Source organism: Crocuta crocuta, unplaced genomic scaffold, assembly GCF_008692635.1.
Source record: "Crocuta crocuta isolate KB4526 unplaced genomic scaffold, BGI_CrCroc_1.0 scaffold93, whole genome shotgun sequence".
NCBI lineage: Eukaryota > Metazoa > Chordata > Mammalia > Carnivora > Hyaenidae > Crocuta > Crocuta crocuta.
This window is the reverse complement of record NW_027529641.1, coordinates 9529409-9601497: the sequence shown is the minus strand read 5'-3', so window position 1 is coordinate 9601497 and position 72089 is coordinate 9529409.

Here is a 72089-nt window from a genome sequence, read left to right as displayed (position 1 = left end):
GGCAGATCACCAAAACCCAGAGAGCCACACTTCTTGCCAGTTTTTGTTCCTGAGTGCCATTGCCAGAGCTTTCCCTTTATTCCTGTTTTGTTGGTTTCCAGTCAGCACCTTTTGCAATTTTACTCTGGTCTCTGTCATATGTGCTCCTCCCAACTTTCTGAACTTAGTGGCAGTGTACTCAGGGACTTTATGATTCCACATTCTTTCTCCAAACCCCCACAAAAGAAAAATAAGACACTTTGGGCCCCAGGTAGAACAGTGGCTGCTTTTGGCCTAATAGAAATTTCTCAGTCGACCAGAAGGAGTTGTGTGGATCTGACTCCTGAGATCAGGAATCCTAGTGAGTCAGAGCCAGTCAGAGGCAGAGAGAGGAGTAAGTAGAAGCAGGAGGAAGCAGCCCCCAGAATAGCTGAATACCTGGGGTCCTGCACTCTGGGGGCCACAGTTCTGAGAATGCATCTGATGCAGCCCCAAGTCTGTGAGCCCACTTGTGCTCTGGCATTCCCAAAATGATATTTCTCCTCTTCCTCCCCTCCCCCTCCTACTGTTCTTCCTTTCCTGTGGGGTCTACTAAGCCTGTTGCTACACTCAGAACACTTTCCTCTCTAGGCCTACACAGGCCTTTCCTCATCTGTGTGTAGGGCCAGCTTAGAACATGGGGTCCGTGGGGCACCTGTGTGCCTCAGTCAGCTAAACGTCCGACTTTGGCTCAGGTCATGGCCTCATAGTCCATGAGTTTGAGTCCCATGCTGGGTTCCATGCTGACAGTTCAGAGCCTGGAGCCTGCTTTGGATTCTGCTTCCCTCTCTCTGACCCTCCCCTGCTCATACTCTGTCTGTCTCTCTCTCAAAAATAAATAAACATTAAAAAAATTTAGGGACACCTAGGTGTCTCAGTTGGTTAAGCATACAACTTTGCCTAAGGTCATGATCTCATGGTTTGTGAGTTCAAGCCCCAAGTTGGGCTCTGTGCTGACAGCTCAGAGCCTGGAGCCTGCTTTGGATTCTGTGTCTGCCTCTTTCTTCCCCTCCCCCACTTTCTCATGCTCTCTCTCTCTCTTTCTTTAAAAAATAAACAAACATTAAAAAAAATTAGAACATAGGGCCCTACAAGGTCTTGGAGAGTGTGGGAGGTGCAGGAAGGGAGGGGGTATCTCCAGAGGCTCTAGGAGGGGCCTGGTAGTGAGAACATTGAGGGTGGTCAAGGATGCCCCAGACTGGCCCCATCGTGGGCCTTCCACCAACTGGGCCACCTGCCCATGCTCACTGAGTTCTCAGGAACTATAAAGAGGGGCCCATGCTGAGAGGTATTCTCTTGCCCCAAGCTGGCTCCTCTGTCCCCATGGGGCACATCATATAGAACCAGAATGCAGCCAGCTTCATGGGGCAGAGGAGCAAGAAGGCTGCCCCTTCTAACATTGCCAGCTGGCTACCATGGGTAACTTGTATCTATCCACCTGTCAGACTCAGAGCAAGGGCAGGGCAGCCAGAGGCTTAGCAGCCTCTTTCATTTTTCCTCTCCTTGATATAGAGAGGTTTAAGGCATGGGGAAAGGTATGTGCAGATATCAGGAAAATGAGTGTATGCAGTCCAGGCCCATTGAGGGGATGGCCAGTGCTGTGTGAGATGGAGAAGGCTGGTGTGTCAAATAATTCTGCTTTTATTTTTTGTAAATGTTTTATTTATTTCTGACAGAGAGAGAGTGTGTGAGCAGGGGAGGGTCAGAGGGAGAGAGGGAGACACAGAATCTGAAACAGGCTCCAGGCTCTGAGCTGGCTGTCAGCACAGAGCCTAACGCGTGGCTCGAACCCATGAACCGTGAGATCATGACCTGAGCTGAAGTCAGATGCCCAACCTACTGAGCCACCCAGGCGCCTCAGAATTCTGCTTTTAAAAACTACTATTATAATGGGGCACCTGGGTGGCTCAGTCAGTTAAGCCTCCAATTTCAGCTCAGGTCATGATCCCACAGTTTGTGAGTTCAAGCCCCATGGCAGGCTCTGTGCTGACAACCTGGAGCCTGGAACCCACTTCCAATTCTATGTCTCCCTCTCTCTCTGCCCCTTCACTGCTCATGCTCATGCTCTGGCTCCCTCTCTCTCTCTCAAAAATAAATAAACATTTAAAAATTAGTATTTTTTTTAAGCTTATTTATTTATTTTGAGGGAGACAGAGATAGCCCAAGTGGGGGAGGGGCAGAGAGAGAGGGAGAAAGGATCCCAAGCAGGTTCCATGCTGTCAGCACAAACCCTTGAATTCACAAAACTGTGATATCATGACTTGAGCCAAAACTGAGAGTAAGATCCTTAACTGATTGAGCCACCCAGTCACCACCAAATTACTGTTATTTTATTTTATTTTATTTTAAAAATATAACTTATTGTCAAATTGGCTAACATACAGTGTGTACAGTGTGCTCTTGGTTTTGGGGATAGATTCCCATGGTTCATTGGTTACATACAGCACCCAGTGATCATCCCAACAAGTGACCTCCTCAATACCCATCACCTATCTCCCCCAACCCTCAGTTTGTTCTCTTTATTTAAGAGTCTCTTATGGTTTGCCTTCCTCCCCCTCTGTAACGATTTTTCCCCTTCCCTTTCACCATAGTCTTATGTTAAGTTTCTCAAGATCCACATATGAGTGAAAACATATGATATCTGTCTTTCTCTGACTGACTTATTAAACTTAGCATAATACTTTCCAGTTCCATCCATGTTGCTGCAAATGGTATGATTTCATTCTTTCTCATTGCCAAGTAGTATTCCGTTGTAAATATAAACCACATCTTCTTTATCCATCCATCAGTAGATGGACATTTAGGCTCTTTCCATTTTGGCTATTATTGAAAACACTGCTATAAACATTGGGGTACATATGCCCCTATGGATCAGCTCTCCTGTATCCTTTGGATAAATTCCCAGTAGTACTATTGCTGGATCATAGGGCAGTCCTATTTTTTATTTTTTTGAGGAGCCTCCACACTGTTTTCCAGAGCAGCTACACCAGTTTGCATTCCCACCAATAGTGCAAGAAGGTTCCCAGTTCTCCACATCCTCACCAGCATCTGTTGTTTCCTGAGTTGTTAATTTTAGCCACTCTGATCAGAGTGAGGTGGTATCTCAGTGTGGTTTTGATTTGTATCTCCCTGATAATGAGTGACGTTGAGCATCTTTTCATGTGTCAGTCATTTGGATGTCTTCTTTGGTAAAATGTCTATTCATGTCTTCTGCCCATTTCTTCACTGAATTATTTGTTTTTCGGGTGTTGAGTTTGATAAGTTGTTTATAGATTTTGGATACTAACCCCCTATATAATATGCCATTTGCAAATATCTTTTTCCCACTCTGTCGGTTGCCTTCTAGTTTTGTTGATTGTTTCCTTTGCAGTGAAGAAGCTTTTTATCTTGATGAGGTCCCAATAGTTCATTTTTGCTTTTAACTCCCTTGCCTTTGGAGATGTGTCGAGCAAGAAATAGCTGTGGCTAAGGTCAAAGAGGTTGTTGCCTGCTTTCTCCTCTAGGGTTTTGATAGTTTCCTGTCTCACATTTAGGTGTTCCATCCATTTGGAGTTTATTTTTGTAAAAATATTTTTGTATGGTGTAAGAAAGTGGTCTAGTTTCATTCTTATGCACATTGCTGTGCAGTTCTCCCGCACCATTTGCTAAAGAGACTGTCTTTTTTCCATTGGATACTCTTTCCTATTTTCTCAAAGATTAGTTGACTATACATTTGTGGGTCCAATTCTGGTTTCTCTATTCCATTGGTCTATGTGTCTGTTTTTATGCCAATACCATACTGTCTTGATGATTACAGCTTTGTAATAAAGGCTAAAGTCTGGGATTGTGATGCCTCTTGCTTTGGTTTTCTTTTCCAATATTACTTTGGCAATTTGGGGTCTTTTGTGGTTCCATGTGAATTTTAGGATTGTTTTCATTTTGAGAAGAATGCTGGTACAATTTTGATTGGGATTGCATTGAATGTATAGATTGCTTTGGGTAGTATTGACATTTTAACATATTTACTCTTCCAATCCATGGGCGTTGAATGTTTTTCCATTTCTTTGTGTCTTCTTCGATTTCCTTCATAAGTTTCCTATAGTTTTCAGCATATAGAACTTTTACATATTTGACTAGGTTTATTCATAGGTATTTTATGGTTCTCAGTACAATTGTAAATGGGATCAGTTTTTTGATTTCTCTTTCTGTTGCTTTATTATTGGTGTATAGAAATGTAACCAGTTTCTGTACATTGATTTTGTACCCTGCAACTTTGCTGAATTCATGTATCAGTTCTAGCAGCCTTTTTGTGGAGTCTTTTGGGCTTTCCATGTAGAGTATCATGACGTCTATGAAAAGTGAAAGTTTGACTTCTTTGCCAATTTTGATGCCTTTTTTTTTCATTTTGTTGTCTCATTGCTGATGCTCGGACGTCCAACACTATGTTAACAGCAGTGGTGAGATTTACTGTTATTTTTAAGTAAGCAGTAAGATGGGAGCAGGGAGGTATTTGGATGGCAAGAAACCAACTTACTTATAGGAAAGTTATAGAAGGCATTTGAAATGATAAATAACTAAGGGTCATCATCATCCTCTCCTGATTTTCAAATTCTCCATCAAAGTGAATATGTCATTGCAATGTTGGGTAGACTTCACCAAGGAGGATGAATAAACTCTGGTTGGAAAGTTCCGGTATATGACTCCACTCACCCCACGCCGTAGCCCTTCTGTCCCCAGGGCAGTCCTCACAGAGGCTGCATGCAGTGGCTGGGAGATACCCTGCCATTGAGAGGACTGTTTTGGTGCAGAGCTTCAAGCCCATCCTACATAGGATGGAGGAGCATTCCCATGCTTCATACTGTATGTCACAGGCTAGCTCTGCCAGTCCTTAAACTATTTGGTTTGAGTCATAGAACAGAAAAAAATACATATATAAGTAAACAGGCCAGAATGAATAAGTGACCCAGCTAAGGTTTGTGCATTGTCACCACGCTCAGCAAGGGCTCATCTGAGATGCTGTGCAGATGTTTGCAGAAAATGTGGGCATCGCCTGGTATAATTCTGTTAAGTAGAAATGGTGCAGACTTTCATTTTGAAATTGTAAGTTTTTAAAGAAGAACTGGAAACATAGCACAGGTGGAAAAAAAAAATCACTGTCAGGGCATGGTTTAAAGAGACCATGTTAATGAAGTTTTGACTGGAGTTTTTATGGTTGAGAAAAATCTTTAAAACATTTTTGTCACATGTAAGATGAAAGCTCCCCAAAAGCATGGGTGAGAGGTTTGTTTCTGGGTGTCTGAGATACTTTTCAAGGATGTTGTCCCGCTTGGCCCTCAGGAGGGCTGTCTTGGGGAGGGGCAGTGTCTCAGCTGCCAGGCCTGGTTGTTTCTCTTGGTGGGGTGGGTCTGCGTAGTGGTGCTGTGAGGTTGGACATGTGATCCCAGGGCTCATGCTCAGCAGTGTCTCATCCAAACCCTTAGCCCTTGCCTTCAGGGTACCCAAGACATTAATTACCATGCGTGCCACATTAGAATTTGGATCTTCAGGGGCAAGTAACAAACGTAAAACCAGCTTTCGGAATGCAGTGAGTTTGGGGTTTTTCTTCTGTTATGCTCTTGCTTAAGTCATGAGAGACATGCTTTAAATAGGGAAGCAGCGATGTCATTTACAGGCACTTTTCTAACACTAAGTAGGTCACGGTTTTGTCACGGTTTTGACGAGATCACAGGTGAGTCACCATAAATTTGGAGAGAGTCACGAATCTTGTCAGAATTCAGAGGCATTTGCAATCCGGTTAAATTGCAAGCCTTAATTCCTGGCCTGCAGGAGGAGATCTTCTTACCCGGTCCCTCCCCCATGGCACAGTCACTGCTGAAACCAGCCATCAGAGGGCTAGGTGCCTGCTGGGCCCCCCAGGGGCTCACCCTCACAGCTGGCTGAGGAAAATCGGTCCTCTTTCTGACTTCACTAGTAGGAAAAACCAAGTCCTGGGATTGGCAGGAGAGAACCATTTTCTCTTCCTGGGTTACATCTTTTTATAGAAGCATGATCTCACACAGAAAGAAAGGTGCACACCATAGGTGTACCGCTTGAGAAATGTTCACAAACTAAACACACCCTTGTAATCCATACCCAGATCAAGATGCCAAGCATGCAGCACCCTAGGAGCCCACCCAGAGGAAGCACTGTTATTACTTCTCACGCCTTAGAATAGTGTGGCCTGTTGATGCTTTACCTGTGTGTGTCACACAGGTGCATGCGCCTCTGGCTCCTTTCAACTCTTGTTATGTTGACAGAGTCTGGGTGTTTGTGAGTTGTTGTAGCTCATTAGGTCTCAGTGTGTGTAAATGTATGATATTCACTCTTTCAAAAAAAATATATAAATGTTTTTATTTATTTTTGAGAGAGAGAGAGAGAGACAGGAGGGGAGGGGCAGGGAGAGAGGGAGACATAGAATCCAAAGCAGGCTCCAGGCTCTGAGCTGTCAGCACAGAGCCCACTGTGGAGCTCAAACCCATGAACTCAAGATCATGGCCTGAGCCAAAGTCGGATGCTTAACCAACTGAGCCACCAGGCACCCTGGATATTCACTCTTGATGGGCATTTGGGTAGTTTCCAGTTTGGGCTCTTGTGGCTTTGGTCATTCTAGAATGTGTCTTTTGCTGAACATTTGGATGCTTTCCTTTTGGGTGCATACCTAGGAGTAGAATTGCTGGGTTACAGGACCCATAGCTTCTATGTATGAGAGACTTGAGCTTTCCAAAAAATACAACATTCTTTCCAGTCAGAGATAAGCCAGAGTGAGGTTTTTCAGGTAGAGTGAATAGAGTTACAGTGACAATAGAGTGTATTTTGGGTTGATATTGGGTCAAGCAGGTATAATTAATAAGCAATTATTCTTAGATATCTGAGAGAATTGGTTTTTGTAGAGGCAAAATTCTGCATTTAAATGAGGAATTTTTATTCCCGTGTTGGCTTGTGCAACTCAGTTAAGTTTTTCTCACTGTGCTCAAATGATACCATCCACCAACAGAGCATGTCCTAGCCCTGATGAACTTACTCTGGGTTGGGAGTAAGGAATGGATCATGTCGACAAGCAGTGGCAGAGCGGACCGCTAAACTGTCACTGCCCGTTTGTCACATATGCTCCGGAGGCTACATCTTGTATTAAGATATGGTTCAGAATGGCCCTCAGATGCTGAGGAAACCTTCTACCCACTTCAGTCACATTTCCATGGCACTTCATGATTTAAGCCAAGCTTCTGAGGACATCACCTCTCAGACCCCTTGAAGTGGGGGAAGGAGGATGAGGGGACAATGTTACCCTCTTGTCACAGATGATGAAACTGAAGGTCAAGTTAAATACCTTGCCCTGGATAGAGGGGGTGTCTCAACATGACTAAGAAAAGGGGTCCTGTTCATGTGTTTTGGCCACAAACCCCAAGACATTCTCCCACTCCACAGCCCCCTTCTCTGTTTATGAAGCAGATAAATTAAAGGTGGTGCTTTATTTTACAACGAGTCTTTATCAAGTTTACCTGAGTGACCAGCCCCTTTGGGCTTGGTGGAGGTTTGCCTTTCCAGCCTAGTCTTGCACAGATAATGCTGAATGCTCTTCAGCACCAGGGCGTGATTGCCTGGAGCATGTCCTGTCAGTTTGAAACAGCATAAGCCTGTTACTTTGGGTATCCCTTTGATGTGCTAATTCATACCATAAGGATTCTAAAAAGTCCTTTTGGGGAAATTTGGGTAATGGGATGTAGTCAATGGGGTCACATGAAATCTACATCTTCAGAAGAATGTTTTGGCTCTAGTATAGATTTTAATTTTCCTGTTCATGTGTGGTATTTTCTGAAACCTGAGAGTTAACTTGAAAAGTGCATTTTCCAAAACTACTGATAACTATTAAAGGAGGAAAAAAATAGACCAAAAACCCATCTGGTTAACTTCAAGGGATGTCTGTCATTAAAGGAAGCTTGATAACCTCCAAAGGTTCGATGTTACCTTTGATAGTTCTAATAGAAAACAGACTGCTATTGTCTGGAGAGTAAGCCTTGAGCTTTCATTGTATAACATCCTGTAAAATTATTACAGAATCTATTGCCTGTGTCTTGAAATTGTTAATGGGGAATACTGGCCAAAAGAGGTAATATTTTTATTAGCAAAAGAGATTTTATTTCGTGCACATAGTTTAGTTCACATCTGATCAAATTAAAGAACTTAAAAACAAAACAGCAGCAACAACAATAGCAATAAAAAAAAACCTCACCTAAGTTTATTTATTTAAAAAAATTTTTTTTAATGTTTATTTTTTTTGAAGGAGAGAGAGAGAGAGAGAGGTGGAGGGACAAAGGGAGAGAGAATGAGCAGGGGAAGGGCAGAGAGAGAAGGAGACACAGAATCTGAAACAGGCTCCAGGTTCTGTGCTGACAGCACAGAACCTGACACAGGGCTCGAACTCAGGAACTGTGAGATCATGACCTGAGCCGAAGTCAGCTGCTTAACCAACTGAGCCACCCAGGCACCCCCCTCCATCGCTTCCAAGTTTATTTTTTTAAGCAACTAAGGCAACTTTTAAACTGTGTCATTTATATTTTGCATCTGTGTCAGTGACCTCTCACAGCATCACCCTAGAAAGTGATTATGATTTTGTAGGGCTGTTGAAGAATCCCAGCCTTGATGTGAGGATTTACCTCCCAAATCAGCCCCACGTGGTTTTTGTCCCAGGGATGGATGCTGTTTGTACCTAAGAGTCCTGCAGCAGAGACACCCCTGCGGAGCTTGTCTGCATCCCTTCACGTGTCAGTGCCTCCGTCCAGTGATGAGACAGAGGCTGCATGTTAGTGATCGGGCTACCAAAGTACAGAAGTACAGGGTGGAGCTTCATCCTTGGATTTTAGGTCCAACCACATGCCCTGATTTCAGATTTCTCTGCTGTTAAAGTTTATGTAAAATATGGTCATGGTGATGATAAGTTCCTCTCAAGCATCGCCATCTGTGAGGAGGGGTCCAGCCATGCCCTGTGCCCCCCAGGGCTGCCATCACCCATGTTCCTGCACCTGTGCTGAGTGGGTGCCAGTGCAAGCAAGGTGCACTAGGTGTGTCTTCAGAGTCTGTGTCTGGCTCCACTATATTAGAGCCTCAGGTTAGGATCTGTTCCCTCTAGAGTTTGGGTTACAATCATTTTGAGCCCTCAGCCTGCTGGTAATCATAAGTTCACTCTTTTTCATTTGGTCCAAGAACCCTCATTTGTGCTTACAGTCCTGCCAACATATGAATTCAAAAAGAGGAGGAACGTGAACAAGAGGGTCGTGCTTTCCCCAGTGCCTATCTCCTAGTGTCTTTGTCACTGTGTGATGGTGACATCCAGTTGCTGAGGGCAGCACCCATTCACTGTGAGAAGCAGCATAGCCACTGAGGCCTGAGGCTGCCACTGGCCCAAGAGCGGGAGGTGGAGGGGGATCCCCTTGCCCCAGTGTTCCTCTTAAAGGTGGGCTCTGAGCCACAGCTGTCCCTGTGGGAGTGCCACGGAGCCAAGGGCTAGAAGAGTGGCCCACTGGCATCAGAGAAACCCTGCCCCAGTCCAGCTGTCTGGTTGAGTCACCCCAATCTATCACATCTGTTCTGGTGTTTCAGGATCTCAAACAATAAGGGCTGGCTCATGGTCAGATATGCATTTGGCAAAGGTTCCCCTGGATGTTCAGTGGATTATAAGGGGGACCTAGAGGTCAGTTAAGAGTAGTGGAGGCTCCACTGGGCACCTAGGTGGCTCAGTCCATTAAGCATTCAACTCTTGGTTTAGGCTCAGGTCATGATTTTGCAGTTTGTGAGTTCGAGCCCCATGTAGATTGGTATTCTCTCTCCCTCTGTCTCTGCCCCTCCCCATCTCATGTACATGCTCTCTCTCAAAATAAATAAATCAATGTTAAAGAAGAGAGTAGTGGGGGCTCCAGATCACTGAAGAGAAAAGGTTCCTCCAGCTCACTGAGAAGGAGTGGGGGATCCTCCAGGTCACTGAAGAGGTGGGGGATTCTCCAAATCACTGAGGAGGAGTGGGGGTTCCTCCAGATCACTGAAGAGGAGTGGGGATTCATCCAGAACACTGAGGAGGAGTGGAGGATTTCTCCAGATCACTGAGGAGGAGTGGGGGTTCCTCCAGATCACTGAGGGGGAGTGGGGGTTCCTCCAGATCACTGAGGAGGAGAGGAGGATTTCTCCAGATCACTGAGGAGGAGGGGGGATTCATCCAGAACACTGAGGAGGAGGGGGGATTCTCCAGACCACTGGGGAGGAATGGGGGTTCCTCCAGATCACTGAGGAGGAGTGGGGGTTCCTCCAGATCACTGAGGAGGAGTGGGGCTTCCTCCAGATCACTGAGGAGGAGTGGAGGATTTCTCCAGATCACTGAGGAGGAGAGGAGGATTTCTCCAGATCACTGAGGAGGAGTGGGGGTTCATCTAGAACACTGAGGAGGAGGGGGGATTCTCCAGACCACTGGGGAGGAGTGGAGGGCCAATGGGATTATGTGTATTGAATGAGAGGTAAGGATGATGTAGAGTATTGTCTCTGGCCTGATCCCCTGGGGGTGCCTGTTCCTGAGGTAGAGATGATGACCTAGCTTTCACTTTCTGCTGAAGGGTTTTCTGTAGAACAAAAGTTTTTGTTTTGGCTTTTATTTTGATGAAGGACAGATAGTTATTTTTTAGTGTCATGTCTAAGAACTTTTCATCTAGGCCTAAGTCCTAAAGATTTCCTGTGATTTCTTTTAAAATTAGTTAATGTTTTTTATAAGTTGTGATGTTTAGGTCAAATTTAAATTTCTTTTTCCTATGAATGTCTGCTTGCTCCAGCAGTATTGCTTAAAAAGATTATTTTGATTATCTTTCCTCCATTGTATTGTATTTCACCTTTGTTAAAATCAATTGCCTGTACTTGTATAGATCTATTTTGTTTTGTTTTCTTTACTGTTTCACTGATCTGTGTCTATCCTTCTAATACCTCAGTGTTTTGCTCAGCTCACACCTAAACATTTTACTTTGAATGTTTTTAAATTATAATGTGTTTTAATTTCCATTTCCATGTGTGCATTGTTAGTACATGGAAATGGGGTTTTTTGTATGTTGATCTTTATCTTCTGTGACCTTGCTGAATTTATTTAGTTCAAGGAGATTTCCTGTAGATTCCTTAGGATTTTCTGTGTAGCTTGTTCCATTATCTATAATTAGCTTTATTTCTTCTTTTTCAGTCTCTGTGCCTTTTATTTCCTTTCTGTGCCTTAATAGACTTGCTAGATTTTCTAATACTCTGTTTAATAGCAGTGGTGAGAGTAGATGTCCTTTTTAGTCCCTGATCTTAGGGAGAAAGCATTTAGTACTTGGCCATTCATTGTGACAGTAGCTATAGGTTCTTCACAGATGCCCTTAATCAGTTTGAGAAAGTTCCCTTGGATCCCTAGTTTGTAGAGTGTTTTAAGCACGAATGTATGTTAGATTCTGTCAGATGTTTTCCTGAGGCAATTGATATGATTATGTGGCTCTAATATTTAAGTTGTTAATACAATGGATTATGTTGCTTGATTTTTTTGAATATCAAAGTAGCTTTGTATCCCTGGAATAAAGCCCTCTTGGTTACGGTGTATAACTCTTTTTATATATCACTAAATTTCTATTTACTAATGTTTTGTTGAGGTTTGTTGTGTCTCTCTCTGTTCATGAAAGTTGCTGGTACTTTTTTTGTACTGTCTTTGATTTTGGTATCATGGTATGCCTCATAAAATGAGTTGGGATAATATTATTTTTAGTATGCATTTCTATGGAGGAATCATGAATTAAATGTTGCACTGTAAAATTTTTTTAGATATTCTCTATCTAAAATAATATGTTTATGAATAGTGCCAAAAGGAAGGGAAAAATACTTCAGAAGAACCAAAAAGCAATTAAGTTATGCAAGTATCTTCTTCCACATCCTAAAATGTCCTGTCCCAGGGAGAAATGTGAACGCCTACGTCTGTACTACAGTTTTGCATTAGAGAGAGTATCTAAACATTTTAGTGCCAGATATCACCTTTGGAGTTTGCCTGACACATGTGTCTTGAGTAAGAGGCAAATTATGTAACAGTGGTGAATTTCAGGGCAAAAAAAAAATTTTTTTTTTTTTTGGTTTTGCAGTGGTGTGGTCATGGGGAAATACTGGAACTATTGAGTTAGTCCCCTAAACTCATATATGTAATATTTAAATCTGAGTCAAAAAAATAGGGCAGTTTGGAGAACAAAATGGCAAATATAATTTTAAAAATTGAAAAAAACAGAGTAGCTATACTTCTTGTTGATGGTGGCCAGTCCTGGCTGCCTTTTGCTGACCCTTTGTAATGAAAATTCCACGACAGTTTTGCCTGTTCCACATTGCGTTAGCATTCCCTACGGTGACCAGCAAAGAAGGCTTTAGGAAGGTCAAACTAATTTGTGCTTCCTTTACAGTTGCCAAATGTAGCAAATGGAAATAGAGGATGCCCAGTTAAATTGAATTTCGGATAAATAATGGATCATATTCTAGTTTTAGTTTGTCCCAAATAGTGCATGGGACATACTTACATAAAACATTCATTATTTATCTGAAATTCAAATGTAAGCCGACATTCTGTATTTTATCTAGCAGCCCTCACTTTTTTCCATATTTATTTCCTGTACTTTGAACCTTGCTCATTTTCATTCAAGATAAAAGCAAAAGAAGTTATAGAAAATGTCAAAATTCTGTAGCTGTTGTTCTATTGAATATAGGACAGCTGTCTTTTCCTGGCAGGTGAACACAATGGCAGACCTTGTGTAATATTTGTTTATTTTTTCTCTTACGGGAGCCTGTGGCAGGGCGTTCAGCCCCTTCCGGTGCGGGTTTGTGCCTCGCACCCCCAGTGCCCACTCACACTTTCTATTTGCAGTGATCTCACTTCATTCGTCTTGCCAGTGTCTAATTATTCAAAAAGCTTCTTACTCATCCCCACTTTCACACCTCAGTCCTATTTGCAATTACCCTTTTAGAATGCTGCCTAAATTAGTGTCCACACACTACAGATACATAATAATTTTTACATACTTCCTGGGTCAGGTATATAAGTAGAAACAGAGCTTATCCATTGCACGCTTTACTTAAATGATCCACCATGGAAAGCTTGGTTCTGACATTATCTGTAGTGCCTGGATTAGATGATTTGCCTAAAGAAGATACAATAGAATTTCTCTGTCAACACCCTGAGGTTTTAGATGTCAACACGAGTGGTCTGCTTGGGAGAGAGCTTAAAGAGGTCATCCTACTGGCTGTCTTTACAGCAGCACTGGTCCCTAGGGCCCTCTGCGCTGTTCCCTTCCACTTTCATTCAGTTCCAGGCAGCTGACAAAACCACACTGTGAACTTGAGAATTATTTTGTTATGAGCAGTGTTCTTATATCTGTTAGAATTTGTTTCAACCCAGAGGAAGGAAATGCCCCTGACTCTTGTTTGTATTTCCAGCTGGTATGGGGGGCACTTGTTAGAACTATCACTGTGGCAAAAACAATGCTGAAGAGTTTTTCTCCTGTAAAGTCCAAATACCCTTTAATCTCAAGTCATTAAAAAACCTGATAGGCGGTTTACCAGCAGCTAAAATGAAGGCCTTCCATGGCCTTCCTGTTTCATTTGTAAACCCCCAAGAATGTGGGGCTCTGAATGGGGATGAGTCCGGGAGCACTCCCCTAAAGCAAAGTGGCAGTTTCTAGGGTCATTCTCTTCATGCCATATGAAAACTGAACTCGCTATTACGAAGTTCGTGATCTCTCAGATTCCTGCAATTTCCAACTAAATTTACTTAGGATACAGGTTAAAATATCTCTTTGTGATGGGCTATTTTATTCACTCAAAATATAGAAGAAATAGGATAATTACTAATATATCTGGAATTTTGAGGATATTTAATCTGCCCCAGTTCTTAAAGTGTCAAAAAATTGTAAGCATACCATTTTTGTGTTGACTTAAATATAGTTTATTGGTTAATTTACATAAGTATCTTTTTGCTAAGAATTGGTTTTTTAGTGCCTAGAATACATATTTTCCTACAATATTACTGTCATATGAAGGAAAAAATGCTGCAGTTCTATTCAGTTTTTGAGGATGTTTCTGCCGCCATTAAAACCTGAATAAAGATTTTTCTGAGTGAAAATTGTTTCTTTTGTAAATATCTCCTGTTTCTTAATTTTAACACTTAAACATAATGAAATCTCCTTGGTTTCTTTATAAATTTTTTTAATGTTTATTTATTTTTGAGAGAGAGAAAGAACGTGGGGGAGGAGCAGAGAGAGAGGGTAGAGAGAGAATCCCAAGCAGGCTCTGCACTGTCAGTGGAGAGCCCAGTGCAGGACTCAAACTCATGAACTGTGAGATCATGAGTCAAAATCAAGAGTCGACCACTTAACCAACTGAGTCACCAGGCACCCCAAAACCTCCTTGGTTTCTATTAACTAGGGCTTATATATACACTTGCATCAAATATATACAGTATTGGCCAAACTGTGTGTGCAGATATACAAGGCATGTAACATAGGCATTTTGAGGAGACAGGGCCCCCGTTTTAATCACCCAAGCCTTGTGTGCCTCTGTTCCTAACTATAAAGCTTGATGCTCTGCTCGGAAATCATACTGTAAAATATGTCTTCTATTTTTCCTGTGGGAAAGAAGCATAGAATTGCTTCTTTCTTTAAAAACTATTCAGAATGTCACCTCACACCTATTAGGATGGCTACTATCAAAGAGAAAGAAAAGAAAAGGAGGCAGGAAGGAGGAGGGAAGGGAGAGGGAGAGAGATGGGGGCGGGGGGGAGAAGAGGAAAAGGGAGGGNTAGGAGAAATGTTGGCCGGGGGATATGGAGAAATTGGCCCCTTGTGTATTGCTGGTGGGAATATAAAATGGTGCATCTGCTATAGAATACAGTATTGTGGTTCCTCAAAAAAAAATTGGAAAAAGAATTTATCACCCAATCTAGGAAGCCTCCTTCTGGCTATGTACCCAAAAGAAGTAAAAGCAGGGACTCCAAAAGATATTTGTAAACCCATATTCATAGCATTATTCAGAGTAGCCAAAAGGGGGAAACAGCCCGAGTGTCCACTGAGAGGTGAACATATGAACACAATGTGGTATATACATCAGATGGAATATTAGACTTAAAAAGGAAAGGAATTCTGTTATGTATTACAACATGGATGAACTTTAAGACATCATGCTGAGTGAAATAAACCAGTAACCACAGGACAAATACTATCAGATTTCACACAATGAGATACCTAGAGTAGTCAGATCCATAGAGATAGAGAGTAGAATGGTGGGGGCACCTGGGTGACTCAGTCAGTTAAGCGTCTGACTCTTGATTTAATCTCAGGTCATGTCGACTCACAGTTTGTGAGTTTGGGTTCTGTGCTGACAGTGTAGGGTGTGCTTGGGATTCTCTCTATCACTGCTCTCTCTGCCCCTATGCTGCTCACACATACACACTCTCTCTCAAAATAAATAAATAAACTTTTTAAATTTAAAAAAAAAAAAGGAAAAAGAAAGTAGAATGGTGAGTGCTGGGGGAGTGGGGGAGGGAAGGATAATGGAGCGTTAGTGTTTAATGAGTGCAGTTTCAATTTTGGAAGATGGAAAAATTCTGGACATGGACAGTGGTGATGGTTTCACAGCAGTATGAATGTACTTAATGCCACTGAAATGTACACTTAAAGATGGTTAAAATACTAAATTTTATGTTATGTGTATTCTACCAGACTTTTAAAAAGTATCCAGAATGTGTGCCTATCTGGAGAACTAGGGACCATCATTCCTTTCTGTGGATTACATATGACACCCTTGAGCCCTTTAGGTTCTATTTCAGGTTTCTATGCCGTGAGCCTCTGTTGATTTGTCCTGGCTTCCCATCACTCTGCACTAGTGTGGACAAGGATGTGCCAGGATGAAGGAAATACCTCTAGTTCAGGCTGCAGGGAGGGGGTTCTCAGCCTACCAGCCCAACCTTTTCTTTCTTTCTTTTTTTAATTAAAATGAAATGCAACAAATTTGAGTGTATTTATAGATGAGTCTTGACAAATGAATGCATCTCTGTAATCCATATCATTATCAAGATATGGAACATTAACATTACACCAGAGAGTTCTCTACTGCCCTGTCTCCAATGCCCATTCCCAGGCAACCACTTTTTTTATTTCTGCATCAGAGATTTATCTTGCCTATTCTAGAACTTTGTGTAAAAGGAATCGGGCAGTAGGTACTCATCTCCGCTCAGCTTAATGTTTCTGTGATTCATCCATGTTGTTATCAGTGGCTTGTTCCTTTTCATTGCTGTGTATATTCCATTGTTTCACCGTGCTAGGGGCTGTTTGGCTACTTTCTTGTTGCTGAACTGCTGGGCTGTTTCCAGTTTGGGGCTGTTATGAATAAGGCTGCTGTGAACATTTTGATACAAGGCTTTTTGTGGACAGCTGCTTTGATTTCTTCTTGTTAATACCTAGGAATGAAATTACCAGGTCATGGAGCAGGTTTCTAAAAGACCACCAGACCATGCTATACTCCCACCCAGAAGGTGTGAGGTTTCTGGTTGCTCAGCATCCTTGCCAGTGTGTGGTACTGTCAGACTTGTTTCCTTTAAGACATTCAGTAGGAGCATAGTGGTCTACGGTTTTAATTTGTATTTCCTTGGTACCTAGTGATGTTGAAGTGTCCAGGTATTTTATTCATATTTTACTAGGTTGTTTGTCTTTATATTATTGAGTTGTAGTTGTGACTTTTGACAGGCAGAATTTTAACATTTTTATGAAGTTAACTTAGCATTACTTACGGTTATTGCTTTGTGTGTTCTAGAAAGAGTTTTGTCTATCCCAAGCTATGAACTATATTTCTTCTTGAAGTTTTTAGTTTAGCTTTTACAGGGAAGTGCATAATTCATCTTGATTAGTTGTTATGTATGGGGTGAGGTGGGGGTTCAGGTTTACTTTTTTTTCTCTTTGGAGATCTAGTTTTTCTAGCACCATCTGTGGAAAAGACTGTTCTACCCACACTGAGATATAATGATGCCTCTGTCTAAAGTCAAATGGTCAGATAAGTCAGAATCTATTTCTGGGTTCTTTGTTCTCTTGCATTGATTGATTTGCGTATCATTATGCCCATATTACACCACCATGATTATTATACCTTTATAGTAACAGCCTATACTTTTACCCATCACATTTTTGTGGCTGTGCAATACAGTAGACAATGTTAACATTGTTCATTCACATTCACTTTCCTATGTGTCAAATGGTGATGATATCCCTGAGTGAAGATGCTGACTATGTGAATTACTTGTGGGGACACCTGGCACAGTGCCCCACACAGGACACGTTCCATAAACGTTTATCTCCCCATCTGATTCCGGAAGTGGCTCACATCTTTGCGTACCCTCACCACATCTCTGACCTATGGTTGGGAGGCCAGGGGAAGAGCGACAGGATGCATTGATTTTAATTATGATCTTTGATTCTGTGGCTGAGGTGGAAACTAAGCTACAGTCTACTTAATTTCAGTGTTGACATTGGCTATTTCATTTTGCAGTTTTCTCCAGTCTTTCAAAATACATTCTCTGAGCCTCAGTTTTCTCATATGTAAATTGAAGAGAATACCCCCCAAGCTAATTGTCAGACACATTTGCATTAAGATTTGTGAAAGCACTTTGTGGGGTATAAAACATTGTAAGAGCATAAAATGACATCTTCCCCATTGTCCCTCATTGGGACTGAAACATTCAGAGGGCAGGGGCTATTTTTTTTTTCCAGTTTGTGGATGTGACTCAGATATGAGAGCACACATCATTAATTTGGCACCTATGTCATTTTTCTGATTGTCATTAAAGTGATTGCTTCTATCAGGATTTTCTCAAGGACCAAAGATAACAGCATGTTTGAGTCTCTGCTAGTATTTGTTGTCACACTTTATGACATCACATTTGAAATCATTTGCTAGAATTGTTTATAGACTCAAAGAGGAAACTCTTGCTTTTTTGGAGATTTTGACTTAAGACACAAAGCAAAGCAGGTCTGAACAAGAAGTAGCAATTGTGGAATGTAGACACTCAGACTTGAGTAAGCAGCAGATGTTGGTGATGTGACTGACTGTCCCCTTTCAAGCCATCCATGCCTCTTGGGACATGTCTGGAAAATCCCTTAATCTCTGAAGCAAGAAGGAGAGTGAGAGCCCCAGGGAAAGGGGCAGGGTGGGTGTGGGGGAATGATGAAAAGAAGATCAAGAAGTGGCTCCCTCAAGAAAGAGGAACCTTTTTGCACTGCTGGTGGGATGCAAACTGGTGCAGCCACTCTGTAAAAGAGTATGGAGGTTCCTTAAAAAATTCAAAATAGAACTACCCTATGACCCAACAATTGCACTACTATGTATTTATCTAAAGGATACAGGAGTTCTGACTTGAAGGGGCACATGCACCCCAATGTTTATAACAACACTATGAACAATGAGCAAAGTATGGGAAGAGCCCAAATGCCCATTGACTGATGAACGGAAAAGGAGAGGTTGTGTGTGTATGTATTATTGTGTGTGTGTGTGTGTGTATGTATATATACATATATATATAATTCAGTGATCAAAAAAAATGAAATCTTGCCATTAACAACAACGTAGATGTAACTAGAGTGTATTATGCTAAGTGAAATAAGTCAATCAGAGAAAGACAAATATATGATTTCACTCATATGTGAAATTTAAGAAACAAAACAAATGAACATAAGGGAAGTGAAGCAAAAATAATGTAAAATCAGAGAGAGAGAGAGAGAGACAGACCATAAGAGACTCTTAAATACAGAGAATAAACTGAGGGTTGCTGGGGTGGGGTTTGGGGTGGGAGGATGGGCTAAATGGGCAAAAGGCATTAAGGAGAACACTTGTTGAGATGAGTACTGGCTGTTATGTAAGTGACGAATAACTAAATTCTATTCGTGAAATCATTATTGTACTGTATGTTAACTAACTTGTACTTAAATAAAAAATATAAAATAAAAAGTCAAGTTATGTCACTAACATTAGCAGATAATCACCTACGGATCAGATTATTAAAATAAAACCACCTTATNACACACTGGAATATCACTCAGCCATAAAAAAGAATGAAAAATGAAATCTTGCCATCTACAAAGATGTGGATGGAGCTAGAGGGTATTAAGCTAAACGAAGTCAGTCAGAGAAGGACAAATACCATATGATTTCACTCGTGTGGAATTTAAGAAACAAAACAAAAGAACAGGGCTGGGGGGGGGGGGGGAAGAGAGAAAAACAAGAAACAGACTCTCAACTATAGAGAACAAACTGATGGTTACCAGAGGGGAGGTGGGTGGGAAATTGGTGATGAGGATTAAGGAGTGCGTTTGTGATGAGCACCAGGTGTTATATAGATGTATTGAATCACTATATTGTACACCTGACACTAATATTACACTGTATGTTAACTAACTGGAATTTAAGTAAAAACCAGGGGAAAAAAAGTGGCCTCTGGAGGCAGAGATTGCTTGGGGTCACTTTGAGCCCTGGGCAGTGGCTCTGAGGACTATTTAGGAGAGTTTTCGGTTAAGTGTTTCTGAATCTCAGTCAACAAATGCAGGTGTCAAGGAACNTGAGTTTCTTATAGATTTTGGATATTAACCCTTTATCTGATATGTCATTTGCAACTATCTTTTCCCATTCCATTTAAGTCCATTTAGATTCTGATCCTGAGTTTCCATTTCACCAGGCTGACAATTCCTGAGCCACGGTTGTTTGGGGAGTCCTCTGCTTCCCTGGCTTGTGCTAGAGGTAGGATCCTTGGAACTAAAAGAAGGTGGTCTGCATGAGGGAGTGGCCATCTTCAGGCCAGTGGACATTGGTCCACACAGATGAACTTTGAGGTGTCTGGGCTTCTGCTTCCCTAATACTTACAGATATGTGTACCTGGTGAAGGTCAGGAATGTCTGTCATGTTTATGGTGATAGCCTGACTTCTAGTGTCCTCCTGTCATTCCATGGTGGTCCCCACTCTCTGCAGCTGTCACCTTGCAGTAGGGATAGACCTATGGAATCAATAGTGGAGACTGCAGACACCTTCCTTCATCTACTCAGGATGTAATTTTCAGAAGAAAGCTGGCATGGATGAAGAATAAAATGTTTGAAGCCTCCCTGTGTGGAACCCCTCTCTTACTTTATTGATCATGCTAAGCCAAGCCTGAGCCAGAGAATTTTCTGGAGCTGTAGGAAGTGAGAATGCATCAACCAGCTCTGCCCCAAACTGGAGGAGAGAGGGGGGTGATTTTGTGCCTCTAGACTGACTTGCAGGCTCTCCTGTTATTGTCTCCCAGTTTGCTGTCTTTCTGGTCATGCCCTGCTCTTCACTGTTAGTCTCCTTGGTTTTTTCTTCATCTGGGTATTTGTTGGCACAGTTATTTATTCATTTCATAGATATTTACTGAGCACACACCGTGAACCAGGGAGTCCAGTGCAGGAGTGAATAGCACTTTCCCCCAGGTTAATGCCATTAGACATCCAGAGGCATGGCAATGAAGAAGGAACCATGTCCTCCTCCATTTGTATTGTACATGATCTGGCTCCTGGCTTAGGGACCCACCCAAGGTGAATAGGTAAGAGAAAGATGTGAAAAGTAGCAATGACAAATCTCTACCCAGAGGGCACATAGCAATGCATGCATTGTTTTTATCCAGCCCTACCCTTGGAGTCTGAAAACCCAAGGAGATAGGTTCCCAGGATGGAAGAAAATGCAAATGGGTGAGAAAATATTCCATACTTATACTTTCTCCACACTCTTTCTCCCTATAATAGTTGATATCATGCAGAGATGATGAAGGACTGCAAAAGAACTAGCTGAAGGAAATTAAGAACACATTTATCTTGATGAACACTGAGAAATGTATAGAATTGTTGAATCTTTGTAATGTGCACCTGAAATTAATATAATGCTGCATGTTAATCATACTTGAAGGAAAAAAATAAGTAAATAAATAAGAGCTAGCATGCAAAAAACCTGAAAATAAAGAAAGTAAAAGAAAAATATAAGCAAAAGACTTAGGGGGAAAATGCAGATGGTTCAGAGATCAGCTTAGGAATTTAGAAAAGTAAGTTCTCAGACTCTTGAAGAAAATTCTGGCAACATGATCTCTGAAGCATAATTTGAGCATAGAAGATTCAGAGGAGTGAGTGAGACAGAAGAAATCAAGGCCAAATCTGGCAGAATGCACAAGGGAAAAAAAAAAGCAGATGAGAAAAAAAAGTAAAAATGACACCGACACAAAGACTAATTCAGAAGCCACAAAATAGGAAGCCTCATTGAAAAACAACCATCGAGGACAGCCCACAGGAAACTACACAAAAGGAAGGCAGTATCACCAAAATTTGGTTTTCCTAACAAAGAGTTTTAGAAAAGAAAGGGAAAAAATTAAGTATATGGCTAAAGAAAACTCTGTAAATATTCACACCAGACTTGACTCTATCATGCAAAAGGAATTGTGGCATTTCGGTGAGCACTGAAATGAATGACCAAAACTGGATTCTTGTCTTACACAACAGACACAGAAATCAATTCAAAGTACATTAAAATCTTGAACGTTAAGACCTAAAAACCGTAAAACAACTAGAAGAAAACATAGAGTATAAACTCCTTGACATTGGTCTTAGCAGTGATATTTTTTTGGATCTGACACAAAAGGAAAGGCAATTAAAGAAAAATAAATAAGTGGGACTACATCATTGAATACTTCTGCACAGCAAAGAACCATTAAGAAAATGTAAAGGGAATATGTGGAATGGGAGAAAATATTTGCAAAGCATATATCTGATAAGGAGTTAAAATCCAAAATATGTAATGCATACAAATCAATAGTGAAAAACAACCAGTTAAAAATGGGCAAAGGAATAGACATTTTTCTGAAGAAATGATAGAAATAGTTAACAGATATGTGAAAAGGAGCCCAGCATCACTAATCGTCAGGGAAATGCCAATCAAAACCACAATGAGATATCATCTCACACCTGTTAGAATGTCTATCATCAAAAAGACCAGAAGTTACGTTTGGGCAAAGATGTAGAGAAGAGGCAACTCTTGTATACTCTTGGTGGAAATGCAAACTGGTGCAGCCACTAGGGAAAACAGTATGGAGGTTCCTCAAAAAATTACAAATAGGGGTGCCTGAGTGGCTTAGTCAGTTAAGCGTCTGACTCAGGATTTTGGTCCAGGTCACGATCTCACAGTTTGTAAGCTCAAGCCCCACATTGGTCTTTGCACTGACAGTGCAGAGCCTGCTTGGGATTCTTTCTCCTTCTGTCTGCATCCCTCCCCCACCAATAAATAAATAAACATTTTTAAGTTAAAAATACAGTGGGGCCTGGGTAGCTCAGTCAGTTAAGCATCCAACTTTGGCTCAGGTCATGATCTTGCAGTCCATGAGTTCAAGCCCCATGTTGGGCTCTGTGCTGACTGCTCAGAGCCTGGAGTCTGTTTTGGATTCTATGTCTCCCTCTCTCTCTGCCCCTTCCCCACTTGCTCTCTTGCTCACTCTGTCTCTCAGAAATAAATAAAAATTAAAAAAATTTTAATTAAAAGTATAACCATCACAGGACTCAGCAATCACAGTCTGGATATATATGCAAAGGAAATGGAAACGGTCTGGAAGAGATATCTGCACTTCCATGTTCATTGCAGCATTATTCACAATATCCAAGATGTGGAAACAGCCTAAGTGTCTGTCAATAGAAGAATGGATAAAGAAGATGTGAATATATGCATGTATCTACAATGTATTATTATTCTGCCATGAGAAAGAGGGCAATCCTGCTGTTTGTGACAACATGGATGACCTTTGGAGTACATTATGCTAAATGAAATAAGCCAGACAAAGACAGATATTGCATGGTATTACTTACATCTGGAATCTTAAAAAAAAAAAGTCACACTCATAGGAACAGAAAGTAGAAATGTGGTTGCCAGGGGGTGGGTGGGTGGAAGAAATAGGGAGAATTGGAAAAAGAGAACAGAAAAACAAAAGAATGACCGATACCGAGTCATAGTGATGTTCTTGATTTCCTTGGTGCTCCTCACCTGGTATTGAGGCAGAAAAGGTAAGGGACATAGGTGGGGTGGAACTCTGGTTCTGCCTCTCCCAAGCTACATTTTATGAAAGAATATTGATGGTTTCTCAGTGGAACAATGGATGTCCCAATAATTTATTTAGCCAAACTACCATAAGTGTAAAGACAGAGACAATGCACAGATATTCCCAAGTGAGCCAGAAATCAGAGTGCTTAGCTGCCCTGAGTCCTTTGAATAAAGCTTTTGAATAAAACTATTAAATGTCAAATCCAGCCAAAATAGAAGTGAGTAAAAGTATGGAGATGGGTGGTGAACCTGAAATCTGTTTAAATATAAAAAAATAAGTGGCCAGCTCTATGAATTATAGTGACAGCCACATTGTAAAATGATGTAGTATAAAAAGCTTATAAGTGGTACTATAACTTAGGAAAATCATTGGGTGGGAGAAGGGAGTGGCCATGCAAGTATATCATGTCCTTTGTCTTAGCAGAAGAGTGAACTGTCACTAACTTGAAAATGCTATTAAAAAAAAAAAATGAGGCTGTAACTTCAGAGTTTTTCATAATATTTTTGTTACCCTTAGAATAGTCTTTTAGAAAGCTATCTCTTATAGTGAAGAAACATTATTTCTCTGAACTTTAGGAATTCTGTTTTGCTTTCACATCACCTTTCCTCCCCCTCCCCCTCCTCCTCCTCCTCCCCCTCCTCCTCATTTTTAATGAAAAATGCCACTTACCAGAAGCTCAGTGTGCTGTGGGGATTGGGTATACTTGGAGAGCTAGCATTTGTGAACAGGTGGAGTGTTGCTATGGAGATGGAACAGGTGAAGTGATGGGGAATTAGAGGTGAGATGCTAAGGCAGGCCTCTCTGAGGAGGTGCTTAGGTAAGGTCCAGCTGCTGAGCCAGAGCCAGCCAGGTTAGGGAGCACACTGCACTATCCTGAGCAGGAAGAGGCCTGTTCCAGAAACAGAACAAAGGCCCTGTCTTGGAGCCCTGCTTTGTTGGTACTCCAGCAGATGGCCTGCCTCCTGCAAAATCCTGTTCCTACCCCAGTCTTCATGTTTTGGACTAGGTCTTAGGTTTTGCCTACTCAGCAAGCTTGTGGACCTGCAAGCTGTGGGCCTGTCTGGAAGATGCTCAATGAATATGTAAAGATAGATGAACGAATGAACAAATCAACGAGTGGATTCTTTGAGAGTGTCAGATTAATCGCATATCACAGTTAATGGTTTTAGCTGCTTTTTATGATAAATTGAGTATTTTAAAAAAGTAGATTGCCTTTGGACACATTTTATAGCATGTGATTAGGCTGCTAGTGACTGCCCATGACCAGCCAGTTCGATATTCTGGTGTCTTCCACATGAACCACATGAATTTGCCTTCTAATAATTTTAGGTTCTAAGATACACGTGTAGTCAGAAAAATTATATTCATGGCTAAGATCCTCATGTGCATTTATTTGGGAAGGTAGTAAGTTGAGATGTTTTCTATAAGGTTCAGGAGGCCCTTCTGGAAGCAACACATTTGCTAACTTCATGCTCACCTCTTCTTTGCCATATGGATATTGAAATCACAAATATGATGACTCTTGGAAGCAGGGTAATAAATCATTTTAGTTCCTTTAAGATAAGTGTATCTTTTCTGCTTGGTTGAAATTTGAATTTTGACAAATATATAGATTCGTTATTTTGTTTAAATTAATTGTGATTTACTGGTTATATGTGGAATCCTCTAAGTCTAAACCCCATGAGGGAGGAAGCAAAGATGGTCCCCACCCTAGAAGCCCATTTTAGTAAGATTAGCGGAGGTGGCTGACACAAAGGCATTGGGGAGAGATCCCAGCAGTGGGACTCTGTGGACAAGTTACCTTTTTGTCTTTGAAACACAGGCTGAAGCGTCCTTTGAACCAGTGTTTTTCAACATGAAATCTTTACCCCATCAGCCAAGATTTTTGTCTCATTTCACTTTCTGTAGTTTATATATGAAACAATAGGTATTTCAGAGTTTCAGTACAACAGGTTTACAAAATCAAGTTTTCTCTTGACTGCTTATGATTTATGGAGACTTTGGTGGCTTCCATGAAGGCAGTAGTCTCTCCCCTACCTTGGCATTCCGTGTGCAACTGTACATTTCTTGGACACTTGTGTGACTGCACTGTCCCTGAGATCTGCCCCTTTAGTCCCGAAGGCCTGTTCTTCCTTTCTGAGTGATTGGATTGGCTCAGCCAGTAGAGCCTGGGCACTGCCTCTACAAGAGCCACTGGCCTCCTGGATTTAGGATGAAGTCTCTTCTAACTTTGTGATTCCTGATCTTTGTTATATAAGAAAGTTCAGGCAACTGACATAGTGTTCTGTTTAAACAAAGTTTTCCATGAATCTCTTTGCAAGTGAAAAGAAGCTTGTCTGCTTGTTTGTGCTGTTCAGTCACTGTTCACAGAGAGGCTGGGAAGCTAGGCCAGGCATGAGCCAGCATTTGAACCCCAGTTCCTACATGGCACGTGCTTTGTGACCTGACCCTCAGAGCTTTCTTTTTCTCACTTTTAAACTAGATACACTAGTCAGATTTCTTGTTTTCTTTGTTGTTGCCTCTTTGTCCTTTGGCCAGAATATACCTGAAACTAGACAGCACTGGAAAGCAGTTCCCTGGGGCCCTGAGAAATCCACATCAGATACACCTGGGTCTCAGGACAATGCTGGCCCAAGTAGGCAGTGCTCTGGGGAGACTAAGGCCGTGTCTCCCCAACACAGATCCTTTTATTGCTGTGTGACTGTCATTCCCTCTCCATGCTGGCTGGCTTCCTTCTGAGTTTATGCACCTACACAGGAGCATGTGGCCACTAGCAGCCCCCTCACTTCAGAGAGCTACCACCTGACTCCAAAAGCATAGCAACTAAAGGAAAAAAATAGATAAATTGGATCACATGAAAATTAAAAACCTTTGTGCCACAAACAATACCTTCAAGGAGACAAAAAGACAACTCACAAAATGGAAGAAAATATTTGCAAAATCATATCTGTCAGAAGACTCCTATCCAGAATATATAAAGAATGCTTACAACTCAATAATAAAAAGACATATAAACAATAGTCCAATTAAAAAAATAGACAAAAAAACCTGAATAGTCTTTTCTCTAAAGAAGGTATACAAACAACCAATAAGTACATGAAAAGATGCTCAACATATTAGTCATTAGGGAAATGCAAATCAAAACCACAATGAGATATCACTTCACCCACTAGGATGTCTAGAACCAAAAAATAAGCAAACAAAAAAAGAGACAAGTGTTGGTGAGGAGGTGGAGAAATTGGAACCATTGTACATTGCTGGTGGAAATAGAAAATGGTGCAGCCTCTTTGAAAAACAGTTTGGCAGTTCCTCAAAAAGTTAAATATAGAACTTGCATATGAACCAGCAATTCCACTCCTAGGTATATACTGAAGAGAATAAAAAACATACATCCCCACCAAAACTTGTACATACATGTTCATTGGCATTTTTTATAATAACCAAAAAATAAAACCAACCCAAATGCCTATCAACTGATGAATGGATAAATAAAATGTAGTATATGATGGTCTACTGTATTTTGTGGTATATGACAGAGTATTATGCAGCAATAAAAAATGAAGTACCAATATATGCTACAACATGAATGACCCTTGAAAATGTTATGCTGACTGAGAGAAGCCAGTCACAAAAGACCACATATTTTTTAAAAATGTATTTTATTTATTTATTTTGAGAGAGCACATGTGTGCATGTGTACATGCAAGCAGGGGAGGGGTAGAGACAGACAGACAGCCTCCCAAGCAGGCTCTGCACTTAGTGCAGAGCCTGATGTGGGGCTCAACTCACAGACTGAGATCATGACCTGAGCCAAAATTAAGAACCAGATACTTAACTGAGCCACCCAGGTGCCCCAAAAGATCACATATTTTGATTCTATTCTTATGAAATATCCAGAATAGGTAAAGTTATAGAGACAGTAGATTAGTGGTTGTCTAGAGCTTGGGAACTGGAGAGAAAGGCAAGTGGTTGCCAGCAGGTGCAGAGTTTCTGTTAGAGGAACAAAAGTGTTCTAGAATTAGATTGTGGTGATGGTTGGGTATACTAAAAACCACTGACTTGTAACATTAGATAGGTGAATTGTATGGTCAGTATATTATATCTTAATGCTCATCAAACACTTTTAAAATTAAAAAGAATCTTTATTAAATCCTGATTCCAAATTCCTGGGAAAGGACCCTGATTGAGTTTGTAGGGAGCCAACTCCTGGCCCCAGAGTTGGGTCCTATTGTAAGAACATGGATATCACGTGCCTGTGTTCCACTACCTGGCCCCTCAGGGAGGCAGAAGGCTGTGTAGAGAGAATAGTATGTCCACGCATGAAGGTAACAATAGTGTCTGCCTCATGGAGTCATACTAAGAGGAAAATAAATAACTACATGTAAGTCATTGAATACAGAGCCCGGTACACCCTTCATGCTGACTGCAACGGCCACATTAGTGTCATACTGCTCCTGGGAGAATGACAAGATATAGTACACAAATCAAAGCTCAAAAACTAGTTGAGTAATGAACTTAATTAACCTGGATTATAATCAAGGAACCTGGAGATAAAGCCAAAAATGAAAAGGGTCTTGGTATACCTGATTGCCTGAGAACTATTACAGGTGTCTGTACTGTACTGTCATTAACTTTCCCATGTTGCTGCCTATGATATTGTATATTAGGGGCTGCCAGCAGAAGTGGATAACAAAACTGCTTGAGGATGGATTGAGACAGGAGTGAGCTTTCTATAATGAACCTTTGTATCTGACACTCAGAGCAAGAGCCTTATTCAGCTTTTTGGGTTTCATTGTCTACCCTGTGAATGGTACCTACTGGCATTGAAGTAATGAAAGGAGGATATTTAAAACACCTGGATAGGGGCACTGAGTTTGTGAAGCATCTGTTGATCTCAGCTCAGGTCTTGATCTCAACCCACACTGGGCTCTGTGCTGGGAATAAAGCCTACTTAAAAATAAGTAAGTAAGCAAATAAATAAGTAAATAAATAAGAAAAATAAAAATTAAACACCTGGATACCTAACAGTCACAAAGCCATAAACACTGTGATTATAATCTGAATAATCACAGTGTATTCTAGTAATATGTATGTAGTGTATACTTATATATATTATATGAGTAGTATAAATGTATATGAAAATTAAGTTTTTGAATTATGCACATAATATTCAACCTTTTTTTAGAATTTCATGTTTTAATTTTTTTAACTTTTATTCATTTTTGATCAAGAGACAGAGCAAGAGTGGGGGAGGGGCAGAGAGAGTCAGAGACCTAGAATCTGAAGCAGGCTCCAGGCACTCCCTGACCACCTTTTTAAAAAGACTGTGCCAATAAACAAAATAAAAATAAATTGAAATTCCAAAGTTCCAGATTCCCAAACAACTACTGTTGGTGTCCACCTAGAGAGGTTTTATTTATTTATTTATTTATTGGTATACAAAAGTATGGATCAGACTAGTCATACTTTTCTTTTTCCCTGAACATTTGCTCAGTGTCCTTAGCAGCTATTAAATGGAGATTTATATCATCATTTTTGGCTTCCTTTTTTTAATGTTTATTTTTGAGAGAAAGAGACGGAGCATGAGTGGGGGAGGGGTAGAGAGAGAGGGAGACGCAGAATCTGAACCAGGCTCCAGGCTCTGAGCTGTCAGCACAGAGCCTGATGTGGGGCTTGAACTCACAAATCATGAGCTTATGACTTTTGCTGAAGTCAGCTGCTTAACCGACCGAGCCACCCAGGTGCCCCTTTTTTGGTGTTTTTCTTACTTTTTGTTTTCAGATAATTTTAGACTTAATAGAAGTTTACCATAATAGTACTTACCTCTTCCTACCATTCAACTTACTGGCAGCTTCCCTGGGCCTGTCAGGCTTCCACAGAAGCATCTTACCATTAGTTTTAAGGTTGTATTTTTTCCCCTTATTCATTTTTCCAAATAAAAGTATTGTTAGACTTTGCCCATTTTTTAAAGTTTTTCAATGTTTATTTATTTTTGAGAGAAAGGGAGCATGAGTGGGAAAGGGGCAGAGAGAGAGGGAGACAAAGAATCCGAAGCAGGCTCTAGGCTCTGAGCTGTCAGCACAGAGACCTGACACGGGGTTCAAACTCACCAGCCATGAGACTATCACCTGAGCCGAAGTCAAATGCTTAAATGACTGAGCCACCCAGGCGCCTCAAAAGTATTCTTAGACTTTGAGTCCATCTATCATTTATAACAATTGAGGGCTCTATCCTTCATTTGATCCTTGCCCTTAAAACTTAGTCTTGTAGCTGATATCCCATCCTTGGTTTAATCTTTATTATTTGAAAATTAGAAGCCGTTCCATTTTCCAAATTGATAAATCCCTAAACTTATGGATTCTGTCTCCTTCATTACTGCTTACAAATCAACCAGTCCTTTTCTGAGCTTACCTCTTTCTTGTATCACCTTACCAAACCTTGCTAACGATGACTGCCACACACGAGTGACATTCTGCCCTGCACCACTTATTAAGTTCAGGGTCTGCCCTCCAGGTGCTCACTGGGAATTGTTTTAATACTCTTTCCTCATTTTCATGACCTCCGATGAAAGTGTCCTTACCACTCTCGGCCCAACCCCTGAAGCCAGGTCCACTTAAATTAATAGATTTTACAAAAGCAGCTCATTTTTGGGGCGCCTGGGTGGCTTAGTCGGTTAAGCGTCCGACTTTCGCTTAGGTCATGATCTCGCAGTTCGTGGGTTCGAGCCCCACGTCAGACTCTGTGCTGACTGCCAGCTCAGAGCCTGGAGCCTGTTTCAGTCTGTGACTCTCTCTCTCTGACCCTCCCCTGCTCACACTGTCTCTCTCTCTCTCTCATAGATATATATAAAACATTAAAAAAAAAAAAAGCAGCTCATTTCTGTATCAACCGTCATAAATTCTTTTGTGCTTTAATATCCGACAACTTCAAAATCTCAGTGGCTTACAGAAGTTTCTCTTGCCCATTCTGTGTCCATCCTCAGTCAGCAGGGACCTCTGGGATGCAGACTGAGCAGCAGCATCCCCCAGAACATTGCTGGTGGCAGAGGGAAAGAGGAGGTATGGGGAGTTGGCAGTGGCTCTCAGGCTCCCACCAGGAAGTAGCACCTTCCTCGTGCTAATTTATCAGTCAGAGCAAAGTCATTGGCCTCATGCCCAGGGGCAAGGAAGCCACTGTCACTGGTCACCTGGAAGGAGGGAAGCCAGACACTCTTGGTTGACATCACCAGAGACAACCTCAGTATCCCTGTGTTGAAAATGTTAGGTTTCATCTTTCCCCTTATAAACAGAAATTCAGTGAACATCTTCTTTTCTCCATACTTCTGTTTGTTCCTGTCCCTTTGTTTTCTAAGGATAAATCTATAACATAGAGTTACTGTGTTAAAATGTTTAGTGCTGAGGCTGCTGCTACCTTATATCATGTCTCCACATAGACTAGCAGGCAGGTGCCAGCTTGCTGGGGGTGACAGCTTAGGGTGTATAAGGCTGTATCCTTTGCATCCCAGGCCAGGGTGTGGCTTGGCAGATGGGTGATGGCTCCTCTTACCCCTTATCCAGATGGTAGCGTAACACTATCTTGTTAGCTGTGGGCAGGACTTACCAAAATCCCAGAAAGTGCATGTTGCCATCCAGAACCAGCTCATGCCTTTAAAAACTACTAATGTGTTCTGACTTGTAGGGCCCACAGGAAAACAAAAACGTTGGGTTTTTCATAGATCAGCAAAGGAAAGACATCCATTGTATAGAATTCACTCTAGTCTGTAAATTATATTGAGTTTCTGGGGAAAGCACGACACAAAAGATAAATGTGACTAAAAGCACCTTATCTCCTGGTGTTCGATTTCTCATTTGTGAAATGGGAACTGCCTTCTTTAGAATTTAGTTCTTTTGTTAATCCTGACAACAGAAAAGTTCTCCAGACTTTTAGTAAACTCTCACCGGTAAGCTGTGAGTGATGGGGAGTATAAATACAAAAAGAAGAAAATGTAATGACTTAAAGAGAATACTAAAGCTCTGGGCAACATCCTGAGTGATCTTGAGATAGATAGGGCTTGGAAAACCCATCATGCTGGGGACCTGAGACCCTATTCCCAGGCAGCAGCCAGAATATTCCCAGCCTCAGTCCAGGAATATGCCCAACAGCATCACTTTGTTATTTTATTCTGATACGAGTTCTGAGTATAATTCTGCAATTCTCTTGTCCTTGTGAGCTGAGCTAGTTGAGAACAGTGTTTTGGGGATTTTTTTCATTTGTTTATTAGTCTGTCTTTTTAGATGTGTTGTCACATGACAGATGCCTTCTTGCCATTCAGGGTCAGTGAGGGGGACCCTGTCAGCCAGTGCCCACAATGACTCCCTGAGGGTAGGTCTCATCTCCATCTGTGTGGATGCTCCCCTGTACGCTTCTCACCACCTGCCTTAGTAGGTGTGTGTTGTTTTGATCTTTCACATTTCACTTACATGCTTCATTTTTTTTTAAAAAAAAGAAAAGCGCTAAGTCTCTTATAAATCTAACATACAAATTAAGTTCTGGTGGATATTTGCTTGCCAAAGGATTTGCTCTAGGATTCCTTCAAGTAATAAGCATCTCAACATCTAATACATAATTCTCATTTTTAAAATACTTCTCTTTCATATAATAGGATCAGTTGTTAAGAAAAACAAACAAAAGCACACACAAAAAATGTAGTGGTTGAGATGGTTTTTTCCCCCCTTCTCTTTTCTGGCCTTACAAGGAAAGAATAAAATATCTTTGTGTATTCCAAAAAGGGCATGTCTGTGTCTGGGCCTGCTACCCAAGGCTTAATGTTACCTTAGATTAAGTCAGTGAGTAGACTTTCCCAAGGCATGTTGCTTGTAATCTTCCCATCGGAGGAAGGAAAGTAGCTGAGTGCACAGAGCAGTGTCCTTGGCTCAACAAGGGGCAGCCTCTCCCCTGGAGGCCAGCGGGGACCCACACTGGGGAATGTGCTCCCTCTGGTCAGGCACTGTTGCCAGGAGGAGGAAGATCCTGGCTGACAGCATCAGCTTCCATGTGCCCTGTGGGCTGGGAACGTGGGAGGGACAGTTCTTTCCTACAGGCAGAGAGAGGGAGCCTACAGAAATGTGCATGTGAGAGACCCTGCCGCATCCCTGGGGAAGCTTCCTGTGCATTATTCTTACAGACTGTGTGTCATGCTACAGTTTATGAACAACTGCCTGTAGGAGTTGGGGTAGGGAATACTGTCCCTTTTCCCAGTGGAAAAAGACCTCAGCCTCTCTCCCTACTTCTTTATTTTTTTAATGTTTGTTTATTTTTTGAAAGAGAGAGAGTGTGTGAGGAGGAGAGCGGCAGAGAGAAAGGAAGACACAGAATCTGAAGCAGGCTCTAGGCTTTGAGTTGTCAGCACAGAACCCAATATGGAGCTTGAACCCACAAAACATGAGATTATGACCTGAGCTGAAGTTGGACATTTAACTGACTGAGCCACCCAGGTGCCCTTGTCCCTATTTCTTCATATCCTCTGTTTCCTGAATGAACCCAACTAGGTTCCTTCCAGTATTGGCAGACCAGGTTCTGAGGATCTTCTCAAAATGAACTCCTACAGAATGTTCCATCCCCTCCTAGGCCTTGGGGGAAGGCCAGTGGCAGAGGGGCCAGAAGTGCTGGATGCCAGGTGACCTTGGATACAAATTAGCCAAGTGATCTTCATCTAGTTCCTTGCTGGGTGGATGGCTTTGTTCATCTGTAAGATGGGATGATTGTACATCACCCTGCCACCCTCGAGGGATGGCCATGTGATTAGACGGAGGACAGATTGAGGGGTTACCCACTTTTGGGGCCAAGGAGCTGAAGTGACTCCTGGCTCCTGTAGCAGGGTGATTGTGCTGGGAGCCATCTGATTCACGGCTCTCTACTCAGACATGTTGCTTCCCCCCTGCTAAAATCCGATGTCTGTAAATAACTGCTCCCACTGCCACAGCATCACAGATGTCCTGTCAGAGGGCATTTGGAGGGACATTTCCACATTGTGTGGATTTGGGCAATTGTAAACATACATGTGTCATCCTGGGGGCCCTGGGAGGCAGTGGAACGGAAGGGCTCAGAGTTCTTGTACATGGCTCTGATAAGAAAACAGGGACAAATGCTGAGAAAAAGCCAACTGCCAGTCGAGAGTGAGGGCAGGTGGCTTAGAGGATGTGGGAGTTCATTCCAGCCTTGGCAAGGCAGACTGGTCACCCAGAGCTGTTATTTAGTGAAGAGATACTTGGCCAGTATGTGCATGGGTTCATACCTATGCAAACATTAACCGTTCAGCAAGCTTGGATAGGATTTAAGCATAAATTTTAAAATACTATTTTCTTAAAGCGTAGGATCCTTCTTTACATCTTGGTGTGGCTGGACTTTGGATGTGTCAGATGATGAGGGTTGCAGTGGGCTTGTCACCTAAGGTTGTTTGTTATTGGCTGTCCTTCTGGCTCTTTGTCTTTGTGGTTCCAGGCAGGGCTGCCCAAGGGGCTGATTCTGCCCCATGAATTGTCATCAGGAATGATGTGTGTCACTTCCGGGTTGGGATGCTGAGTTGTTGGAGGGTAATCCTTCAGAGCTCTCCTGCTCTCTGTGAGCAGTGGGCAATGTTTGGGGTTGTCTGTCCTCCCAGCCTTCAGCTCAAAGTCAGGTTTTGGAGCACAGCCCCAGCTGACCCATAAGGACTGTGCAGCATGAGCAAGAAATGAGCCATGATGGGTATGAGCCACCAGGGTGTTGGCTGGGATTGACACTCACTTTTTTTTTCTTTTTTCTTTCTAGCTGTTAGCAGACTGATCCTGTGTCTTAAAATCCAGGCAATATGATAATTCCTCTGGTTGCTTTCCAGATTTCCCAGTGAAGGAATCATTTCAGACATTCTCAGCAAAACAGGAATGCAGCCTCTTGCCTACAGAGGTAAAAATTGGACATGGATAATCCAGAAGATCCATATTTACAGAAGCATTTTGGAAACTAGAGAGCTCTGTAAAAAGATGAAACTGGAGATTTCCCCACTTATGTTTCATGATGCTAAAATATGTTCCATTAAAAAAAAATAAGATTCTTTGATCTAATAAGTTTGGGAAACATGAGATGTTTTCGTTTGGCTTTGAAGACATACACTGCCCATTAGCATGCCAAAGGTTCTGAGAAGTCCTGCAGTAAAGAAATTGTTTACACCAATAGAATCCGAATTTTCTCAAATGTTCCCATACCCATCTTTCAGGCCAGTGTTTATGGGAAAGTTGGTACGTGAAATGCAGAATTAACTGATTCTTAGTACAATAGGATAGTGCTTCTTCAAAAGCTGTGTGGTGTATCTTGTGGAAAATCTTCGTGATATGGTGCACATTATTAATAATCACTTCCCTTTCTATTCTTTTTAAAAAAGCAACAATTTATTGAGTTCCAACTGTATACGAGGCTAACTATGCTCTATGGTACATAGGTCAATCTATGTCTGGTCCATGGGCTTGAACATCAGCATGAGAGAGCACTTGGAAACCTGCACAATCTAGCCTGCACCATCACCTGCACAATGGGACCCTCCTGACATAGGGCCTGGGAATCTGCATCAGGAAAACGCTGCATGTGATTCTCATGCTCCCCGGTATTTGAGAGGTGTCATACCAGATGCATTTTTCCCACTTTCTCTTGGTTTGGGGTTGGGTTCTGAAAATGGCTGGAACCTTGAGGACCATGGTGTAGGGTTCCAGTGTTGCCCAACTGCTATGTCAAGACCTCATATCAGTGTTTGTATAGAAGAGCTTTGTGGCCTATGGAAATGACAGCTAAACCCTTGTGTTTTAGAAGAGGCTACTACTCATGTATTAAGGCCCAGGGTGCTGAGGACCAGGAGGACAGGTCACTAAGGTGACTGCTGTGGGGCTCGGAGACCCACACTTTGGGGATAGAACTGAGCTCGTCATATATGACAGTTCTGTGGCTCAGACTTGCCAAGCCTACCACGCAGTTGACAGATCCAGCCTTCACACCTTGTGGTTGATCGCCCACATGGTGCCACAGTAAAGGGGGATGTGGTTGGAGACAGCCGGGCGTGGGAGCAGGGGAGGGGGCTTTATGGCAGCTGGTCAGGCTGTTCTTCTTCTTGGATGCCTTTCATTTAAGCCACTGGTGCAGTGCGAGGGTTCTTGATGCCTTTGCTAAGGCAGTTCTTCTGGAATTTGTTCAGGCACAAAAGAGAGAAATCTGGCTCTTTTAATCAGCCCTTGAAATGGTTTCAGGGCTTGCATTTCCTTGGGAGCTGTTACCCATGTCACTGAAATGTCCCCCAAGGCTGTTTCTTCTTTCCCCCAGGAAGGGTAGCTACAAATGAGCCTGACTGCAGATCCTCCTCGGCTTATGTCGGGGCTACTATGCAGTAAACACATCATAAGTTGAAATGGCCTAGGTTGAAATGCATTTAATATACCTAACTAACGGAATATCATAGCTTTCACCCAGCTCACCTGAAATGTGCTCTGAACATGTGCATTAGCCCACAGTTGGGCAACATCATCTAACACAAAGCTGATTTTATAATGAAGTGTTGAATATGTCATGTAATTTATTGATTACTGGGAGTGAAGAACAGAATGGTTGTAAGGGTATCAGGTAGTTTACCCTGGTGACGGCATGGCTGACCAGGAGCTTTGGCCGCCGCCAACACCCAGCAGCAGAAGAGAGGATCCTACAGCGTTATTGCCAGCCAGGAAAAGATCAAAGGTCAAAATCTGAAGTACAGTTTCTATTGAGTATGTATTCACCCGCATAATAAAGTCAAAAAATCAGTAAGTTGAACTATAGTAAGTTGAGACTATCTGTAGTTTAAATTTTGCCCCTTTTGCATTCAGATTACCTCACAATGGCTGACGCCTAGGGTGACCCCTTGAAATGTGCTGCCATCTGCCAGTTGCTGCTATAACCACCCAATCTCTGCAGGTCAGTGTCACGGGCATGGGGCCTCCAGGGAGAGTGCTGAAGGCATAGACAGATGGCCTTCCCAGGGACAAGATCAGTGGGAACATTCTGGTCTGATGGGGCACTAAGTCTGGTAACCTGGGGAGTTTTAAAAGTGCACTGAATCTGGGGTTCCACCCTCAGGGCACCTTTGTCAGTGCTCCTCAGGTGAGTCAGTTGTGCAGCCCTAGGGTTGTCAGTGTGGGTGGACAGACCAGATCAGAAGGACTCAGGCCAGGGCTTCTCTGTCCCTGTGAAGCTGGGAGTGCAAGTCAGTGGGACCCGTGATCCTCATCCCTGCCCTCCCTGCTCCTCCTCTCAGGTCCCCTCCGGGCTTGCTGTCTGGACACTGGCAAGAGTGAAGCTGACCCGTCAGCACCTCACTTCTGCTGTCCAGTCTCTAGGCTCCCTGGCCCAACCTACTCACTTTCCATGGCTAAGGCAGCTGCTCTCTCCATGACCCCACATGGTAGCTTCCTGACCTCAAGGCTAGGCCCTCATCTCGCCAATGCCACAGGCTTCTGTGACATCTGTGGGCTGATTCCTCCCCTGTGTCCACCTTCCTTTATGTCAACACCATTCTCATTTCCTGTCTCCATCAGAGGAACAGAAAATACAGGTGCTTATGACACACTTCCTCATGTGCACATAAACCACAACATACACTCACACATGTTCACACATGTACTCACACATCTGCATACATCACACGTGAATGCACAGTTATGCACCTGCACTCACACAGTGTACCCACACTTGCAGGGACTATGCATGTACATGTACAAGCATGCTCATGCATGCACATACACATGCTACAGATTTGCACATGCATACATGCTCATGGATGCACACCAGCACATGCATACACATACATCCTACTCACCAAGGTCTCATCCTCTCGTTGTAGTTCATGGTCTCCTTGGGCCCCAAATCCCAGATAGTTATTGACCTGTCCTTTCCTTCTGCCCCTCCATGAAGTCCCTCACCAAAGCTCATCTGTTTTCACCTCAGAGTATGTCTGGAGCCAGCCTAACCTCCTGACTGCTCTCTCTGCATCTGCTCCACATAGCTACCAGAGTGATTTTTAAATAATGTGAGACAAATCCTTTTACCCTTCTGCTTATAACCACCCCCAACCAAGGATTCTCACAGCAGAAGTGTGAGCATCTCCCAGGATCTACATCCTGCCTCCAAGCCGACACTTGGTCCCTGGGGCTCCCTGGGCAGGGAGTCCTTCCACACCTCCCAGAGTGGCTGTGGTGGACATCCCAGGAAGCCCTTCCTGACATGCTGTTGGAGTGGCCCCAGCACCCTCCTGATACCTGCCTTCTTTCCTATGAGCACACTCTTCAAGTGTCTTTCCTGTTCATGTCTGTGTCCAGCCCACAGAAGGGGTAGCTGTTCACCCAGAACCTCCTCATGCAGCCCTGAACAGTGGGGCTCTGCCCATCAGTCCTCTAAAAACACATGCTTGCTGGAGCCTTGCTGAGTGAATGGCTTTTCCATAGCTGTGTTTCCAGGGCAGACCACCTCACTGCTCTGAGCCCAGTTTCCTCATCTGCAGACCTTGACCTCTAGGGTGTACATTTATCATCTTTAATGGAATGCACTGCAGTAATAGTGTAGTCATAGCCTGTCAGGGCTTGACAAGGAGGTAAAATGCAGGAGAAGGTTTAACCAAGATCCTACATACATCCTGGACTGCCTTTCTGTGCTCTGTGCCCACGTAGGAGGGTGTAGGAGGTGCAAATTGTCAATAAGTATCAATTCTATTGAGCTGCATCTAGAGAGGGTGTGAGACCTGGTACAAACCCACCTGCCCTTCTTGTCACTCACAGATTGAGGGGTGGTTTGGCTCAGGTGGGGAAGGGACTGTGCATGCTCCAAGATTTCTGGGACATATTACAGGGCATTTAAGGATAGTTGTGCTGCCAGAGGCTGGGGCCAAGGGTCTGCATTTGCCTTTCCAGATTCAGACCCACCTTCCCCCTACTGCACTTCCCCCTTGGGCTTCCTCAGTGAGCTCTGCAGTCTGAATTTCCACTGGGTATCGACAGGGTCAAGTGCAGCAGGAACGTGGTGGGGTGTTCACTCTTGTACTCCCCTTTTCTCAGGTAACCACCCTGCTCCAGCATATTTTGGTCCATATTGTCCACATAGTTATCTCCTGCTTCCCCTTGTCCATGGGGTCTTATACTTTCCCATGTGGGTTCCAGTGGCCCTTTGCCCACCTTCATGAAGAGACACTTGGTTAACCCCTCTTTGAAATGACCTTAATTCAGTGCTCTGCCGTCTCTTTCCCAGCCTGGTCTGAGCTTTATTGTGAGCTTCACAGCACATGGCCCACGTGCAGCCCTCGCCAAGTACCCCCACCACCCAGGAAGGTTCTGGGGCTTTTCTGAACAGACTGCATATCCAGGTTTGCCTCAAGAAACTGGGTTTCTCCAGTGCTTAGCATGAGAAGATCTGGAGCCGCTCATGGGGGAAGTGTGGTGTGAATGGCAGGCTGGGTCCAGGATTGTGCAGTTAAAGTAAAGGGAAGATTGTTTTATTATTCTGAGCTGGTCTACATATAGTCCTAAAAGGAATTCCCACAAAAGTCCTGTAAGTCATGAACTTCTCCAGCTCTAGCTTCGCTGAGATTTGGAGGGAAAAATCCATTTATGGTTCCTCTCCAGGACACTTTCTCCAGCAGGTGAGGTTCATGTGTATTTTTCCCTTGAACAGGTGGAAGGGGGCGGGGAGATGGGGTGATGTGGTAAATTTCCTTAGTCTGTGTTCATGGATGGGAAGGAAGGGGGTGATGAGCCCTATCAATGATGGATGGCCAGTGGACTTCCCAGTCTCTCCCTAGGCCTGCCTTAAATGCAGCATGCCATGGCCCGGGACAGAGCTGACAAGTCCAAGCTGGTCCTCCTCCAGACCCTGGGGGAGAGGCAGGGCCCCTGCACAGCCATCAGCCATCAGTGGTTAGTCCCTAGTCTTGTCCACATGATTTCTCTCCTTCTGAAATCCCTGGAGCTGGACCCTTCCCACCCTGCTTCCCTATGGACATCTACCAGCATTGTTCACAGCCCCATTCACAAGAAGTCGCCTTCTGTGGATCACCTCTGTCCTGGCCCTCAGGCCATCTGTCATCTGGGACCTTGTGCGCCCACAGCAGGAGATAGCTGCCACCCCACTCTGAGGATACTAGTCTCTCTCCAGATCGTGGAAGACAGGACCACTCTTCTTACCTCATGGTCCCTGTGCTGGGACCCAATGGGCCAGCCTCCTTTTGCTGGTGAGGATTGATTGTCTCTGTTCCTCAGGAGGCTGGTCCATGTAAGCTTCCTCCCTCCCAGGTGGCTCGTGCTCCTGGTTTGATCTGTGGCTCCATCCCTCTCACTGTGTAAGTCCCAGCCACCTGTCTGGAGTAACCCTCATGTCTTCTCTCCCTGTCCTTGCGTGGTGCTCTGTACGGGACCCCCCAAAGTTATCTACTCATGTGTCTGTACCCAAAACATGTGTTTATTGCTACTGTTATTATTGGGGTTTCATTCCTTTTGTTTTGGGGCTGTCTTCCCCCACTGGAAAGCTGGTTCCAGGGCAGGTGACATGTACCCCAATACCCATTGCCCCAGTGTATGATTAGATCTCAGCAGCTTCTGGCGGTGAAATGAATGACTGAGTGAATGAATGAATGCATGGTCATATCTCTGTGTGCAGCCCTGAAAGACTGATAGGGAGAAGTACATTGCCTTCGTGCAGGGAACATCTTGTTCTGGCTGGGTCACACTGCCTGCAGGTGGGGCCCTGGCCAGTTGCAGCACCATGCAGGTGGCCGGCTCCCGCTGTGTTCCAGTGTCCTCACTGTGGGGTGAGGACAGTGAGGCCATTGTTCTGAGGGTAGATGGGCCACCGTGTGCAGCTTTTAGATCAGAGCTGGAGCTTAGTGCTGATGCAGAGAATCTTGTTATTCCCACTACTTCTGCCTCTATCTCCTCCTGCCACACACCCCATATATCACATGTCATGGACCCACACATACAAACCACACACATGCACACATCACACACATATATACACACCACACACACATACCATATACCATACACACCCTGCATACATACCATACATACTCCATACCATATACTTACACAACCCCACATACTACAGACACACATACACACCACATACCACACCATGCACACCACACATCATAGACCCACGCACATCATACACACACCATGCACACACCACACACACATATCATATACCATACACACCCCACATACACACCACACTCACATACACACACTGTATGCCACACACCACATGCACCTTACATACCTATCACACACACTTCATGCCACATAACACACACCACACTCACACCACATACCACAGACACACACACACACACACACTATACATACCATATATCACATACTACACCCCCACACTACATACATACTACACCCCCTAACACACTGTATACTACACATGCATGCCACACACCACATACATACACATCACATACAGTCCATATACCTCTCATCGTGTACATACCACATACATACCACATACACCCCGCACCATATACCACACACAATACGTATCATATATCACACATCACATACTTACTGCATACATACCACATTTCTACACATACCACATAACACACACACCACACAGATACACACACACAGACATGGCACACACCACACATATATACCCCACACAACGCACATAGACCCATACACTCCAATCACACATATCCCATACACATACCATACACATACATTCTGCAGACACAGATACACCACACAAACACAAAACACACCATCCTGTTTCACACATTCACATCAAATCAATCAAAAGGTCACTGTAATTCATTTTCCCAAAGATCTCTTACTCTGCCTCTTTCCATTTCTCCTGTCCTGGTTGCAGCTGTCATTGTCTCTCTCTTTGACCTGAAATATTATTATCTTTTCCATCAAATGTAATTTAAATTGCTCTTAATGGTAGGGACTGAGACAGGATGTTGAATCCATGCGCCCTCCATGAACCCTGCAATGCCTAATCTGTGTATAATGTGTTTTTGACTTGCTCTGGCCCTCCTTCAATAGGAACCACTCAGACCCTGCTCTGGGGGCAAGTGCAAGGCACACTCTCTCCAAGGGCACCTAGTATGGGACCACAGCAGTATGTTTGAGCCTGACTGGATTTGGGGCTTTCTTATCAGGGGGGCCTTCTGCCTCACCCTGCTGGATATCCCTTAGGGTTCAGAGCTTCCTGGGCATGAATGTTTGAGCTGGCCAACACTGCAAAGCTAAGAGACTGGCGTCAGTGAGGAATTACAGAAGGGACCAAGTTAGTCCTTGGAACACCCAGCCTCCAAAGATTAGTTCAGAACCATTACAAAAATGATTCACTTAGCAGTAAACATGTGGCCACTGCCTTCACCTGTTCAGGCTGTGTTAGTCTGCTTGGGCAGCCATAACAATATACCATAGACTGGGTGGCTTAAACAACAGATGTTTAGTTTTTCATGGTTCTGGAGGCTAGAAGTCCAAGATCAAGGTGCTGGTGAGACCTCCCTCCTTGGCTTGCAGGCAGCCAATAGCTGTCTTCTCGTAGGGGTTTCACAAAGCCTCTGTGAGTGTGTGGGGAGAGAGTGTAAGCAATCTCTGTGTCTCTTCCTCTTCCACTAATCCTGTCAGATTAGGGCCCCACCCTTAAGACCTCATTTTACCATAGTTACCTACCAACAGCTGCATCTCTAAATACAGTCACCATGGGGTGGGGGGGTGAGGGCTTTAAATTTGTGGGGCACACTGTTTAGTTCATAAGGGTGGTGGTGTTTTCAGCTAGGTTTTCCTGCCTGCTCTGGCCTGAGTAAGCTGCCCCCCCCCATTGTCCTGTGTGCACCCTCTGTGTAAATGGATCCAGATCCCTGGAGCTCTGAATATGGACTCATGGCCACGGCAGCAGGCCACGTATAGAGGGGCACCCTCTTTGTTTCCTGCAGTGACCTCTCTTCTCCTGCTGCCTGATAAATTGCATTCTTCTTGAACTAGATGCATGATGGTGATCCCATGGAAAGCCTCGGAGAGGGCTGGGATTCCCTCAGACTCACTCACAACCTCACCTCTCTGAGTCTGGGCTTTTATCTCAGAAATGGGGAAAACACAGTGGGTCCAATTAGATAAACACTGTGGAAGTCTTTAGTAGATCCATAAATGGTTATATACAGGAAAGGAGTTATTATAGCTGCTATCACTGAATTATTGACATTCATAAATAAAATATTTCAACGTAGGTATCAGGAACCTGTTCAGGTTAATGAAGTAATGACATAACTTAAAACCAACCAGCTAATGGCTTGCTTTTCACACATAAAGAGGAGTCCCAAGGTCACTAGCTTTGGTTTGAAGCTTGATCTATCTGGTTGGCATCTCCATAATTCTCTTGACTGCATGGCCATAAGATGGCTGCAGAAGTGCCAAGTATTATGTCCTAGTCAAGGGAGAAAAAGGGGTCAGTGCCAGAAGCTTCTGATTCCCCCTAATCAGGATTGCAAAGATCACCTGGAAGTCTGCCAGGTAGTGTTTCCTGCTTGGGTTTTATTGGTCAGGACTGGATCACATTGCTACCACTAGCTCAGTGGGAGGCAGGGAATATGGGAAACACTGTTGTCACTATTGGTTTACATTAATCTGGGCACATTAACCACCAGCACCACCAAAACCAGATTTGGATGGTAAAGCAGAAAGAAGGGAATGGGTATTGGGTAGACAGCAATCAAAAGTTGTGACTCTCATAGGATATACTTTACTTCCTAAAAGCTGGGATTCAGAATTGCACATGGAAAAAAGGTTACTAAATCTCTTTTTTTAAAACATGTATTTATTTTTGATTGAGCACACACACATACATGGGAGGGAAAGAGAGAGAAGGAGAGAGAGAATCCCTAGTAGGCTCCGTGCTGTTAGCACAGAGCCCAATGTGGGGTTGATCTCAACAACCCTGGGATCATTACTGGAGCCTAAATCAGGCTCAAATGACTAAGCAACCCAGGTGCCCCAAAAGGTTACTAGAGGCTATGAAAGGAATGCTCCCCAGTGTTTCTCAGAAAAAGCCATACATGGGATGGGAATAGAAAATAAGGTTTAGGCTAACTCGAGGTCAGATGTAAATCTCACTCAGTGGATTGCAGGTGGTGGAAACTGGTGCTGGGCATACCCTTCATTGACTGCCACCTGGTCTTCTGCCCTCCACTCTGTGCCTGTTTATTTTCCTGTTGGTATCTATCTTACTCTCCCTCGTGTACTTCTTGTTCCTTTAGCTTTGTTTTTTTTCAGGCTCCACTTTGGTCAATTGTGCAAAAAGTTTAAAACTGTGACATTGGTTCTGCTTCATGCACTTGGCTCTTGGGACAGCATGACCCAAGTCCTAACCAGTCTCTGCACACAGGGGCACTCATATCAGTGTGAGAGAAAACAAAAGACAGTGTCAAATGTTGTAAATGGAAGTAGGTCTGGGGTTCAACCAACCCGTGTGGAACCCAGAGAGACTAAAGTCAGGCTCCCTTGGGACCTGCTCTGTTGAAGGAGGATAGTACAGCTGCCTAGCAGTTGTGAGGCATAGGGAGGGACTGTGTGTCTTTTGTTTGGTCTCACATTGATGGTAGTAACCCCTGTGTTCAGAGCCTGGCAAAGCCTTGGGTCATGTTGTCCCAATAGCCAAAAACATTAAATAGAACCCAGTGTCACACTCTGGTGTCTCTTAAAAGGAAAGTGTTATACTTTGACTTCTAAAAACATAAAAGAAGGTCCTAGATAAATGTGGATGGTTATCTTGTGGCTGGTTCTGAACAAATAGGAGGTAGGGTCAAGAAGGGTGGCACAACAAAGTTCATATTGGACCTATGGGTCAGACACCTTCTTCTGTTTCCAAATAGTCTGTTTTCTGAGTTTTTCCCAGCTCATGCTTCTGAAAGTGCTCATCCAAATAGGGTACATGCTGGGAAAATCTGACACATGTTATTGTTGATACTTGACTGTATTTCAAGAAATGTATGCATGACCTGGAGACTCATGTAACAGAGAGGCAGAGTTTTGCTCAATAAGAAGATGCTTTCTTTGTTTTGAAAGTTTATCCTGGTGCCTCTTGAATTATGTTGGGCAATTTTTAAAAATTTTTAAAAATGTTTTATTTATTTCTGAGAGAGATAGAGAAACAGCATGCGCAGGGGAGGGTCAGAGAGAGAGGGAAACACAGAATCTGAAACAGGCTCCAGGCTCTGAGCTAGCTGTTAGCACAGAGCCCGATGGGGGGCTCGAACCCACGAACATGAAATCATGACCTGAGCTAAAGTTGGACGCATAGCTGACTGAGCAACGCAGGCACACCTATGTTGGGCAATTCTTGAGTTATGTTTTAACTGAAAATTTTTGAAGAATATTTGAGTTATTTTTCTATTGGCATAAAATATTTACCTCATTGTATATGGGCATTTCTTTTGGGGTTCCCAGACCTAATTCTAATGTGGGAGGTTCTTCCACACACACCAAACAATTGTCCAAGACTTGACTTGATTCTGACACTGTCTGTCCAGAGAGAGCATCAGGTTCTGTTGGTTAAGGATTCAGTCCTACAAGATTGTTCCCACCCCCCCACTTAAGATGACTGTAATAAACTTCAAGCTGTTACCAGTCCTTCTGACCAACTGGCAGATTAGAGGTCCCAATGCCCCCTCCTAGAGTTCCTTAAAATGCTAGAGTGGCTCACAGAACTCAGGGAAACACTTACTTACATTCATAATTTTATTAAAGGATATGATCAAAGATATGAATAACAGCCAAATAAAGAGATACCTGGGGTGAGGTAGGGGGAAAAGGGCAGGGAGCTGCCCAATCCAAGTAGGTCACTCCTCCTGTATCTCCATGTGTTCATTAACCTGGAAGCTCTCCTAACCCAACCCTTCTGGGTTTTTATGAAGACTTCATTGCTTAGTCATGATATACTAAGTCATTGGCCATTGACTGATACAACCTCCAACCCCTCCCGCCTCTCCAGAGGTCAGGGGGTGGAACTGGAAGTTCCAACCCTCCAATCACATGTTTGGTCCTTCTGGGCAACGCCCCCCCGCCCCCACTGGGGATTCCAAAATTTACCTACCTTAATGTAACAAAAGATACCTTTATCGCCTTTATCATAAGAAATTCCAAGCATTTTAAGAGCTGTGAGCCCTGACTCCTGGACAAAGATCAAATACATTTGAGAAATATTTTTTGGTCATCTGAATGACCAAATATATATTTCTTATAAATCACAATATCACAGCATTTATTAGCTCAATTATGGAACAAAATATGTGTTTAGATTTTCTTTCTTTTGACCCTATCTTAGTCCATGCTGGCTGCTATAGCAAAATACCACACTAGGCTACTTATCAGGGACTAAGAAATTTTATTCTCTGAGTTCTGGATCCTGGAAATCCTAGAGCACAGCACCAGCATGGCTGTGTCCTGGTGAGAGCATTTTCTCCTGGGTTGCAGACTTCCTCTCCTCCCATGGAGGAACACAGAAGGACCTCTGTGGGGTCTAAGTTGTAACACTAATCCCATTCAGGGGGTTCTACCTTCATGACCTAAGCACCTCCCAAAGACACCACCTCCCAAATACCAATCATCTTTGGGGTTTTGGATTTCAAATGTGAATTTGGGAAGGACACAAAATTTCAGACCATAGCAGACTCCTTCCTTATGTAAAAGTTGTTTTGCGGTGCCATCAAAGAATGGGAATGACATCTATTATTAATTTTTAAAAACTTATAAAAATAGCAGCTATAGGCAGGGAAACTATCTGCACTGTTAAATACCAAAACAGCAGAGGCACTCTGAACTGGATGGTTTTCCTCTAAATTTTTGGGAAACATTCAGGTGAAATGACATAGACCATGAGATGAATCACCTCCTATGATGTCCCAGGCAGTATCTCTGGTGCAGTGTTTTTTTGTTGGTTTTTTGCTCTGTGATCTCAGATCCATTTTATTGTTTTGAAAATTCAAGCAGCTCATCAAATATAACACATTCTTACTGGGAGTCAGCTCTGCTCACGCTTAAACCCTCTTGGATGGGCAGGTGTTACTGAGCATGGGTATAGGGCCTAAAGAGGCCTCCCATTCTCTCCAAGTCCACAGTGGGCATTTCAAAACTTTGCTCTAGAATCACATCAGAACTGGAGCTGTGCTCTTCCATGGCAGCACTCCAATTATTTGAAGCCCAGGTAAGAGACTAGCAGGGGTGGGGTGGGGGGCAGGCAGGGGCGCCTGGGTGGCTTAGTCAGTTGAGTGTCTGACTTCAGCTTAGGTCAGGATCTCACAGTTCATGAGTTTGAGTCACGCATCGGGCTCTTGCGGTCAACATAGAGCCTCGTTCTGATCCTTTGTCCCCCCTCTCTACCCCTCCCTCGCTTGTTCTCTCTCTCTCTCTCTCAAAATAAAAATTTAAAAAAAAGAGAGACTGGAAATATTTCATCTTTTGCTGCATCTCTTGGACAAATCAGAGTGAAATTTGGAGATACTCAGAAAAAGCATTATGTAAGAGTTTGATAATAGGAACATAGAATTAAATACAGAAATTAAGCATATCTTCAAGCTGTAACAATGACTTGTAGTAACATAGTAAATCACACAGACATGGTCACACACTTTTTCACAGATGTGTACGTGCATGTGAGTGTGTGCATAAGTATATGTATGTGAGGGTATGTGCACACACTTGTTTCCCTGCTAGACTGTGTGTCTTGGGTGGTAGCAGTGAAGAGCTTGGGATTCAGTGGTGGGGAGACCTAGTCTGAATGATAGTGACCATGGGCAAGTTACTTAGCCTCTCTGAGACTCAGTCACATCAGCAAAATGGGAATGATGTTATTGGCCCTTCTGAGTCTGGATGCGGATTAAATGAAACAGTGCTATACAAAGTCTAGTACATTGCCTAGCAATAGAATTGGCAAATAAAGACAATTGAATTGAAATGAAGTGAAGTGACCCAGAATCTCACTGAATCTACAAGTGAGGGAAACATAGGGCTGGGTGGCACAGGTAGTCAGAGTGAGCCCACATCCCTGTGGTGCTGAGTGTTGGTGTTTGTGTGCTCTGTGGACCCCTGCCGTCTTTATCTCTCTGGATTGTAGATCACATGTACATAGCTGGTTCCCTAGAGGCAGGGCTAGGATGACAACAATACCTTTTCCGGAGAAACTCACTTCTCCTGGCTTAACCTTTATCCTGGACTGTAAGATGCTCTGTGGTCACTTTTATTACGTGTTTTGATAAATTATTTCTTTTTGATAAAAGGAAGTGCTTTCTCTACACAAGCATAGGACAGGAGGCATGGGTGCTGCTACTGATGGAGAGATAGGTGGGTTACTAGATTTTGGCCCGAGGGCTGGCAGCAGTCACTGTGGGTGATCTGGGAGTGCTCATCCCCTCACTAGACCCTTCCCCCAGGAAGGTCTGAAGGGAAGCCTGGAGTATCAGTAAAAATTTGAATAGGTCATTTTAGTCATGGGGGTCTTGAATGCATAGTGTAATATATTTAACAGACTATATGGAGCTTTGACTCATTTTCCAGTGGATTTAAGAGGTTTGCTTGGATAGTCTCTTCTTAAATGTGTTGCTAAGAGAATGGAGAGACTTAGTGACTCAAAGGAAAATATCTCCATGGTGCACATGTGTTTCTTTGAACTCCTGAAAGGCACATCAGTCAGAGCCCAGCAAAGTTCCTGCCCAGAGATGCACTGATTAATGCAAGACGAGCCACGTGCTGTGGGATTGAATGAGACTCAGAAAATGTTTAACACAAGCAAAGATCTTACCCAGACTCTTAGCAGCAGAAAATGATCATGGTTCTCTGGATAGAATGAACTTCGGAGGGTTTAGGGAGTGGAAGCCAGCAGTAGTTTTGCATAAAGCAGTTTACAATTTTATGGCCACAATCATGATAGTTTAGTTGGAATGCACTTCTGAGCTTGGAGAAAACTTCCAGATTTTTGTATTTTGTATCTTGTCACATAGAAACCTTAGAATTTGTTATGGCTGCCATTTTGGGAAGCCAGAGAGAGTCTTGAAGATGTTCACCTTGCTCTTGTCTCTTGCCTCACTTGGTAGCTGCGGGTGCATTTTAATTGGTTTGTATCCGTTAGTTAAATGCAGACATTTGTTGTTCATTTTGTTAGATTTTGGAGGAAGGTGACCTTGAGAGACCCCAAACTGTGTCTTAGCTATCAACCTTTCTAGTGGAAGCCCACAGGGCCCAGTCTTCATGGGGACTTCTGGTTGAGACCACACCTCCTCTTCCTGTTCCAGAGTCTGTTATTCTCTTTACACACATCTATTCTTAAGTAAAGGCAACGAGCGTGATATAATTAGGTCTTGGATTTTGCCAAACATAACTGCTAGTTCCTGCATGGGCCTCTCTTTAGGTGACCTTTGGTAAGTCCCAGGCCTCTCTTTGGAAGCCATGCTGCCATGTTCTCTGGCCACAGGCCCATACGGACAGAGGTAGTCATCACTGCACATTGCAATGAGAAGGGAGAAGCAGGGGGACATTCACCCTGTGCCCAGCACTAGCTCCCAGACACCAGTCTAGTGCCTTTGTCCAGCCCTTCCTCCACACAGGGGCCTTTGAATATCATTCCAGGTGTTCAGGGAGGGCACTGGGCCCCAGGGAAGAGACAGGAGTCCAGGCCTGTCCTGTGCCACACCCCTATTTGCAAGGGCCTGCCACTGCAGGTTCATTGCTAAGTTGTCTGTATTCTCTAGGTTACCAGGTAGCCTACACTTGCTTGGCCTTTTTCAGTTCATTAAAAGGGCCCACAGCAGCCCACCTCCCACTTTCAAACTGATCCTGGACCCGACTCCTCCTCAGGAACTATGGGAGGTGCAGGAGTCATGAACCTTCTAACAGGTGGTCTTGGGAAGCATTTCCTTCAGCTCAGTTTAAGGGTAGGAAAAGGTTAAGGGAAGTTCATGGGCAGTTTCTGATTCTTCGGTCAGAATGCTTGTGGACCAGGGGGACTCCGCACTAAGCTGATTTCTGATGCCTGTCTTCCTAGGCCTCCCAACATGGGGCTCTGGGCAGTTATGTATTTCTAGTGTCCATTATTCCCTTCCCAGTTGCTTTTGTGCATTTTGTAAGGAATTCTAGATTTCAACAAAAAAAGATAGTCACTGCTTGAACCAAAGTGCTCTGTACAAACATGGGCTTGACCTTTTCCCAGGTAGGCTGGGCTGAAATGTCTACACTCATCTCCTGTGGTGTGTGTGTCTGCAGGTGACATTCAGCCTGGGGGGCCATGTTCATGGAGCCCCGCTACAACTGCTCCTCTCTTAGGTGGGGGGTTCTGCCAGCTCCCCCATCCCTGCTCCCCGCCCCCCCCCGAACAAGCAAGATCTTGATGACAGAGCTCAGTTTCTGAAGTCAGGCCCAGCTTACTGCACAGTCCTGGGAATTAGGAAGCAGAAATGACTCTGGACATTGCAACATCCTGACGTCCTGTCCCGGGCATCCGGAAAGGAGAGAGGGGACGGTCCCTGCGATGGAGTCAGGCAAGGCAGAAGGAGGAGCTGGCTCTGAGCTTCAGGAAGGGAGAGGTTTCTGTGGAGATTCTCACTCAGAGTTGGGTGGGGCCTGAGTGATTCCCATAGACCCACAAAAGCAAGAGCTCTGTGAGAGCTGTGCTTTCTTGTATGTGGGTTTTTAAATTTTTTTTAATGTTTGTTTATTTTTGAAAGAGGGACATAACATGAGTGGGAGAGAGGCAGAAAGAGAGGGAGACACAGAATTTGAAGCAGGCTCCAGGCTCTGAGCTTTCAGCATAGAGCCTGACGTGGGGCTTGAACCCACAACACAATATCATGACCTAAGCCAAAGTCAGACACTTAACTGACTGAGCCATCCAGGTGCCCAAGAACTGTGCTTTCTTAAGGTCACATCCCAGGGCTATCTCCAGCACACTTAGGGAGATATGCAAGGGAGAAAGGTGCCCCTCCCACCACTCACTGTGCATTTTTTACATCTTAAAATTATGTTTGTGCAATTTCGTCTGAAGAACGGACCTGCTCGAAAAAGAGTTCGGAAACTATTCCATGAGGTTGAGGAATGAATGAAGGCAAAAGCCACTGACTGCACCATAATTTCATTAGACTGAATTAACTCATTTCAGTTCCAGCAAGACTGAATAATGTTTGTCTACTCCACTGTAGTTTACAGAAGCTTCTGCCACTGTCCAACAAGGGGATTAAGCTTGTTGCCCATTATCATTGTCTTGACCTACAACCATGGGGAAGCTTCCGTTTCCTTATGCAGCCATGTTGAGTTGGGTTACATCAGTCTGGGTTGAGAGTGCTTCTTGAGGGGTCTACTCCTGGGGCTCATTCCCACCAGTTTATGCCCTAGACCTGGCTTCACTAGGGTAGATGTGCTCAGGGCATCAGCTGCATGACAGTATTGCTGTCAGATCCTTACAGACAGGGCACTTACATGACTCACTGCAGTTACAAAAACTGTCTGACAATAGGGCAACGGCTAGTCCTTCAAGTTCAATTAAAACACTGTGACTTTAGCCATGGCGCTCAGCAGCACTTGCAGAAAAGAAATGGAGTGTTTGTTCCTTGTGGAACTCCAGCCAGCTGAGGGACAAGAAGCCTTTAAAAAGGGTGCTGGCTTGGGGCACCTGGGTGGCTCAGGTGGTTGAGTGTCCAACTTGAGCTCAGATCGTGAAATTATGGTTTGTGAGTTCGAGCCCCGCATTGGGCTAGCTGCTGTCAGCAGAGTCTGCTTTAGATCCTCTGCCCCCCTCTCTGCTCCTCCCCTGCTCATTTGCATGCACATCTGCTTTCTCTCACTCTCTCAATAAAAAGGGGGTGCTGGCTTCCCCCAGTGTACTCCAGAATATGACACAGTGGTGTCTTCTAGCCTCCCTGGCAACCTGCTCACCAAGCACAGGAAGAGGGTGTGTCAGCACCATACTTGCTCGACCATCTGAGCCATCAGTGTTGTAGGGATAATAAGAAACAAGCTTAAAATACACAATTTTAAAGACGTGATTTTCTGAATGGGAAGAAGTAAACGTGACATTTTTCTCCCGCTCTCTCTGCCCCTCCCCTGCTTGTGTGCTCTCTCTGTCTCTTTCTCTCTCTGTCTTTCTCTTTCTCTTTCTCTGTCTCTGTCTCTGTCTTTCTCTCTCTCTCATTCTCAAAAATAAGTAAACATTAAAAAATATAGAGTTTGCTGCTAGGTGACTCAGTGACTTGAGCCACCTTGAGCTTCTTTCTCTTTCTCTAGAACATGATCANCATGACCCAAGCGAAAGTCGGACGCCTAACTGACTAAGCCACCCAGGCGCCCCTTCAGCTGTGTTATTTTCATGTGCCTTGGAATACCCTGCTCAAATAAAGTTTTCCCACAAATGTAAACAGATAGGCCGAGTCACTGATCCTTCTTCCTTTCCTCAGCGAAAGGATACCAAGAGGTCTGGGAGAGAGCATCATGACAGTGATTTCTAGGGATCCTCCTCATTCTGGAAAGTTGTGGAGTCCACCAACCCCCTGCACTGACTCCCATTAGCAGCTCAATTCAGGCTTGAATGGTTTTGACCTGAAATAGTCCAGGTTGTATTTTTGTATCAGAGAGGTGGTAGGGGTGCCTAGGTGGTTCAGTCAGTTAAACATCCAGCTTTGGCTCATGTCATGATCTCATGGTTTGTGGGCTCAAGCACCATATCAAACTCTACACTGACAGCTCAGAGCCAGCTTGCGATGTTCTCTGTCTCTCTCTCTGTCTCTGCCCCTCCCTGCTTGTATGCACTTACTTGCTCTCTCTCAAAAACAAACAAACAAAAAGAGGTAGTGAATGCCTTTCAACAAACCAGTAAAAAAGGGAAGAACTATGACTTCATATCTTACTTTCTATAAAATAAGTCAATCTATTAAAAAAAGTTGTAAGATGTTAGCATACCTGACGCCTACTTATTCCCACATTTCAGATGTGCTATGGCAAGGTTACTTCCTAAATAGTTACTTCTAATATGAATATCAACATAATAAGTTGATTATTATGATTAATTATTATCATATTTTGTGGTTTCATGTAAAAGCCATAGACAGTGGAAGGGAACCACACTGTTGGTACATGGAAGTTATATGACACTAACGTAGTGTCACTTTAGTATAACATAAGACACACACACTGTACATTCTGAATCTTGCTGTATAATGGCATTTTATGTGTTTATACGTATTTGATTTTGTTATCATATAACACAGATGTGTACATTTATGTTATTTTATTCTATTTCATATTTATATAAAGAACTATTAGCCATATAGCATAGGTGCAGTATTTAAAGCCATCCTGATTTCTTTGGGCTTTTAATCATGGGTTGAAAGTTGAGTAATGAGCCTCATGTTCTTGTACACACACACACACACACACACACACACACAACTCAGAAGATTTTAGCATGCACAAAGTAGATGATATTTCCTTTAATTGCTTGATTTAAAAAATAGGTGCACATGTCTACCTTAGTCCGTGGAACATGTGACTCTTGATCTCAGGGTTGTGGGTTCAGCCTCCACAGGGGATGTAGAGATTACTTGAAAATCTTAAGAATAGAAAGCTTTAAAAATGTTGCTATTTCTCCAAAAATGTAATTTTATGTTCTTGAGAAAATGTCTCACATATCCATGGTGACATGCCCCTGCTGGCCTGGATGGCAGCAGCCCAGAACCAGCCCCATGGCCGGCCCAACAGGACCTCCAGATGCTGAGCACCCAGAGGGCAAGGATCTGAGGAATTCTGTTTCCTGAGGCAGCCCAGCACTTGGGGCAGGGACAGCTGAGTCAGGGCCGCTCCTGCATGCTCCCTCCTGTCCTGCAGGCCTGCTGCCACCTGCCCCCACGGAGAGCCTTGGGGTCTGTCCTTGCATCTGGTCTCCTGTCACCTGGAGCAGGAGGCTGACTCAGCCCTACCTGCGGGCCCTGCCAAGGCACCGTCCTGCTTGTGTTCAGTGGTAAATGCTCCAGCAATTATTCATTAGGAGAACTAATTGCAGTGTGGAATTTCTGGCCGTATCTGCTTTCCAGAACAATTTGTGGAAACCTGATTCTGTTCTTTTTAAATAACGGGGCTGCTGGAGACTACTGTACACTAAGCTGTGTCTATGTGTGTACGTGTTTAGTGGTTATTGTTTCCTGGTTTATTTGTTTCTCTAGCTCAACATTTAGAGGCTCTGAGACTGTTCCTCAGGACGCTCCACAGCCTGGGTACCTGAGAGTGCTGTGTACGTGGGCAGGGACTCTAGGCAGCCCCCAGCAAGGGTAGATTTGTTATGGACACTGTGATTCCTGTCAGCAGAGAACTGGGCCACCCACTGGTCAGGGATCTTAGGATGAATCAGAGCCCTGCAAGGTCTCATTTTTCTTGGCTGTGAAGCAGGTGTAGGGTTATCTTCCCAGTTTCCTTCTCTAAAGGACAGGAGGAACTGGATGTCATGATGGCATGAGTCTGAGGATGTAAAGCGACCTGTGAGTGAGGAAGTAGGACTCAGCCCTGCACCTGGCTACATGCAGCAAGGATGTGAGACCTCACAGAGGCCCGTGGAGGGCCCAGGCTGCCACCAGGGGTGACAGGGCCAGCTACCTAGGTGGCCAGCTGTCAGGTGAGCCAGCTGCGATGTCCCTACTGACCTTGACCACACCTCCTGATAGCCCCACAGAGCTCTGGTGACTCCCAACCTTGGGGAAGATGATGGGCTTGAGGCCCAGCATTCACGGTCTACCCCCAGCTACTGTATGTTATAAAGTGTTAAATGCCACATGAGTGCAAACCAGCATTATTACACCATGCTTAACAGACCCTGCACATCCCATGGAACAGCAACAGACCCCTCCCTGAGACATTCAGCATTAGTAAGAGGCAGGTGTCCCTTGGGCCTGATACCTCAAGTCTCCATTTGATAACCCAGCACTCCTGGCAGGATTTCTGTGTTCATGTTCAGGGTGAGTTTTCAGTGCACACTGGGTACCTTGTGTCATTAGCAATCATCCAGCCACAAATGGGACATGTGCTTCTACCATCAAGGACAGATTTCTGAGTAATGACCTCCTGCCAGCCTGCTCGCTCTCTGCAGTTTCTATTGTAATAAACACGCTCCTTGCTTTTTGTGTCTAAAGTGTGCTTCCTGTGATTAGAATGTAACATGAGCACCATGGTTGACATGAAGGAAACTTTGAGTTGTCCGTGAAGAGATCCTTAACTCAGTAGCTGCCCACCCTTATCTTCAGGCCTCTGGCCTCCCCTGGCTTGTGACCTCTTGGCTTAAGGAAAGCCCCACCTCCTGAGTTTAATAGCAGCAGAGCACTGGGAAAAACTGTTGTAAGCCAGAAGGCTTTGGATTCCAGCCCAAGCCCACCACTTAGGGGCCAGATGATGGAGCATCTTGCTTCCCTATCTGACTGTACTTTCTCTTGTGCAAATTGAGAATGAAAACATAGCTCCAGGGCTGCAATCTGGGTCAAAACAGTTCATGCAAATCACTGACGTGGCCTGTGGATTGTTACTCAGCAGGTAGTTGCTGATATCAGCTCTGGTTGTCATGATCAGATATCCCTGTCAATGAGCTCTGACCCCCTTATTCCCCTAAACCCATCATGTCCATCCATTGCCAGGGATGCCAGCCTGGGCCAAGCATGCTGCCTTTCCCACCTCACTGGACAGGACCCATCACTTTGTTCCTGCCCAGGTCCCATCATAGCTAGAGAGATCTCCAGGACACATATTAGATTGTGTTTCTCCTCTGCTTAGCCCCTCCAGTGGCTCTCTATCATGCTCAGAATGAAACCCACATCCTAAGGCCTACAGACCCACACAGCCTGGCCCCCTGTCTCTGTCTAAGAGTCTCTCCCTCCTCTCCTCTTTGTCGGCTCCATGCCAGCCAGTCTGGATGCCTCTCTATTCAAGAAACCACCCCAGACTCACTCCTGGCTTCAGACTTTTGCACTTGATTTTCACTGCTCAGAAAGCTCTTTCTCCAGATTATTGTGTCGCTTGTAGCCCTCAGCACCATTTCTCTTCCTTGACCTCCATGGCCACCTCATCAGCAAGCCCCTCTATTGGCTCTGCTGCACCCAACATTCCTAACTCCATGTACCTCGTCAGAACTGACCATTCTTTCACTCAGGTCTTATCTCAAGGTTATTTACAGAAGTAGCAATCTCTAGAGGTGAGGCTGTAGCTTCTTCCAGACAAGGAGCAGGCTTGCTTTCTATTCCCTTTCAAAATGCTCTCGGCATTCAAGAGTCTCTCAAAATGCAAGGTTCTTCACCTGTGACAGGAGTCCACTGTATATAGCATCCCTGTGGGCCTCCCACAGGCTTCATAGGCTAAGGAGACCAAGGAACAGACCCCCGAGGTCAGTGCTGCTGTTTGCTCTGCTGGGGGGAACCAGTTGTCCTGCTGGGATACAGTAAGTCTCACTGTCTGCTTTTGGCGCTTGTGGGGTAGTCGCAACTTTCCTGCTGGCCATCCTCTATGCGGTTTTGGTTGTTCCCTGACAGATTGCTGCAGTGAGCAGCAGAAAAATCAAATCCCAGGCCTGATACTCTCTACCTTTCTTCTGGACCGTGCCTGGTAGTCTTCATAATATCCACCAGCACCAGAAGCGGCTCTAATATTTTACATGCATTTTCCTTCACTGCCCAAACTCCCCAGCCCGTGAGTATGGAGTCTGCTCTGATATGTCCATGGCCACACCCAGGGCACCTAGAAAAGCACCCACAGGCAGGGTGTCAGGTAGCACCCAGTAAACATTTGCTGAATGAAATATCAAACTGTGTGCATGACAGCAGGCTGCTTCTGGAATCTCCTTCATCTCAATGACAGCCTCCTTCTCAGAAAATTCTGGGAAGGTCATTTTTTGTGATGGACTAAAGTCCTCCCTGTTCCCCAAATTCATATGTTGAAGCCCTAACCTGCAATGTGAGATAGGACCTTTAAGGAGGTAATTAAGGTGAAATGAAGTCATAAGGGTGGGACTCTAATCTAACATGACTGGCATCTTCATAAGAGGAGGGAGAGACACCAAGTATGTGTGCATACTGAGATACCAGCAGAGGACACAGGGAGAAGGCATCTTCAAGCCAAGGTCACAGGACTTGGAAAAACCAAATCTGCCAACACTATGATCTTGGACATTCATCCTTGAGAATTGTGAGAAAATAAACTTCTGTGGCCAAGTCTGTGGTACTGTATAATGGTCGCCCTAGCAGACTAATACAGTGTTGTATACTGAATGTGCTGGGAACAAATACAGGGATACTTTGCTTTATTGTGCTCCACAGAGACTGTATGTGTTTTCTTGTTTGTGTTTTACAAATTGAAGATTTGTGGCAACCCTGTATCCAGCAAGTCTGTCAGAGCTATTTTTCCAATAACATTTGGAAATAGCAAACGCTATTGTTCTCAATAGCATTTGAAGCTTTCACTTCTTCAAGTGAAGAGATGTCTTCTTGTCTCTGTGTCACATTTTGGTAATTCTCACAATATTTGTAACTTTTTCCTAAGTATTCTATTATGATGGTCTGTGATTAGTGATTACAACTTACTGAAATCTCAGATGATTAGCATTTTTTTTACAGATGAAGTATTTTTAATTAAGATGTGTACATTACGTTTTTAGACCTAATGCTATTGCACACTTATAGACTACAGTATAGTATGAACCTAAGTTTTGTCTGCAGTGAGAAGCCAGAAAATTCATTTGACTCACTTCACCGTGATATTCACCTTCTGGTGGCCTGGGACCAAACCTACAATGTCCCCATGAGTATCTCATACATGTGGACTATTCCTTACAAATCTCTGATGTTGGAAGGGTACTTCAACTTTTGTAAACCTGAATCCAAGTTTGGGATACAATGTGGATCATAAGACAAGTAACTCACTTTCAAGTATAATCGTGATTTACAGATGTAACCTAAGGGGTAGGGCTTTTCATGCATCATAGGAGTGCTGGGGGTTCAGTGGTGGAGAACAGGGCAAGGCCCTGGTCTCATGGAGTCTGTCCTCTGACCCTGGAGACAGAGGCCACAGGTAGAGGACACTGAGAGCAAAGCCAGGGGAGGTGAGGAGGGAGCTGAGTGGGATTTCAGATAGCTAGGCGAGGAGGACTTTCCTGGGGGTAACGTGGAGTGGAAAACCAAGGTGACCAGACTAAAGTTCTTGTGGGATGACTCCCAAGACTGGCTTTTTAAAAAGTTTACTTATTTATTTTGAGAAGGGGTGGGAGAGTTCATGAGAGGACACATGTGTATGTGTGAGTGGGGGAGGGGCAGAGAGAGAGGGAGAGAGACGGAGAAAGCCCAAGCCGACTCCATGCCACCAGTGCAGAGCCAGCTCTATCCCACGTACCACAAGATCATGACCTGAGCTGAAATCAAGAGTCGGATGTTCAACCAACCAAGCCACCCACGTGCCCCCCAAGACTGGCTTTGGACTAAAATACCCCAGAAATGCCTTGAGCCATGGTCTGCCATGGCACAGCAATGAGTAGTGCTCAGCTGGGTGTCAGAGGAGCAAAGCACTCCTCCCAGCTGTGCCAGTGGATAGCCATACCTTTGCAGCCCTGCCCAGCCATGGCTGCCCACCCAAGCTCAGCTCCCCACCGTAAGGAAAGTGCATGTGACCAGAGCAGCCAGACTCAGGTTGTCACTCATGGAGCTGTTTCCTCCAGTGATGTCAAACACCAAGCAACCACAAATACGAACTCTGAAATTGATTGAAGAAGGGGGAGAAGAGCCTTTTGCTTTCAGGCTCTAGCTTAGGTATAATTAAAAACTTTAATTATGAGTCCTTTGAGAACACAGTGAGATGATTCCAAGGCACAGCCATTACCTGATCCTGGCTTTAGGAGTTTCTGGCCATATAGACTGGGACTGTCCAAAATGGGACACTTTGGAGAGGGAGAGGGGCACTTCTCCTAATTTGCTCTCCCAAGAAAACTGGGCTGTGTGGTTAGCCTGTTTCTAAGGGAAACAACATATATTTAAATAATGAAATATCAGCTAGACATGAAGAGTTGGTTATAATAAGGTAATATATTAGGTAAATGTGGGTGATTTTGTCCCTCCCCAGGGTTGCTTCACACTCATTGGGTGAGTCTGCATAAACAACTCTCAAAAACATTCATGGTCCCCATCCTCCTCGGAGCCCTCTGTTCCCCAGAGAGGATGCCTGAGTGACACTGCACTAGTGTGAAGGGTTCTGTGTTCAAAACACTGAGGCAGGCCCAGATAGGCTGTAAATGAAGCATGAATGAGGGAAAGGGTAGGGGACTGAGGAGCTGTCTGCAGGCTCTCCAACCTCAGGGTGAGGAATGTGGTCCCTGATGGGGTACTGACCACCTTTGCAGATTCTGTGCCTCTAGTGAAGGAGCTATATATAGTATTAGGAATAGGTGCAGCACCTCATGTCTCTCCCATGTTTTATCACCCATCAAATTTGGGTGAGTGGTGCCGCCACCAGGTATAGGCAGTGATGCGACTGGTCATTACAGCCCATTTTTGTGCAGACTTGGTCATGGTTGTTTGTGGTGTCACCACTTTGCATGTGCTGAGTTTGACTTGCCAGTTAAGATGTCTTCAGAAGGGTCACACTTGATTGTGTTGAAGAGAGATGGTGAAGGATAACAAGGGAGCAGCAGCAGCTTAGATTTTATATTGATGGAACAATTACTCGTCATTGAGAAGTGACCACAAGTCTGCATTTTTTTGCCTATCAGAATGGTCTTTGCACCAGAGTGATATCTGAAATAAACCTCTGCCTAAATACATGTGTAGTGATACAAAAGTAGAAGGTCATAGTTTATTGGCAGTTTACTTTTGTTCTTAATGCTCTTTTACATTAATGGTGTGTTGAACATTCATGCAATGGTTAATTTTATGTCACCCCAGCTATGCCATAGTATCCAGATTTGGATAATATACATCTGAATGTTGCTGTGGAGGTGTTTTTTTTTTTTTTAAATGTGATTAACATTTAAATCAGTAGACCATCAGTAAAGCAGATAACCTTTCTTAATGGTGGGCCACGTCTAATCAGTTGAAGGCTCTTAAGAGCCAGATTTAGGTTACCATAGGAAGAAGGAATTCTGTCTTTAGACTGCCTTTGGACATGAGCTGAAACATCAACTCTTTTCTAGGTCTCCAGTATACCACCTTACCCTGCAGATTTCAGACTTGTCAATCTCCACAATTGTGTGAGTCAACTCTTTTCCAATCAGTCTCTATCTCCATAAATAGGTCAGTGGGAAGTGATAGATAGATTTATATGGAGATAGACACAGATGCACACACACAAACACACATACCCTTTACAGGTTCTGTTTCTCTGGAGAACCTTGACTAGTGCAGACACTTAGATTCAGTAAACATGGAAAGGGTCCCTACTCTGAAGCTTGTTGTATCTCATGCAAGCCTTTCAAGCCTCAATTTAGCCCTCTATGAAATGAGAACAGTGCACCACCCTCACAGGGTTATCATGAGGGCTCCAGGAGATGAAGCGGTGAAAGTATTTGCCCAGGTGCCAGGCTGAGAGAAAGCTCGGGTGCCAGGTGCAAGGGAAAGCACTCAGTATGCATGACCACATTCATTGTTCTCTGTGCCCTGGGACATTTACCTGCAGGTGTGCTCCTTGCTTCACAAAGGGGAAATGAAGTCCAGATAGGTCAGAGTGTGCTCCAAGTCACCCAGCAATGCTCCCGGCCCCAGTGATCTGTAAAGCAAGAGCCCCACACTCCCACAGCCCATTCTCTACCACGCTCAGTGGGCCTTGCTTGGTAGGACGTAGGAAATTAACAGGAATTCCAGCCCACTATTTTCACCTCCTAGAAATAGTAAAGAGAGCATTCAGTTCATAACTAATGCTTATGAATAAGCAAAATTCATGCTGCACATTTCATGTTTTCTCATCCACCCTCACCAATTCTCTCTCATTCCACACCTCCTTGGAACATCATAAACACCATTCCCCCAGGTGAGCTCTAGAATATTAGGGGACTAAAACTAATGAGGATATCTGAACTGTGTTTATGAGACTATTTCTGAGCAAAATGGAAGCACAAACCAACATGGTACTTGAAACTCCATCCAACCTTCCTTAAGATAAGCATCTGATAAAATGAAAACCTCAGCCTTCTCATGATGACCCATTAGCTGGGAGAGGCCAGTTGCAGAGAAATTTCCTAAAGGAAAGTCTGTCATATCATTTAATCTCAAATGAACTGCGTCAGTACTGCATTAACTCTTCATTTTAGGATTAGAATGTGAACACCGATTCGAATTTGTCTAGATTTCTTTTAGTCCCAAATTGTTTTCTGCAAAAGATAATCTCATTTCCCATCTTTAAAAACTTAATAAAAATAACTCAATTTTATTATTGTTTAAAAGATTTATGGCAGCTATATTTTTATCTTCAGTTTTACAGATCTTTAGTCAATATTAGAGCAGTAACTAAACCGTGGAGATAAAAGAAACTACCTATCATATCACTTGAACCTAATTGCATTGACTCTATTTTTAAATTAAATCTTGAGAAAATTAATTTATATATCTGGGTTGTGTATAAACCCAAGGAGAAACAATAATGTTTTATTCATTTGCAGGTTAGGATGGGCCCTCTTCTCATGAAACATTCACTCAGGAAGCTCTTCCCCAGGGCCCTGAAGGTAAAAGGCACTCCCTAGACAGTTGGCTGGGGGCAAGGAGATTGCAGAAATGATTTCCTGATTTCCAACATTCAAATGTAAGTTCCATGAAGGCAGGAGTTTTTCTTTTTACTGTTGTCACTTTGCAAAGTTGAAGTATTTTTTTTTATTGAAGTATAGTTCACATATAATGTTATAGTAGTTTCAGATGTGCAACATATCAACTCAACAACTCCACACATCACACCATTGCCCATCCCTGTAAATGTAATCACCATCTGTCACCAAACAATGCCACTAACATATTACTGACTATATTTCCCATGCTGCACCCTCCACTCCCATGACTCTTCTATTCCACATGAGGAAATTTGTATTTCTTAATCCACTGTATCTATTTTACGCATCCCCTTCACCCACTTCCTCTCTGGCAGCCATCACTTTGATCTCTGTATGTAAGAATCTTTGTTTTTTGTTTGTTCTTTTGTTTTGATTTTTAGATTTTACATATAAGTGAAATCATATGGTATTTGTTTTTCTGTGTCTGGCTTATCTCAGTACAATACTCTCCAATTCCACTTATGTCATTACAAATGGTAAGATCTCATTATTTTTTGTGGATGAGTAATTTCCATTGTATATTCATATCACATCTTTATTTTTATGGGCACTTGGGTTGCTTCCATATCTTAGCTGTTGTAAATAATGCTACAAGGAACATAGAGATACATATATCTTTTCAAATTAGGTTTTGTTTTCTTCAGCTGAATACCCAGCAGTGGGATATTGGGTCATATGATATTTCTAATTTTTTGAGGAATATCCATACTGTTTTCAATAGTGGCTGTCTCCAAACTACTTGTAAAAAATGATTTTTCTATCCTTTCTTTGTTTTTTACTTATTGATAGGGTCAGGAAAATACTTGTTGACTACATGTGAGGTAAATAATCTCTCTCTCTTTTTTCTGCCTGTTAATATTATCACTAATTCTGGCATAGGGGTACATGTATCTTTTCAAATTATTGATTTTATTTTCTTTGGGTAAGTACCCAGTAATGGAATAGTGGATCATATGGTATTTCTATTTTTCATTTTTTGAAAATGTTCTCCATAGTATTCACAGTGGCTGCACCAATTTACATTTTCACCAACAGTCCACGGATGTTCCTTTTTCTCCACATCCTCATCAACACTTGTTTTTTAGTCCTTTTGATTCTAGCTGTTTTGACAAGGATAAGGTGATATCTTACTATGGTTTTGATTTGCGTTTTCCTGATAATTAGTGATGTTGAGCATCTTTTCATGTGTCTGTTGGTCATCTGCATATTTTCTTTGTAAAAATGTCTACCCCAGTCCTTTGTCCATTTTTAACTGGATTACTTGTTTTTTCAGTGTTGAGTTGTGTAACTTCTTTATATATTTTATATTATATAAAATAATATAATAGGGACATTAACCCCTTATTGGATATATCATTTGCAGACATCTTCTCCCATTCCATAGGTTATATTTTTTGTTGATGGTTTCTTCTGCTGTGCAGAAGCTTTCTATTTTGGTTTATTTTTGCTTTTGTTTTCCATGGTTTAGGAAACTTATCTAGAAAAATGTTGCTATGGTCGATGTCAGAGAAATTATTGTTTATGTTTTCTCTAACAGTTTTATGGTTTCATGTCTCACACTTCGGTCTTTAATCCATTTTGAGTTTATTTTTGTGTGTACTGTAAGAAAATGGCTCAGTTTTGTTCTTTTCTTAGAGCTGTCCAGTTTTCATAGCACCATTTATTGAAAGACTATCTTTTCCCTCATTGTATATTTTGGCCTCCTTTACTAAAGATTAATTGATTAATATGGGTTTATTTGGGGCACTCTGTCCCCTTCCATTGATTTGAGTGTCTGTTTTTGTGCCAGTACTTTACTGTTTTGATTATACAACTTTGTAGTATACCTTGAATTCCAGGATTGTGATAAGCCCGGCTTTGTCTTCTTTCTCAACATTGCTTTTGTTATTTGGGTCTTTTGTGGTTCCATACAAATTTTAGGATTATTTGTTCCAGTTCTGTGAAAAATGCTATTGGTATTTTGATTAGGCTTGCATGTGTTTTGTTTTGTTTCATTTTGTTTTATTCACTGCTCCATCCTCAGCCTTTAGAACAATGCTAGCTAGCACTTAGTAGGTGCTTAATAATATGTTAAATGAATGAATCATTTGATTCATTTGATAATCATTTGATTATAAAGTTTACAGTTTTCATCAATCCCCCTGTATTATACTGATAATGATTGGCACAAAAATAGGAAGTAACAATTTTATATCAGAATATGTGTCTATACCATTGTGAATTGCACATTGCCTTCTGCATCATGAGATAGTTATTAAATAGTCTCCTTAAAGATAAAACTGTCAGTGTAAATTTACTTTGCCAGATATTAAGGCATATCACAAACCTATAGTGATTAAAGATTGTGGTTTTATTACAAATATAGGCAAGTAGCCCATCAGCACAGAATAGGGAGCTCAGAGTCAGACTTCCATGTGACAGGAGCTTAATATATGGTAAAGTAGAACCACAAATCAATAGAGAAAGTTCCTATATCAGAACTTTCCACATAAGGTAAATTCCTATGTAGAGAAAAATAAAACTGGATCTATACCAAACACTACATAAAAAAGTTAAAGACTGCACTATGAAAGATAACACTATAAAGTTAATTGAAGAAGATTTAGGTATATAAAGGACTTCTGAAATAAAACTTCAAAGGCACAAATTATAAAGCAAAAAATTAATGAATTTGATCACATTAAAATTAAGACTTTCTGATCAATGAAGGCTACCTTGTATAGCATTAACAGACAGATGACAGATTGGAAGAAATTACCAGCAATATCAAGTAACAATATGCAAGGAGCTCTTCCAAATCAACAACTAAGAGGAGCCCAGATGGGAAAACAGGCAAAGTACCTAATCAGGCATTTTACATAACAAGAAAATCACAAGGTTAAAAAGCAAATGAAAAGATTTTCCAAGTCATTTTTAATCAGAGAAGCATGCATTGGAAAACAATTGAATGGCCTTTTATAAACAACAGGGAAAAGAGTGCTTTCTCCTCCTAAGCCTTCCACTGACCACAGAACTCTGTGGTCACAGAAACAGGAAGACTTTAGAAAATGGTACCTTCCTACCACTTCCAGAACTGTGATTTAATAGTGACAGAGTATGAGAAGGAAACATGTTAATTTTGGTTCACAAGACACAGTATACATGAGTAGGGGTGCTTTCTAGGAAGAAGGCAGCAGTGGACCATAGAGAAATGATGGAAGAGTCTGTGAGCAGAGAAGCCACTGGAAGACCAGGTCAGGCAGAAAGTGACCCTCTGGCCCAGTGGGAAGCCATAGAGGCTGGAGGGAAGGGAGAGGATGCCCTGGTCTTCCTTCCTGCCCCCCACATTGCAGTTGCCCCCATGCTTCCTTCCCTTCTAGATGGGCAATCCAGGTAGGTGACAGCTGCCACCAGGCCAGAAGCAGTCCTGAAGGTGGGAACTGGAGAGACCAAAGACCTCCCAGTGGATGCTGGCAAGGGAGAGTAGGACAGGTTCTTCCCTGTCCATCAGAAAGTGCATTTCCTGGCCATTTCCTGAGGAGGTTCTGTAAAGAGTTGGGAAACAAGGTAGCACAGATCCCCTGAGCACCCTCTCGGACAGTGGGGGTGGTGAAGCGAGTTGGTTTTATGGTCCTTTTGAGTGTCCATGTGCCACCCACCACTTTCATGTTTGGGGCAAGGTGTTTGTGTTTTCTGTGGATGGTGGTGAGCAGCACATCAATCCTGCAGGACTGCATGGTGGGATTGCTTAGAATTCCAAGGCATGCTGGGCAAGACAACCTGTCAGGAGCCTGAATCTCCCTTTCCCCCCTGGGGCTAATGCCAAGGGGTTTCATGGAAGAGCTCCCTGATGATGCCCTGTCAACTGCTCAGTCGTTGGGGTCCCATTGTTTTACTAAGCACTCTTGGAGGTCAGTCATGACCTTGGGCTCGGAGGCTGCAGAGGTGAGCAAGGAGACAAAGCCTGCTTTCAGATCGTATGTTCTTGTGGGAAGACAGGCCATCTGTATGTGCATAAATAAGAAAACGTTCTGGCAATGATAACTGTTGTGCCGAGAACTAAAACAGCACAGTGTAGTAAAGGGACTGGGGGCTGCTTCAGCCTGAGTAGTCAGCAGAGGGCCTCAGAGGAGAAGCCATTGAAGATGGGAGCTGAAGAAGATGGAGGAGCCAGGCCACTGGATGCTGTGGAGATGGAGGCAAGTCCAGAGCAAAGTGGAGCTGTGTGAGCCTGGCTGTGGATTTTGAATTTGGGTCCAAACATGATGGGCAATTGTTGAGAGGGTTTAAATTGGGTGTGATAAAATTTGTTTTAGAAAACCACCTTCTGCTAGGTGGGGTTTGTATTGCAGTTCAGCAGAGGAGATTCAGGGGTATCAGTCAGGAAACAGTTAGCCGGGCAAGAGATGCTACAAAGAAGATAAAGTAGTGGCAGAGAGATAACAAGAGATGTAGAGATTTGATACATGTGCTGGATTTGCCCACTGATTGGATAGGGCACCAAGAAAAAGAAGAAATAAGGAAGGCCTAGATTTTTGGCTCAGAAGCTGGGTGGATGCTGGTGCTGTTTATTAAGCAAAGAAGAAGGTAATATGAACAAGACTTGGAGGGTGTGGGGGTAGGAAGTCAAGAGTTCTGTCAGGGTGATGTTGGGTTTGAGGTGAGTGGGAATGTCAGGTGGGTAGTCGGATATAGAAATCCAGAATTCCAGTGTCTGGCCTTCTCTGCAAGTACAGATGCTATTTAGAACCTTCACAGATGAATGCATTTAGGGAGAGTGTAACTGGAGACAGAGAAGAGAAGCAGTCCAGGCAGAGTCCTGCATCCCAGAACATTTGTCAGCAGAGCTATAAAGCACCTGGTGAAGAAGAAAGAGGATCCAGGGAGGGTGGACAGCAGGAAAGCTTCAGGAAGGCAATGTTTCAAAAGGGGCAAGGGGATAACTGGGTAGACTATTCCTGAAGACCAATTAATATAAAGTATACTTCCTGGAAGATCATAGAAATGTGTCAGATTAGTCAGCCCAAAGCTGATGAGAGCAGCTTTGAGATGCTGGGGTTGGTCTGGGACCTTTTATACCTTACTCCCCCCTCACATGCCCATGTCACAAATACCCATTAAATTAACTAATCTTTTTCAACTCTGCAAAACAGAATGCAGATGTTGCTTCAACCCACTTACTCACAAAGAGGATCATAGCAAGGAAACCAAAGAAGAGAGAAGAATGAAGGAATAGAACATTTGAAAGATCCCTGAAAATCACCTTATCTGTGTAACAAACTCCAACTTTCTAGAGATAGAAAACTCACATAAGATGACAGTTATAAGGTCAGGCCTAGAACTCAAGCCTTGCCCCTACACTGTTTCTAGCCTGAAAATTCTGGGGAAAATGTCACTTCGGTACTTGTCTCAATTGTCAAATTCTTACCCCAACTTAGAAAGAGGACCTCCACCTCTGACTCTGTCTCCTCGACACCTTCTTTCTGGTGGTTCTGTGAAGGGACTGTCCCCTCCTGTAGGCTTGGGGCATCCTGTGGCTGCACCTCCAGCGTCAGGGCTGCAGTTAGTGTGCCCAAGTGGGTGGGCCCAGAGGCGGCTCCAGGCTGCAGGAGCAGTTTTGTTGGCTGAATTGCTGTGAGGTCATCAGCTGGAAGGAACTCAGTGTGGGTGCCAGACTGAGGTCACAAGCCAGTTGAGCCTAGAAATCCTTCCATTCCAGAATTGCAGTGTGAACCTGTGCCCTTCTTCCACACTCTCAGATTTCAGGGTGCTGTTCCATGCTTTCTTTTCTTTTTCTTGAGGTTATCTATTTAATTTTTTTAATTAGAGAGAGAGAGAGGAGAGGGAGAGAAAGCATGAGCTGGGGAGAGGGGCAAAGGGAGAGAGAGACAGAGAATCCCAAACAGGCTCAATGTTCAGTGCAGAGCCTGACACAGGGCTCAATCCTATGACACTGGGATCATGACCTGAACCCAAATTAAGAGTCAGACACTTTGAAGCACCTGAGTGGCTCAGTGAGTTAAGTGTCTGACTTTGTCTCGGGTCATGATCTCACAATTCATGGGTTTGAGCCCCACGTTGGGCTGTGTATTGACAGCTCAGAGCCTGGAGCCTACTTCAGATTCTGTGTCTCCTTCTCCCTCTGCTCCTCCCATGCTCATGGTCATAGTCTCTCTCTCTCTCTCTCTGTCTCTGGATCTTTCTGTCTCTCCCTCTCTCAATAATAAATAAGCATTAAAAAATTTGGAGTCAGACATTCAATAGACTGAGCCATAGAGGCACCCCAAGGTCATCTATTTGATGTTTTCCTTCTCTCCTTTTTTACTAACCTCCCATTCTTGTGAGTAAATTTATAAACTTTGAATCAAGAGACCCAGGTTTCAGGCATTACCTCTCCTCTGAGAGCCTCAAGGTTCTCATGCATAAAACAAAGGCTTGGGGTTACAACAGGGCAGTTCTCCTAACTGTGGCCCACAGTCAGCAGCATCAGAATCACCTGGGAACTTTCTAGAAATGCACATTCTCTCGCCCCCAACCCCAGGTGTACTGACTCAGAGTCTTAATGAGGGGCTCAGCCACCTTGTTTTCACCTGCCCTGCTGGGATTCTGACATCTGCCATGCTGTGGGAGGTGTGGAATTAGGGGTGTCGCTGTTGGGTCCTATCCCTGCTGTGTTTGACAAGAATGACATGCTCCTGTCAGTGCTGACTTCATAAGGCAGTGATGGTTGTACTCCACATGGTAGAATCTTGGAATCCAGAGATGGACCCAGCTGTGTGGAGTTTAATCTATATCTTCATCCTTACTCCAGCTTTGGAGGATCCTGAGACCCCGTGGGCACCAATCATGCCAGTGCTGGCATGCTGTAGCTCCAGCTGCATGGAAGTAGTGGTGAAAGAGGCAGGCAGGTAGGACAAGGTTTGTGGGCTAAAACGTAGCACTAGATTTTCAGAGTTTTACCTCCTTCTTCTCCACTGGTGTCTTTTAGTTAGTATAATTGTGACAGAGGTGAGAATAAGAGGCATTGACATTCTCTGCTCCCTACTCCCCATCTACATCTCTGATCCACCTTCCTCTGTGTTGCTCTGCTCTGGGGCCAGTTGTGGTGATCAGGATAATACATGGATCTGATAAGTGGAGGAAAATTGGAGGCTCAAATAATTTATATTATAAAAAGACTAAAGCTATTGCTGAAGGAAAGATTGGAATGGCCAAAGAGGAAGGGAACCCAAGAGGAGCCCTGCAGCTGACTTAATTTGGTGGTTTAGGGAACTGCGTGTCTCAGGTGATCGTCCATGAAGGCGGATGCTACACATCTTCTTGTAGAGACAAGTGATGTTCCTTTCAGATGTGCCATCTGCTGAAACTGAAATCAGGGCATGAGCAAAAAAGTCCAGGATTTTTGAGGTATGTGATGTTAAGCCTCAGTAACACCAAACTAAGTAGGAAGAATTTGAGGTTTAGGAAATATAATCACAGAGAAAGACACACGTGTTGTCCTTACTGCTACATCTTTTAATTTTAGAGAGTTCATGTGAAAAATTGCCTGGCCTCACTCTTTATTTCTAAAATTAACAGTGCTAGAAACATTTAGAGCACTGAAATTTTGGTAGGGATTGCTTTCAGACATCTTGAGATCAATTGTATTTCTTAAGGGACACCACAATAAGGAAGGAAGCAAAAATATTCCCATTTGGTTGAAAATGAAAATGAATGTGATTCTGATTACAGATTAATTCCTCAGCAGATTTTCCTAGTTTTCTCCCCAATTTGAGGAAAGACGTGGCTGAGAGATGTTTAGTGTTGCTTCTAGTAAACGCTGGTAGATGATCTGGGCATCCATTACACAGTGTGTAATGGGGTATATCCCCTCTGAAAGTACCACAACTTGAAATTCATTACCAGCCTCTTCAAGACTTTAATGATGCTGGAGCTCTAACTAGGTATAAAATTATGCTAATAGCTATATGACAACAGCCAGAGAGACTGGAGAGAGAATAGACTTTAGAGTTTGGGTTTCTGTACTTAGTCCTTGTGTGGCCTTGGAAAAGTTACTGAACCTCCTTAAGTCCCATTCTGTCCATGTGTACAGTAAACATTAAAAAGAAACCCTGGCTATAAAGGAGGCAGAAACTGAGATAATATGAGGTGCTCTTTGTAAACTATGATGAGCTGTACAGGCATTTTCTCTATGCTGTGGAAAGCTCTGGGGTCCCTTTCTCAGCACCCTCTGTGGTGCCCTTTCCCTCACCATTCACCTTGTTGCACTGCGTAGAAACAGCCTTGGCCCCCTGTACCCCTCTAACACCATCACAGTTGTCTGGCAGGTGCCTTACCCACAACGCGGCCAACAGAGTTCCCACTGTGGACTATGGATGACCCCAAGGAGGGGTATGTAAAGGGTAATGTGTTTTTTCTGGGACTTTGAAAATGGTTACTTAGGAGAGTTATCTCTCCTTGAATTCATTAATCTGTAACCTAGAAATTAGGTTGTTGTCTAGGCCATCAAAAAGCATTTGGATGGAAAACAGAAAAATATATGGGAATTGAGAGAGCACCATTTGGATACCAGACTACAGATGTGGTTCCTGTCCAGTCTAAAGAGCCCAGATCTCTTCTGGCCTTGGAGCATCTGCCCTTCCCTCATTTGCTTAAGCTAAGCCATGTGGGTTTCTGTAACTGCTGCTCAAAGAGTCCTTTGGCATGATAGCCTCATTGGTTACATTAGTATACTCTTCTCCTATTTCTTAGTGTCTGAAATTGTGGTTTAGTGCATTAAAATACAAGGAAGAGAAAAAAGACATATAAATGTTGGAAAGACAGAAACAAAACAAGTATCCTTTACAACCAATATGATAATTTACCTAGAAAAATTAAAGAGAATCCATTCATTCAGTTATTCAAAAACTTAATTCTTGAGTGGTACTCAGGGTTTAGCATTGTAGAAGGACTTAGAATTATGAAAGTATTCAGCAAAGTGGCCAGTTATAAGATAATTATATAACAGTAGGCTTTCATGTTAAATAAAGTATATTATAAATGCTTTGATGTTGGATAAGGCTTGGGCCATTCCTGGAGGCTACCCTTCATGAGACATATTCCTAGAGTCATATGCCAGTATGAACCCCTTGATTTCTTCTAAGAAATGAACCATATCTAAAGACTTTCCCATATTCTATTCATTGGAGGAATTTTGCACTTTTATGAATTCTGTGATATGTGTGACATTGCCTGCCATGTCTGTAAGCCTTTCTTCATTGTCTTAGTTCAAAGAGTCTCTCACCATAATGAATTCTATGATGAACCATGAAGCTTGAGTTAAATCTAAAGAAATTCCCATGTTTATCCAGTCAGAGGGTTTCTTAGCAATATGAACACTCTGATGTCAAGCATGTTGTTGATGTGCTCTGAATGCTTGGCCATGTTATTTATTTATTTATTTATTTATTTATTTATTTATAGACAGAGAGAGAGCATGCGTGCATAAGTGGGATAGGGGCAGAGAGAGCAAGAGAGAGAGAGAATCCCAAGCAGGTTCCATGCTGTCAGTGCATTAGCATAGAGCCTTATCTTACAAACTATGAGATCATAACCTGAGCCAAAATTAAGAGTTGGATGCTTAACAGACTGAGCCACCCAGGCACCCCTGCCTTGCCTTTTATTAATCATAGTCATTGACTAGCTCCCCAATATGAATTATCCAGTGTGGTCTAAGGCTGCCCCCTAGACCAAGGCCTACCACATTCCTTATAGTCACTGAGTTTCCCTCCATTATGAATTCTTTGATGCGGAGCAGGAGATGTATGTTTTCTGTAAGTGGATATATTTTTCATAGCTGATTAGCACACATCTTCATCAAAAATTTGGAAAATTTGTTATTCTTATTAGAGAATAAGATACTTTCCTTTTGTTTCCTTTCAGAACTAATTTTCAGGGTGCCTGGGTGGCTTAGTTGGTTGAATGTCCAACTCTTGGTTTTGGCTCAGGTCATGATCACAGGGTCATGGGATCGAACCCCGTGTCAGGCTCTTCACTGAGCTTGGAGCTGCTTGAGATTCTTTCTGTCTCCCTCTGCCCCTTTTCCCAGTTTGCAGTCTCTCTCTAAAATAAATAATGATAACAATAAATTTTAAGAAAGAACTAAATTTTAAGGTAACAGTTACTTCCTCTTGCTGAGCCAACAAATATGGACTATCTTTCTCCTTCCCTCACAACCATTAATGGACCTTTTGATGGCTCCATAAGGTACTAACATCTGGGTTGGAAAAACGATGTCCTGCACTGAGATTAAGCTACTAGTTCTCCAGGATCGCATGCTGGTACAACTTCTTTGGAGCAGGGTCCAGACAGCCCCACTGTCCCTATGGGGGGACATACATGGCCACACCTCTGCAAGTCATTGATGTGTGTCATGGTTTTTTACCCACATGATCTAATCAAGCCTCCTTGGGTTTCTCCACTGGAGAAGCATCTTTAGAACTAAACACTGATGTTTAGATGTAAAACATTTCCCCGTCTCCTTGAGACCTTCTTTTGGAGAACAACAGGCTCACACTCATAGTGAAGTGGATTGAGGTGGCTGGAGTCAGTCTCTGATATCACTGCAGGGTTCTGGGGTACTATGATTCTGAGCCACGTAGCTGCCCCATCCGAGCTCCGGAAGTCCTCCCCATACCGGAGCCAGTTAGCTGTCACCTTTATACTGGAAACCCCCATTCCAGGACTTCCTTTTCTTTGCAGCCACCCCATGTAACTATGAGGTGAGATAATGGAGAAAGTAGCAGAGCACTGAGGACCCTGGGGCCCAGTGACAAACACCACAACACTGCACTCACAGAGAGGCAACCACTGTGCATGGCTCACCATCCAACCACTGTGCATGGCTCACCACCCCTGTGACAAACCCCAGCATGGTCACTGGTGACACACTCCCTCCCATACTCACATACCCTCTATCTGGGTGATGCACACAAGAGGAGGTTCTGGTAACAACACATGCTATATGCTATCTACACTCTGAGCCTCTTTGCCATATGTGTCCAGGAAGATTTAGAAAGAAGTACTGAAGGAGGATAGAGACCTT